Raw genomic sequence first — 72,089 nt, 5'->3', positions numbered from 1 at the left:
CATATGAAAACGACGGGACCCCCATTCTAGGCCAAATACAGACGTCTGGCACAGGATCGATTGGTAGCCATCAAACAGACGTTTTGCCGAAATGGAAGAAAGGGGTCTTTGCCAAAAGGCCTCCAGCCCGAGGTCAGCACCCTTACACATCATCCTGAAAAAAGACCGCTCTCTCCATCCATGTGGTGATGACCGGCGCCTGAACATGCAAACAGAACCGGATCACTACCTCCTCCCAAACATCGCCCATGTAACCTTCTTCCTGCACAGAGTGAAGGTTTTCTTAACGCTCGGCCTCCAGAAGGGGAATTATCAGGTACCTATGAACCCAAAAGACATCCCCAAGACCGCAATTACCACTCCCTTTGGTACATACACCTTCAATTACTCATGTTTTGGTTTTTGCAATGCCAGGGCCTCTTTTCAGCATCTCATAAATGGCATCTGAGGGATCTCCCCTTCTGTGTATGTTACGTGGACGACATACTTGTGTTCTGTTCCTTAAAAGAGGAACACCTCCGTCACCTGCGCATCGTGCTCGACCGCCTGCAACAGAACGGCCTTGTAGTCAGGTACGATAAGTGTACCTTTGGTGCCAACGAAGATTCGTTCTTGGGGCACCGCCTCACTCCTGAAGGAGTCCATCCCCTCCCTGAGTAGGTAGCAGCCATTCAAAACTTCCCCACACCCTTGACCGTCAAAGCACTGCAGGAATTCTTGGGCATGATCAACTATTATTACCGTTTTCTGGCAGCCATAGCCACCACTCTTGCTCCCCTCTACGCCTCCCTCAGGGCAAGCCAAAAGACCTGAAGTGGGGTCCCCTTCAAGAAGAAGCCATTTGCAACCCCTAAAATGTCCTATCAACCGCTACTGCTCTCACTTTTCCCGTCCAACATGCACCTATACTTCTCGTGACTGATGCCAGCAACGTAGCTATTGGTGAAGTACTTGAACAGGTGGTCAACGACTCTCCCCCGTCCATTGGCCTTCTTCAGTAGAAAACTATCCGAGGCAGAATCGGGTTATTCCACCTTCAATTGCGAATTGCTGGTGGTGCACTTGGCTGTCCATCACTTTCGCCATTTCTTAGAAGGTACGCCCTTCATCATTCGCACAGACCACATGCCTCTGGTGCACGCTTTCCTTCAACAGTCAGACACCTGGTTCACCCATCAATGTCGACATCTCTCCACCGTGGCTGAATACAATTGCACCCCCAAACACGTCCCTGGGAAAATTAATCCCATTGCCGATGCCCTTTCAAGAACCACGTTGGGCGCCGTTCAACTGGGGTTGGCTTACAACGCCTTTGCTGAAGCTTAATGACAAGATCCAGAATATCAAGCATGTAGGACATCCTGCACGTCCCTCCGCTGGGAAGACGTCCCCCTCAACGACTCCAACACCACCATTCTCTGTGACGTTAATACTTGTAGACCGCGACCGTGGATTCCTGCTCCCATGCGCCAACAGGTGCTTGATTCCATTCATGGCCTCTCACATCCCTCGCACCATTCTACTGCACAGCTGCTGAAAATGAGGTTGATTTGGCACGGCATTACTAAGGATGCTAAGTATTGGGTCTGCGCCCGTACTTCTTCCCAAACATCCAAAGTACATCGACACACGGATTAAGGAGTGGGCACCATTCCTCAACCTAAGCGTCTTTTCGCCCACATACACATCAACATTGTAGGCTGCCTATCCACATCACAAAGACACCGTTACCTGTTTACTGTCATCGACAGTAAACATGGGAATGGCTTCGTTGACCTGAAGCCATTCCCATGGAAACTGCAACGTCAGCCTCATGTACATCTGCCTTACTCTCAGGATGGAGAGCAAGACTTAGCATACCTGAGCATATTACTTCTGACAGGGATACCATTTTCACCTCTCAACTGTGGACATCATTAGCAAATCTCCTGGACATTACCCTACATCAGACAACTGCCTACAACCACGCTGTCAATGGAATGGTTTAACGTTTTCATCACACCCTCAATGCTGCTTTGATATCCTGCTGAAGGACTTTAACAGGTTTTCTCAGCTTCCCTAGGTCCTTCTGGGACTAAGGACCACCACTAAAGACGACCTGGACGTCTCAGCAGCTGAAATGGTGTATGGCGACCCGTTGGTTGTCCCTGCCATATTTTTTCCTTCTGCAACCTCCTCCAACAATCTCCAGCGCATATATCACATTATGGGAAAATTAATCCATGCCACCAGACTTACAAGCCTCCAGTGAAGCATCACATACCGACAGAGTTGCTCTCTGCAACGCACGTCTTCCTAGCCAACGACATTAGTAAGCCACCGCTAACGCCCCATTCCACGGGCCCTTTCCTTGTGATCTGATGCAACGCGAAAGCATTTCATTGATCTTCTAAAACCTGCTTATCCCCTGCTAGATGACCCACCTACAGTTTGCCTCTCAAGAACAGGACGCCCTCTTTACCATGTACAGTATGTTAGTTTTATAGGGGATCCATGTACAACCCTTGTGTCACTTGAGCTTACATAGTAACGACCTTTCTCTTTTTTGTTTATAGTATCCTTTGTATCTTCGCTCTCCCCTCGCACTGATAGTCACTTGTTTTAGCGTGTGTGCATATTCCATTGTTAACTGTTAACAATGGAATATGCACACACACTACAAAAAGTTGCTGTCAGTGCGAGGAGAGAGTAATGATACAAAGGATACTATATACAAAAAATATAAATGTCGGTACTATGTACGCTCGTGTGACACATAGGTGGTACAAATAATAATGATAATAATAATAATAATAATAATAATTATAGTAATAATAATAATAAAAATAATAATAATAATAATAATAATTTGTTGGGCGGGAACTTTCGGTCTATAAAATCTGTTATTTTTGAACTAGATAATAACCTCTGATACCATCGTTCAATTGTTATGTATGTTGCATACGATATTTTTTATAATTCTGACCATACTTTTATTCAGACTTTCTGGGATGGTTCCATCCAGTTAATCTTAATCGTTATAATTGGGTACTTTTAACCCTGGATAGGTACGCTCCTCGGACACCCCTTTAAGGGTATACTCGGACGTGAACGACCCCGACGCCAAAAAAAATTCTTGAAAAATCAGTTTTTGCAGTAACCTCCTTTTTTCTTTTGCCAAAAAAAACTTCAATGAATGCTTAAAACAACTGTAAAGATAAATACTACTCATCTGCAGAAAAACTATTTATTATAAATATTTTTAAAAATTAAGTAGAAAAAAAGACCTGACATAAAAATTCATAAAAAAAAAGTTTATACATATATACACAAATCCTTTTAGGAATTGATTCTTGAATGTTTAGGACACATCTTGATGTATTTTGGATGAAGTCAGACCCATGGAGGTGAAGATCTGAAATGAGAAAAAAAGGGTAACTTTTTTTGGCCAAAAAAATTTGTCCAAATTTCATGAATTTTTTTGGGTACCCAAATGAAATAGGAAGTGGCTAATTTTTTTAGGGAATAAACATATGTTATCCTAAAATATAAATATGTAAAAAAATCTTCATTATTTTGTAAATTACATTTATATCAGGGGCCATATCTAAAGGTAATTTTTTGAGTACTTAGAAATTTCGTAAAAAAATACATATATTTAATATATAATATGATATTTATGCAGGTAAAAATATACCAAAATATCACAAATTCTATAGGGAACAAGAATATATATAGATAGGGCAGCTTACGCTTTGGATATGTCCACAAAATGGCCGCCAACAACACTGACTCAGACTCCCTAAGCTGCCACTTGAAATGTAGGAAGGGTATGTCAATTTCAAGGTGTTATTTACTAATCTAATTATTATTGGATATGCATAAAAATTGTATGGTGGGTTGCTGGATAATTGTCGATTATTTTACGACTATGAAATTGAAATTCTGACCCAAAAAAATTTTTTTGAAGGGAAATAAAATCGAAAAAAAGAAAATGTAAAACAATATAATATTTTAGCTAAAAAAAATTGATGATATTCAATAAAAAAAGAAGTAAACAAAATTTTCCGACAAATAAACATCTAGAGGAATCATTACTCTGTGATAGTTCCTTAGTACGTAGTAATTTTGAAAGAATTGGGAAAAAACGAAAAAATGGCAATCACCGGAAAATCGAACACATACCTATATATACGCCATATCTGGCTAAAAAAAAGATAGGCATGGGTAGCCTGATCATCTAGAAACACTTTCCAACACTATAAAAATATAAGTTTTGCGACACTACTTGCCAATTCCTTACGGTAACATGACTAAGCAAAAAAAATGCAAGACAAATAAAAAGGGGCACTCGCGGAAAAATGGCTAACATTCTAATATACGGCATTTCAGAAAAAAAAAATTCAGCCACGTGCTAGGCAAACCATCAAGGCACATTTTCCGACAAATAAACATCTAAATGAATCATTACTCTGTGATAGTTCCTTAGTACATAGTAATTTTGAAAGAAATGGGAAAAAACGAAAAAATGGCAATCACAGGAAAATCGAACACATACCTATATAAAGCCATATCTGGCTAAAAAAAAAAGATAGGCATGGGTAGCCAGATCATCTAGAAACACTTTCCAACACTATAAAATTATAAGTTTTGCGACACTACTTGCCAATTCCTTACGGTAACATGACTAAGCAAAAAAATGCAAAACAAATAAAAAGGGGCACTCGTGGAAAAATGTCCATTCTAATATACGGCATTTCAGAAAAAAAAATTTCAGCCACGTGCTAGGCAAACCATCAAGGCACATTTTCCGACAAATAAACATATAAATGAATCATTACTCTGTGATAGTTCCTTAGTACGTAGTAATTTTGAAAGAAATGGGAAAAAACGAAAAAATGGCAATCACAGGAAAATCGAACACATACTTATATATACGCCATATCTGGCTAAAAAAAAATAGGCATGGGTAGCCAGATCATCTAGAAACACTTTCCAACACTATAAAAATATAATTTTTGCGACACTACTTGCCAATTCCTTACGGTAACATGACTAAGCAAAAAAATGCAAAACAAATAAAAAGGGGCACTCGCGGAAAAATGCCCAACATTCTAATATACTGCATCTCAGATAAAAAAAAGACATGCACGTGTTAGCCCAACCATCAAGGCACACTTTCTAACACATAAACATGAAAAAAAAATCAATAATATACGGCAATTCCTTACTACGTAGTAAATTTTTACAAATATTGAAAAAAAACAGAAATTGGCAACCGCAGTTAAATACCCAATATACCAATAACTACGTCGTATCTGACAAAAACAAAATCACGCATGGGTAGCCAGATCATCTAGACACACTTTCCAACACTAAAAAAGCAAAAGTTTTACGAAACTATTTGGCAATATCATACGGAAAAATGACTTGGCAAAAAAATGAAAAAAAATGAAAAATGGGCACTCGCGGTAAAATGCCCGACATTCTAATATACGGCATCTCAGATAAAAAAAAAGACATGCACGTGTTAGCCCAACCATCAAGGTACACTTTCTAACACATAAACATGAAAAAAAATGAATAATATACGGCAATTCCTTACTACGTAGTAATTTTTACAAATATTGAAAAAAAAACAGAAATTGGTAACCGCAGTTAAATACCCAATATACCAATAACTACGTCGTATCTGACAAAAACAAAGTCACGCATGGGTAGCCAGATCATCTAGACACACTTTCCAACACTAAACAAGCAAAAGTTTTACGACACTATTTGGCAATATTTTACGGAAAAATGACTTGGCAAAAAAATGAAAAAAAATGAAAAAGGGGCACTCGCGGTAAAATGGTCCTCGTGGTGATGAATGATATTTTAACTAAAAAAAAAATCATGCACATGGTAGCCAAACAATCCACCAAGACTTTCCACAACTGATAACCTATACAAGTTGCACCATTCTACGACAATTTCATAATACGTAATAACTTTGATAATTAGGCAAACTACCTTAGAAGGGTAAACTCGGTCGCGCTCGACCCCGACGCGTCTCAGAAATCGGGGAAGGAGTACAGCTACAGCAATGCACATCTGGACACTACTAAAGCGTGTAGGGGAGACACCTCCTGCAGGTCGATCACCCACAAATTCAGTCACGGGGGTGAGTCACGTGAGAAAAACCTGTTTTTTTTTGACGCTCGGGGTCGCGAACGACCCATCGTACCTATCCAGGGTTAATCGGTGAAACTTCCTAAGCCTATAGCATCATGCCCTTCAACTCCTATTATTATTATTATTATTATTATTATTATTATTATTATTATTATTATTATTATTATTATTATTATTATTATTATTATTATTATTATTATTATTACTATTATTGTTTTTATTGTTATTATTATTATTAATATAATTATTGGTATTATTACTAGCCAAGCTAAAACCCTAGTGGAAAAGCCAGATGCCATATGCCCAAGGGCTCCAATAGGGAAAAAATAGCCCAGTGAGGAAATGAAATAATGAAATAAATTAATGATGAGAACAATTAACAATATATCATTCTAAAAAGAGTAACAACGTCAAAATAGATATCTCATATAAAAATTGTTAACAACGTCAAAAATAGACATGCCATATATAAACTATAAAAAGACTCATGTCAACCTGGTCAATATAAAAACATTTGCTCCAACTTTGATCTTTTGAAGTTCTACTGATTCAACTATTTAATTAGGAAGATCATTCCACAACTTAGTCACAGCTGGAATAAAACTTCTAGAATACTATGGAATATTGAGCCTCGTGATGGAGAAGGCCTGGCTATTAGAATTAACTGTCTGCCTAGTATTACGAACAGGATAGAATTGTCCACGAAGATCTGAATGTAAAGGATGGTCAGAGTTATGAAAAATCTTATGCAACATGCATAATGAACTAATTGAACGAAGGTGCCAAAGATTAATATCTCGATTAGGAATAAGAAATTTGATAGACCGTAAGTTTTTGACCAACAAATTAAGATGAGAATCAGCAGCTGAAGACCAGACAGGAGAACAATACTCAAAACGCGGTAGAATGAAAGAATTAAAACACTTCTTCAGAATAGATTGATCACCAAAAATCTTGAAAGACTTTCTCAATAAGCCAATTTTTTGTGCAACTGAAGAAGACACAGACCTAATGTGTTTCTCGAAGGTAGATTTGCTGTCGAGAATTACACCTAGAATTTTAAAAGTCATACAAATTTAAAGAATCATTAACAATACTGAGATCCGGATTTTGAGGAGCCACCGTCCTTAACTACTTGCAATCATACTTTGAGTTTTATTAGGATTCAACTCCACACCACATAATTTTTACCATGCACTAATTTTAGCTAAATCTCTATTAAGGGATTCACCAACCCCAGATCTAAATTCAGCGGATGGAATTGATGCAAATAGAGTAGCATCATCTGCATATCCAATAAGCTTGTTTTCTAGGCTAGACATCATATTATGTGTATATAGTAGGAAAAGTAATTGGCCAAGAACACTACCCTGTGGAACACCGGATATCACGTTCCTATAATCACTATGGTGCCCATCAACAACAACTCTTTGAGATCTATTACTTAGAAAATCAATAATAATGCTAAGAAACGACCCACCCACTCCCAACTGTTGGAGTTTGAAAAAAAAGGGCCTCGTGATTAACACGGTCAAAGGCAGCACTAAAATCAAGCCAATCATACGAACTTCCTGACCACAACCAAGGGATTTCTTTACAGCATTGGAGATTGTAAGAAGGGCATCACATGCTCCAAGGCCTTTACGAAAACCAAATTGCAAACTAGGGAGTAGATGATTACCTTCAGCAAACCTATTAAGACGTTTTGCCAGAAGACGTTCAAAAACTTTAGATAATATGGGAGTTATGGAAGTTGGGCGGTAATCAGTGGGACTTGAGCTACCACAAACACATTTACATAAAGGAGTAACATTACCAATTCTCCAACTAATGCTAAAAGCTCCTCTTCTTGCTAACTTGCGCAAAATAACAGATAACTTTGGAGCTAAGAAATCTGCTGTCTTTATAAAAAACAAAGGAAAAATACCATTTGGGTCTACACCTCCATAAGCATGAAGGTCACCACAGAGGTTCAATTTCATGAGATCGAAAAGCTAAACTTGTTAGTGTAGCCTTAGGAAAACAGGGATGAGGAAGTTCAAGATTCATTACTCTGTTTACTGTCAAAAACATCAGCCAAAAATGTTGCCCTTTCCTTTGGAGAGTGAGTGACAGAGCCCTCTAGTTTAAGTGAAAAAGGAACTGTTGTATCAACACCAAAGAGTGCACATTTAAGGGTACACCCTCATTTATGTTCCTAGGTTGTACCAGAAAGGGTTTTTTTATGGTTAAATTGTATTCCTTTTTCAGTTGAGTCATAAAGCCTCAGAGCAAAAGCTCGAAGCTGAGTTTTGTTATTCCAGGTCAAATCTTATCCATTACATTTCCAAAGAGGATAGGCCTCTTGCTTCTCCAAATAAGCATGTCTACAATCATCATTGAAACATAGTTTGTCCTTCACTCAGTACCTTAGCGCACGAGAAGGGATACGCCTATCAATTATGTTGACTAGATTCATATTCAAAGGAAATACAGGATCTACACTACAATATAATTGTGACCATTACAAGCACAAAAGATCATACGAAATCCTATTTCATTCTGCATGGGATTTCATATAAATTTTACAAGAGTATGATACATCAGGGACAGGCTGCTCAGTCTCCACTACGAATGGAATCAATGCATGATCAGATGTCCCGACTGGAGAACCAACATTACTAGTTATAACACGAGGGGAGTCATTGCATACAAGGTCCAAGCAATTACCGGACCTGTGCATAGTTTCATTCATGATTTGCTCACAGCCATATTTACAGGCAAAGTCTAAAGCTCTTAAGCCATGACGATCGGTAGGAGAGATAGAACTAAACCATTCCCTATGGTGAGCATTGAAATCACCAACAGTGACAAAAGAAGCCTTTCTATCATTTTGTATCCTAGCCATAATGGTAGGAAGACAATCGAAGATAGATTCATCCATGTCTGGATTCCGGTAGATCGAACACAAATAAAAGTTGTAATGCCTGCCACAAATTTTTATTACCTGAATCTCATGACATTTATATTGATAGCAGGACTTATGAGAAGCAGGGTACTCGGTCCTAATATACACCGCCATTCCCCTGGCCCTAGGGATTGCATTGCATTTCAACATTATTGGCTTCTTAAAACCACTTATAAGGAGCTCAGATGAGTGTCTCATATTAGGAACCAAAGTTTCTGAGCACAAAAGAATATCATATTGTCTAAACGCAACTGTAAGGTCTTGAATATTTGTATGAAGACCACGAATATTGCAATACAGAAGACGACTTTGACGAAATCTAGGACGTACTGGTCCCGGATTTCGCTCAATGTCTCCAGACAGCATAAGAATTAATAAAGATAAAAAAGAGACATCATACTTAAAAACTAGATTAACAAGAATTATAACAAAAACAATACGTACAGAATTATAAACAAAGTGATTGATGATACCCATAGACTATAGTAAAAAGTCGGAAAAACTGGTCAACATGGAGGAGCCGATACACCATGCAAGGCTAAATACCCACCAGGATAGCCACTTCAACTGAAGGGAGGACAGTATATATATATATATATATATATATATATATATATATATATATATATATATATATATATATATATATATATATATATATATATATATATATATATATATATATATACATATATATATATATATATATATATATATATATATATATATATATATATATATATATATGTATATATATATATATATATATATATATATATATATATATATATATATATATAATATATATATATATATATATATATATATATATATATATATATATATATATATATATATATATATATATATATATGTTGAGTACATATAATCCCTTACATAATATGCCGGCCAACTATTAGGTTGTTACCGGAAGTCTTTTGTGGATGCAACTAAACTTTCTTTGGTCGGAACATGAGTATTTACACAACCTTTTCCGGATTTTTTTTTTTAATTTTTAGAGGGTGTACAATAAGTCCAAGAGATCATGTGGACAATGATTTCTGCCTACTGTAAATGATGAAAACGTTGTAGAGCTTATCTGGAGAAAAAAATTGTTACTTATTTTAACCTTGTGGAAATATTATTAGTGTTATAGATGCTGTGCAGTGAGTGGTAATGGATTTTTTCCTTAACATTATAGCTTTCAGTAAGCATTGTAAATGTTCTGAAGGTTATTTGAGCAGAAATCTGGTAGCGATTTTAGCCTTCAAGGTGGGTTCTAAACACTGTAAAGATGCTTTGTTTAGTACAATTGGAGTTTTAGCTAGTGATTTAAAGTTTCTGGAAACGTTTTAAACATTATATAGTCTGCAGTAAGTGCAAGTGTTGTAGCAGGAGATTTTAGCCTTCTGGCAAGCGTTGTTAACTATGTAGAGGGTGTGTTGTGAGTGCTATGGTGTTGTAGCCTTTTTTAAAGTGTTTTAAACCTTTTAGATCATGTGCACTGTATATAAGTGGGGGTTCTGATAGTGGTTTTAACCTTCTGGAAGCGTTATAAACATTGCAGAGATGGAGAAATATGAGTGTAAGTGGTGTTATTGTTAATAGTTTTACCCTTCTAGAATCGTAAAAGTTGTGCAATCTGTCATAGGATAGAACTGCCATTAATTTGATTATTCTGAAAGCATTAGATATGTTATAGAGGCTGTCTGACCAAAGATCTGTCATTGATCCTAGCCTCAGGGAAGTGTTGTAAACATTATAAAGAGGCTGTGCAGAAAGTGCAAGTGAGTGGATTTAGGCTTCTGGAAGAATTGTAAACATTGTAGAGGATAAGCTGTAATTGCAAGGTTCCGTGTAGTACGTGATTTCATCCTTCTGCAAGTGTTCTAAACATTGTATATGCTGTTACAGTCGGGAGAGAGAAGGGTAATTTACCATTTAAGCAGGTGGTTTCAATGGACCATAATAATAAAAAAATAAAAGTATTTGAATAAGAATACGATCTAACAATATTTATATATAATAATGCTAAAATTATTTACAAAACATTACAGTTAAACTTAAAGTCCATACAAAAGGAACACAAATATCATAAAGGACAGGAATGACACAATAGGACAAATGACAAATAACACAGAAGATTGAGAACACTTGAAACAAAAGCACAATTCATTATTAAACCCTTACAATAATATCACATATACTTAGGTTATAGATACATTTCAATAAAGAGGACTGCTTCCCTGGCAGACACTTAAAGTCCTTGGTTTAGTTGCTGAGTGGAAACTGATTCAGAATTACATTTACGGGTCGAAGAAATTTAGGATGGGCGGAGCAAGTAAGAACAAGGAGTGTGAAACTAAAGCAAACAAGTTCCTGGGAAAGGACAAAGGAAAGCGGTATACAGGGCAAAACAGTCAGGCAAAATATATACAATAATTACGATGATGTGGGAGGTGTAATACCTCCCCGTAGAGGATCAAGCCCTGCGGAGTGGCTTGATCAACGTTAAACACATTACATCTCGTGGGTAGGTTGAGAATAGGCCCGTGACAAGACATCAGCAAATACGTTATCGCTGCCATTGGGGTGCTTTATTTGAAGGTTGAAGTTTTGAAGATATGAAGCCCATCTTAGTAAGCGCTGATTATGGGCCTAGGTGCGCTCAAGAAAGGTGAAGGGGTTGTGGTTCGTATAGACAGGGAAGACCGGAGCTCTTTGTAGGTAACATTCAAACTTTTGGAGAGCAAGACCAAACCTAAAAGCTCCTTCTCTATGGTCACTGTAGGACAGCTGATAAGGCTTGAAGCTACTGGAGGTGTATCCTATTGGGTGGAGTACCGCATCAATTTCCTGCACCAACACTCCTCCAGCACCTGTGTCGCAAGTGTCTACTTGTAAATAGAAGGGTTTAGAAAAATTACGACTGTGTAAGACTGACTCACTACTCAAAAAAAATTTTCAAATATTCAAGTGCCTCCTGACTTTTCTCATCCCATTCATACTTCTTTTTAGGGCTGGTAAGACTATGTAAAGTGGTAGCTACTGAAGCAAAATTATGGCAGAACTTCTTGTAATATGAAACCATACCTAGAAATCTTTAAAGGGATTTCATAGTCTTATGTTCTGGATAGTCAAGAAAGGCATTAACATTTGCAGTTTTAGGCCTGACATTACCTCCACCCACAATATGTCCCAAGTAAGCAACTGTAGCTTGACCAAAAGCACATTTTTGTAAATTTTTTGTTAACTGGGCTTCTCTTAATCTATCAAAGAGCATATTCAAATGTTTCATAAGCTCTTCCCAAGAATCTCCAATCACCAATATATCATCTAGATATGCAAATACTCCCTCTGAACCCTGAATAGTGTAGTTGATTATGCGTTGAAATGTGGATGGGGCATTTGTTAAACCAAAAGGCAGTAGCTCATACTGGAATAACCCGAAAGGAGTTATGAAAGCCGATATAAGCTTGGCTCCAGATGTTAACTTCACCTGATAAAACCCTTTAAGGAGATCAATCTTAGCTACATACACTGCTTGGCCCACAGAGTCTATAAGGTCATCTAGACGGGGTAAAGGGTAACTATCCTTAACAGTAGCAGAATTTACTCTCCTGTAGTCTGTACACAGTCGCATGCTGCCATCCTCCTTTGGTACCAATAGACATGGAGACGCCCATGGTGACTTGCTTGGTATAGCTAAACCGGCACTCAGAAGATATTCCACTTATTTCATCACTAGTTTCTGGGCCGAGCTGATGCGATAAGGGTGTTGTCTTATGGGAGCAGTTCCTAGTAGAAGTTCGATGCCATGGGTGAGGACTGTACACTGACCTGGGTTTTTCCCATGAGGTTCTGGGTAAGAGTAAATAGGATTTTCAAGTCCTTCTGATTGAAGAGGAAAAAGATGTTGACATGAATTTTCAGTCTTTCAGAGCAGCACAATTATCTACAAAACTTCACGAATAGATGAATTCAGGTTCACTTACTTTAGGTTTCTTGTACTTGACCTTAACATTACCATTTACAATTTTGTCTCCATAACCAGTTTCAGTATTCCTGGAATGATACCTTTTAAGCAGATTGGCATGGACAATTTGGGTACTTTTCCTTCTATCAGGGGTTTCAATCACATAGGGATGGTTATTGACATTTTTAAATACTTTATTTGGACCAAAGAATTTGGAGGAAAATGGGGATCCAGGGAAAGGAAAATATGCTAACACCAGATCTCCTGGGTTGAACTTCCTAATTTTCGTTTTTTTATCATAACTATTTTTCATTTTAATTTAAGCTTTGCTCAAGTTTTCACTGGCTAGTTTACGGAGTTTGGAAAGGGTTTCTTTAAAGTTACTCAAATATTGTTGAATAGTTACAGTCTGATTAGAGTCTGGGGGCTTCAACCATTATTCTTTAATTAATGCAAGGGGTCCTCTCAATAATCTCCCATATACAAATTCAAAAGGAGAAACACCAAGGGATTCCTAGGGGAACTCACGTATAGCAAACGACAAAAACTTTACTCCTTCATCCCAATTAAGATTGCTCTCTAAACCAAAACGTTTTTAACATACTTTTAAATGTTTGCTGCCATCGTTCAAGGACTCCCTGATATTCCGGATGATATGTAGATGATAAGCTATGTTTTATATTTAATTCCTTAAGGATTTCTGAAAAGAGTTTACGTGTAAAGTTAGAACCACGATCAGTTTGGATATCCTTGGGGATCCCGTAAGTAGTAAAGAAACTTGAAAGGTGTTTAGCATTATTTTTACGGCAGATATATTCTTAAGTGGATGGCCTCTGGAAAACAAGTACTAGGACACATAAGAATTGATAAATATGGGTTACCACCTTTCGTCTAAGGCAAAGGTCCAACACAGTCTATTACTAATTTCTCAAAGGGCTCATGTGGAACTAATATGGGCTGTAAAGGTGCTTTAGGAATTACTTGGTTAGGTTTGCCAGCTATTTGGCATACATGACCTGTCTTTATGAAATCTCCTACGCCTTTACTCAAATTTTGCTAATAGAACTTATCAAGTATTCTATAGTGAGTTTTGTATGGTCCCAAATGACCACCTGGTCCATCATGTGCAATTTCCATTATATGAGTGCCTACTGAAGAAGGAACAACAATTTGGTATTTCTCATTCCAAGTATCAAGATCTGAATAGTTAGAAGGACGGTAAAAACGCATTAGGATACCATTATTATGATAAAAAGATGGGGATTTATTCAAAGATTTTATATGAACAGCCTTATCATGCAAACAAGAAAAAGATTGATATGACCTCTGGGCAGCTTCTAGTTTATCACTAGACATTACCTTAGTTAAGATATCACTATCTACTACTTTTCTCCTGCTTGGGACCGAGTGACTATATGTGCTGGGGCTTGTTCAAGATCTACCTTCTCATTATCCATCAAAAGTTTGTCCAAAACTACCCTATCATCCATGGGGTTATCAGTGACAATTAAATTTGGTACAATTAATTTCCCAGCTAAATCATTACCCAATAGCAATGAAACTCCTTTTACCGACAATTCTGTATCAATCACCCCTAGTTCAACTTTCCCTTTTACAAGTGGACAATCAATGTAGACATTGGCAAGGGAAATGGATGAGATTCCAGTAAGATCCCTTGCAACCACCTTCTCACCAGTTAGATTATTCTCAACATTAGGTAAAGCCTTACTATGCAACAAAGTTAAAGCAGCTCCAGTGCCTCGTAATATAGTGACCTTAGACTTCTGTTTTTTCTCCCCCAAGGCTATTATACCTTCATACTTAAAATCATCAAACACATCTGGTATATTTGCTTGCACATGCAAAACAGGTTTACTCAGGAAGGTTGAAAATTTTACGTTGGGTTTCATAAAAACAATACGGTAGTTATCAGATCCTTTACATTTAGGGTCGTTACAATTACGAATAGTATGTCCTTCTTTCTTACAATAACTACATTTAGGATTATCAGAACCTTTGTGATTATCAACCGAAATCTGGGATTTTCCTTAAACTGGTTTTACAAAAATCTCAGCTCTTTTATTAGGAATAGACTTATATATTAAGGAATAAGTGTCAGCCAAGGAAACAGCCTTTAGTAAATCTTTCTCCTGCCTATCTCCAATATAGAGCATTACATTAATGGGAAGTTTCCATTTAAATTCTTCAAGAACCATTAAATTCATCAGTTCTTCAAGAGAAGTTACTTCAGCATACTTAAGCAATTTCTTGAAAGCTCTAAGCTTGTCAGAAGCAAATTCTAGGAAAATTTGGATATATGATTTACATAAGTTACGAAAAGCTTGTCTATATCCTTCCTCTGTTATGGAAAAGGCATCTAAGATTGCTTTCTTAACCTGGTTATAATCCTTAGTGTCATCCAGATGCCTAACAACCTGAGCAGCTTTTCCTGACAATTTAGGTTTAAGGAGCCATACCCACTATTCAGCAGACCAATTAAGGTGATTAGCAGTTTCCTCAGATACCCAAAAATAATCCTTTGAATCATACTCTGTGAATGAGGGAACTAACTTTATATTTTTAGTCAGGTCAAAGAGAGATAACTCTTCTTCCATTTGCCTATTCTGAAGATTGATTGAAGCCCTCTCTTGTTCCACCTTGTTAGTTAATCTAGATTCTAATTCTAATTTACCTTTCTCCCTTTCAAACTTTCCTCTTTCTTCCCTAGCTTTAAATTCTAACTTAGCTTTCTCCATTTCAAATTTTTGTCTTTCTTTTTCTTTCTCCATTTCAAAATATTCATGTCTCTTTTCAGCGGATTGCAAAGCTAACTCTTCCTCTCTTAAAGCTAACTGAGCTTTTTCACGCTCGGCTGTAAGACGTTCAAACTCTAGCTGTTGTTAAATTGTAAGGGAAGGGGTTTCTGGAACAAGATACTGCATAGCTTCGTCACCCGAGGTTCCAATATGTATATAGTGAGCAATTATCACTTTCCTAATGTTAAACTCACGCATACTAGAACGTACCTAAAAGTCTAAATGCCTAACACTTCCATTAATTCAGACTTCCTAACATCGGTAAGGGCAGTCAATTCAGAGGAAGGATCCATCACAAACTTTTGAGTATCAGACTTCGCCATTGTGAAAATTAAAAAGAAACTTCAAGAACAATATAAAGACCTGAATTAGAGTTTTATAATTCTTAAATTGCAGCGCACTTAGTTAAGCATTGACCACTCATAAAACCATAAACCACGCATAAAGAGTAACAGATTAGACAAATATTAATACACAAAACATTTTAGATGTGGGAAAAGGAGAATGAATAAGGACGGACTAAAGTATTTTATTCCTGGTTCAAACCAAAGTGAAGTCAAAAGGAAGTACCGTCGCTCAGCTAACAACCGTAACTTACTACACTTTGATTTGAACGGTAACTTCACACACATATGTCGAGGCATTAACAAGATTCATTACACTTTACAGAAAATGAATAATGCAAGAGATTGGTATCTAAGGACCCAGGGAAAGACTATAAACACGTGAAAGTCACGAATGATTCGAGAGAAATTAATTTTTAACAATGGAACGACAGATTAACTTTTTAACCCGCGCACCGTGTCTCGGTTATGAGAAGAGGGGGGAGGGGAAACCATAACAAGGTTACCGGCAGTCGTTTACTAAAAAAGAAGTGGCTACCTTCTGTCAACGAAAAATTTATGCACAATAGAAATAGATTCTTCAGCGATCTAACAAACACAAAAACAGTCCCCTAACTAACTATAACTCAGGATGTTTATATCATGTAAGGTTGAATAACAAATCACCAACTACATAAAAAAACAACTGATTCTTAACGATATTGTCAATTATTACATACCCACGAAGTTTAGAGAAAAAAATCCCGGACGGGCCCCCATAATATTATTACAGTTGTGAGAGAGAAGGGTAATTTACCATTCTAGCATGTGAGTTCAATGGACCATAATGATAATAAAATAAAGGTATTTGAATGAGAATAAGATCTAACAAAATTCATATAATTATACAAAAATTATTTACAAAACATTACAATTAAACTTAAAGTCCATATAAAAGGAACACAAAAGTCATAAAGGACAGGAATGACACAATAGGACAAATGACAAATGGCAAACAATAACCAAGTCTCGAAAAGTAATCACACTGGGAATTGAGAACACTTGAAACAGAAGCACAATTCGTTATTAAACCCTTACAATAATATCACTTATACTTAGGTTATAGATGCATTACAATACAGGGGTCTGCTTACTTGCCAGACACTTAAAGTCCTTGGTTTAATTGCTGAGTGGGGTCGAAGAAATTTAGGATGGGTGAAGCAAGTAAGAACAAGGAGTGTGAAACGAAAAAAAAACAAGTTTCTGAGAAAGGACAAAGGAAAGTGGTATAATAGGGAAAACAGTCAGGCAAAATATATATAATAATTACATTGATGTGGAAGGTGTAATAACGTTGAGCAGTAAGTGCAAGTGGTTGTGAAGCTAGTATTTTTAGCCTTCTGGAAACTTTGTAAACATTGCAGAGGATATGCAATATGTGAAACTGGATGTGTAGAAATAACTTTTAACCTTTGGAAACATTGTAAATGTTATAGAGGCTGGTAGTGATTTTCATCATTCTGAAAGCCTTCTAAAAGTGGTAGAGGCTGTGCAGTATTTGCAAATGGTTTTGCAGCCAATAATTTTAGCCTTCAGGAAGCTTTGTAATCGTTTTAGAGGCTTTGAATTGATTGAATGTTGTGTTCTCGCCAGTGATTTTACCAATCTGGAAACATTCTAAACATTGTAGAAAATAATTACCATTGATTTGAGACCTGGGAGTGATTTTAGCCTTCTTGATGCATATTAAACGTTGTACAGGCTGTGTACTAAGTGCAAAAGATGGTGCAGCTAAGCCTTTTAGTCTTGTGGAGGCATTCTGAAAGATGTAAATGTTGTGCAGTAAATGCGTTTGATGGTACAGTCAGTGACCCCAGCCTTCTGGGAGCGTTTAAACGATGTAGGGCCTTGCTAAAAGTACAAGTGGTAATGTAGCATGTTATTTTAGCCTCCTGAGAGCATTGAAAACATTGTAAAGGCTATGAAGTAAGAGTAAGTGGTGGTGTAGCAAGTAATGTTAGCCTTTTGGAAGTGTTGTAAACGTTGTATAGGCTGTGCAGTAAATGAAAGTTGAGGTGTAACCATTAATTTTAGCCTTCTGGAAGCGTTTTATACATTGTAGATTATGTGTAATGAGTGCATGTGGAGTTTTAGGCAGTAATTTCAACCCTCTGGAACCGTTGTAAACGTTAGAGAGGCTCTGCAGTAAGTTCATGTGGTGATGCAGCCAGTGATTCTATCCTTCTTGAAGCGTTTTAAATATTATAAATGCTTTGCAGTAAATGCAAGTGGTGGTATAGGTCTTAAATATAGCATTCTGGAATCATTATAAATGTTGTAGAGGACGCGTGGTATGTGCTATGGGGGGGATAGCCAGATATTTCAGCCTTCTGGAAGCATTCTTAATAATATAGAGTCTGTGCAATAAGTGAAAGCAGTGGTGTAACAAGAAAAGTTAGCCTTCTCGAAGTGTTATTAAACGTTGTAGACACTATGCTGTTAGTGCATATGGTGCCGTGGAGAGGGATTTTAGCCTTCTGGATGTGTTATTTACATTGTGAAACCTATCCGAGGAAAGAACTGCCAATGATCTGAGCAATCTGGAACAATTGTAAACGTTGAAGCTGCTGATGTGCAGTAAATGCAATTGGTTCTGTAGAGTCAGTCTGAGAAAAGAATTGCTAATGATGTGACCCTTCTGCAATGGGTTTAAACGTCATACAGGCTGTGTGATCAAAGCTCTAGTATTTATTTTAGACTTCTTGGATCGTTCTAAAGGTTGTAAAGGCTGTGTATTAAATAAAAGGAGTGGTGAATCCAGTGGATCTAGCGTTCTGGAAGCATAGTAAACGTTGTATAGGATAGTCAGTAATTGCAGGTTCTGGTAATTTTAGGGTGCTGGAAGCGTTCTAAACATTTTAGACGCTCTACACTATGTTACTGTGGTGGGCAGCCAGTGACGTTTAGCTTTCTTGAAGTGTTGCAAATATATTAGAGGATATGGAGTAAGTGGATGTGATGGTATAACCAGTGATGTTGAACTTCTTGAAATGTTGTAACTGTAGTGGAGGCTGTCCGAGGAAAGAACTAACAGTGAATTTAGCATTCTGGAAGTGGTGTAAAACAGCTCAGAGGAATTCCAGTGAGTGCTCGTAGTGTAGTAGCCAGTAATTTTAGCCATTTGAAGCGTTATAAACATTCTATAATCTGTCAAAGGAAAGTACTACCAGTGTTGTGAACATTTTAGAGGCTTTTTGAGGAGAAAAATGGCAGTGATTATAACCTTCTAGAAACGCTGTCAATAGTGTAAATATTCTGCAGTAAGTACATGTTCTTTGTCTGCATCTTTTCCCACTTTTATGTGCAGTCAATGTTCCTGGCCAGCGTTCTCCATCTACCTCTGTCCCACACATCATCACCGGTTATTCCCTTTGATCGAAGGTCATCTGGGATACAGTTCATCAGCCTTCGCTTTGGTCTCCCTCTCCTTCTCCATCCCTGTACCTCCATTTCCATCACTCTCCTCCAATATACTGTCCATCTCTTCTCATGATATGACTATATCACCTCAATCTACTTTCTTGGATCTTATCAGATAGTTCTCTAACTCCTGCGGTACCCCTAATTACCTCATTCCGTATCTTATTTCTTCTTGTCACCCCACACATCCATCTCAACATTCTCATCTCTGCCGCATCCAGCTTTCTTTCTTCTGTCTTCTTTATTGCCCTCGTCTCTGCTCCATGAATCATTGTCGGTCTCATAACTATCCTATGCACTTTACCTTCCAACTTAATTGCTATCTTCCTGTCGCCTAGTACTCCACACACTTTATTCCAATTCTTCCATCCTGCTTGTATTCTGTGGTTTATTTCTGCCCCCAGATCACCATCCTCGGCAATTGTTGATCTTGTGAGTACATGTAGGTACATTTAGTTTTAACCTTCTGGAAGCGTTATTAACATTGTAAAGACTACCTGAATAAAGAAGTGCTAGTTATTTCAGTTTTCTAGAAGCATTATGAATGTTGCGTAGTCTCTGGAGTACATATAAGTGCTGGTGTAGCCAGTGAGATTAGCTTTCTGGAAGAGTTGTGTAGGTCGTAGAGTGTTTGAAGTGAGGGCATGTGGTGTGAAACTAGTGAATTTATCATTCTGGAAGTGTTATACTAATTATAGAGCCTGTTTGAGGAAAGCTTTTTGGAAGCTTTGTAAACGTAGAGGCTGGGAAGTGTGTGCATATGGTGTTATGACTAGTAATTTTAGCCTTCCTAAAGCATAGTAAATGTAGTAAAGGCTGTGCAGTAAATGCAAGTTCATGTGCCTTTTTGAAGAGTTATAAAAGTTTTAGAGGCTGTGCAGTAAAAACAAATGGTGTTGTAGACAGAGGTTTTAGAGACTATCCAGTGATAGCTTGTGTTATAGCAAGAGATTTCAGCATTCTGGAAAACATTGTAAACTATATGGAGGGCGTTCAGTGAGACCTATGGTGTTGCAGCCTTCTGGAAGCGTTGTAGACTATGTTCACTGAACACAAGTGGTGGTTCAGATAGGGATTTTAGTCTTCTGGAAGGGTTGTAACTTTGTAAATTCTTTCTGTGGAAAGAGATCACAGTAAATTGAGCATACAGGAAGCATTGTAAATGTTGAACTGGTGATGTGAGTGTAAGTGGTGTCATCGTTAGTAGTTTTAGCCTTCTAGAATTTTTGTAAAAGTTGTGCTGTCTGTCATAGGCCAGTGATTTGATAATTCTGAAAGCGTTGTATACATTGTAGAGGCTTTCTGAGAATCATAACTCATTTTGTTAACTTCAAATATCTTGGAAGATTTACTTTAATATCATGACGATTATATATCAGTTGCAGGAAAGTTCCACTGATTACATATTCAATAAAAAGTAAAAGTATACGGCTGGTGGTAGGCGCAATGGCGTTATGGAATCGCAAAATAGAGGTATGTTATCAGCTATCCTCTGCGACTTTCAAATAGATTGAAATATACTAACATGTACATTCGCCTGCAAAGTGATCGGTAACTTGTTCGAAATTTTTTGCTCAATTGGTTAACAACTATATTCTTTTATATCATACACATTTTACTTTTTCTACGGGAAATATTTTCGAAATGATATATGCGAGGATTTAATTTCTTTTTACATTAAACATTGTTATCATATTTACATAATAATAAAACAAAATTTGAAAAAAAAACATGAAATATTATAAAAACTTTTGTTCATTTATGGATGGGAACACATTAGAATCTATCATAAATTATAAGACACTATATTTCTTTTTTATTCAATTATTGTATGTTCATTTATATTTATTATTACCTTAAATTATTCAGATGCAGTTTCTCAAAAAATTTAGTTAAAGCCCACTTTTTTACATAAGAATATCCCTCATTATGAAAGTTTTACTTTGATCGATTCAGCAACTAATATGTCATCCAGATTGATGTAAAATAGGTGAAATCCAGTAACCCAGTCAACTGATAGTGAGAAAAGAAAGATAGAGTATTCTTAAAATTGGTAAAAAATAAGAAATTAAGACTTCTGAAGGTCTCCAGAGACAGTCACATGGAGTTTCCCTCTTCATCTCAGAAGATATTTATTGAAAACTACTTTATCTTAAAAGTAATCCAAAACTCTGTATACATTCAAAGTCTACAGTGATTTTTCACCTAACCAACAAAACAAGATTTCTTTCTCATGCTTACCATTCAACAACAGGAGAAAATTACAAGACAAAAACTGTCCTTATCAGTAGCTCTGCATGGAAGAGTTCTTATCACGACATTGGTCCTCCTCACCCCCATCCCCCAAGGCCTCACCTTCCTCAACAATACATGTGGCAAAATACACTCAGTTGGAGATAACAGATAGCGGTTATACTCAAGCTCCCTCATCTCTTCACTAGTAAAATTAACAATTACATAATACCTAAAGTTAGATTATCTTATTCATAATTTGTTTAGTCGAAGCATACTATTTATAAGAAAAATAAATTGAATATGATAGGTACGCGTAGCCTTTTTTACTGAGCAGAATGATAACACCTCTGAATGCCTTATCACGTGGGAGAGATAAAGTCTGTAGCTGATAAGAAGATTCACAACAGTCACTCCTAGATTGTGAAGAGTGTCGAAAGCATATACCGCTAAAGTTATTTGAAATCAACTCACTCTGCAATTTCAGAAGCTCACTACAGGGATATTTATTATAAAATTGATCAAACAGAACTTGACAAGTATCAAATGAAAAGTGAGAAAAAAACCAGAGCATTTACCAAAGCCTGATAAATAGAGTGCATAGGAGATTGAAGATAACACTTGGGTAACAAAAGTTAATTAAGAGGTGAGTTTAGTGTTACTTTCAATGACCATTCAAATGTTATGTTAACTATATTGACCGTGAAGTTTATCTTTATTAGACATATCATTAACAGCAATAAAAACTATTGAATTTTTGTGAAGTTTCTTCATATAAGAATTTAATTAAATTTTGCTAAAGAAAATCCTCAGAATATGATTATAATTTAGTCTATGACAGAGGGTCCTCAGCATCCAGATCTTTGCACTAACAATGTCTCTTTTACTATATATAACTCATTTGCCTCCTAATATAGTTGAACCGAAGAATCTCCCATTTTAAATCGAGATTGATCTTGTCAAAAAAGACATAAAAGAAATGAGAACATGAGTGCTAACTCTCCTTTATAGGTGCAATTAAATGCATATCCTATATACACATTTATTTAATATTTATGGTGTAAACCAAAACATATTGAGATGATGTAATTACCAAAAGGAGATCATAAAACAAAAGTTAAATCAGGTAATCTTCAACAATGAAAGATTTACTTTTTCTTGTATTTTCTTAATTTCTTTGGCATGACAATGAATCCTAAACTCATGGATATTATCAATGATCATATCTAACATGACCAAAATAAAAAAAAAATTCATATTGTTTGCACCAATTTATTATTTGTGAAATTCGACAAGGATAATATAGGAAAAGTATGTTCAGACTTTGTCATAAAACGATTTATTCTGCTGTGAAACAATATTTTTTGTTATAATTAGGAGACATGACTGAGGTGTATTATCAAGGTAAATTTCTAAAACCTTTGCTACAAATTGAACATTTTTATTGATTTTCTTCTATATGAATTCTTCAGTTCAAATTGTTACTCTGACAGTAGGGTGCTGTTGAAGAGTTTTCTATGGTGTACTTTGATGAACTCATCAGCAATATCTGTCAATTCTAGTTGGACTTTGTGGTGGAGGGTTGACGGTCGGCGGTCGGTCATTCTATTCTTGAAGTGTGTCTTTAGCAATCTAATAACTTATAGTGTTTTTCAGCTCCGGCTGACATGACTGGTAACAAAAAAAAGGATAAACAGTGAACATATCTTGGAACAAGCATCTGTATCCGGATATGACAATGCGTCCATGAGTGTGTCTGGAAGCGTGCCTTTTAAGGAACACAACATCATTTCCCATCATCAGAGCTCATTTTGAAGTGACAGCGAGCTTTGACGGTCTTCTTTCCCTAGTAGTAGCTACGTGGTGATGTCTTCAAACAGAATGAAACGTTATGTTGCAAGTATCGGGACCAGATGCAGTATGCTAGAAACCGGCTGATATTCTTCTGCTGAAAACCTATACTTCAGCTGTTGTAAAAGGTCATCAACCAACGCGATCGCCATTTTGCACTTTTATTATTGAAGTGGTGTGACTGACTCAGTGTTACTTGGATGCCATTGCACTCGAGTTGAGCGTGGCATGGTTTCAGTTGATCCAACCTTCTCTGCAATGTCTTTCACTTCATTGTCGTACCACTGCTGAAACTCACTCAGCATTAACGTTAACTCTGAACCCTTGGATATCTTGTGTGAAACCGCAACCATGTGAATGCCCAGCTTATGCTTTTTGTAATTTTGACGCTAGAGATTTAACGTAATCCAAGCAATTTTTCAAAGTCACAAATGATATCACATGTTAAAAATTCTAAGCAAATTACAACATAGTAATAAAATTTCTGGAACAATTCAAGACACATATGGTGTTCAACCCACCGAGTTTTGCACAGGCCTATCAGTTTTTGATGCTTGACTTGAGGCCAGTAAACATGTATCACAGTTTCAAAGACTCTTTGAAGTTTCGATGAGTTATCAAAAAAAAATAATATCCAGAATCTATCAGGTCAATCATGTTTGGGTTTTGTGGTAGTTCATTGCTTTTGTCAATAGCAATATTCGGCACTTGGGTATGACAGTGAATGTATGGTGCCCTTGGAGAAACATCCTTTATATGCCAATGTTTTCGTGTGCATTCAGATAACAATAAAGAGACACCATCATATGCTTGCTCTCATATGTAAGCCAAATCAAGTTTATGAGATGTGAGAGACTCTATCAACTCATCAGCTATGGCTTGATCTGGTGTGCAGCAAAAGTTCTTAAAATCGAAAAAGATCTCGAACATTTTTGGACTGTCATAGTTTGAGATCATGCTTTGATACCGCTGACACACAGTATGATCTTTTTGATTTGTATAGTATTCTGTGACTTCATCTACTATTATGGAATACAATTGAACATAGCCATGTAAGGATTCCGTGATCTCGGCTTACAACATATTCTAAGTTACTTGGACCATATCCTCCTATATTGTATTTTATGTGTATTCAACATTTTTGGAAGCAGTGACAAATGATCATGTAGTATTACATCACTCTTCTCATCTTCCTCTAACATAGCAATGAGATTGTTTTTCTTCTCTTTTTGGGTAGATGACTAATCCACCTTATAGTCGTGACGGCCACGTAGCAATATGCCTTGTTACCCAAGTAGTAACACAAAATCAGTATTTTTCTTGAGAGCATGCAAATTTTTCTCCTGATTTGGTTTTTTTACCTTCTGTACTGCAGAGTTGATGCAATGGTATAGAGCTGAATAATTACAGAGAACTATGACCCTCGGTTAGCAGCTTTGATGGGAAATAATGGATTATTATAGTTAGACAGCCAATCCTCTTTTCAAATTGCCTTTAATAGTTTCTTAAAAATAAACTTCACAGGAACACAATGCTATCCACAAAATTTATATCCATGGGTTGGTTTCATCCTAGATAAAGTGCAAAATGCTCTTAGACCTCCTTTCATAGATATTGCCTCACTAAAGGCAAGCCAAAAGACATGAGGTTAGGTCCGCTTCAGGAAGCTCCCTCCTTCAATGCAAAGAATATCTTATCACCTGGTGCAGCTGCTTTCAACTTTCCCATACCTTTTGCCTCTCTCCTTCTCTTCACTGATATTAGTAACGTCACTATTGGTTTCATCCTAGATAAAGTGCAAAATGCTCTTAGACCTCCTTTCATAGATATTGCCTCACTAAAGGCAAGCCAAAAGACATGAGGTTAGGTCCGCTTCAGGAAGCTCCCTCCTTCAATGCAAAGAATATCTTATCACCTGGTGCAGCTGCTTTCAACTTTCCCATACCTTTTGCCTCTCTCCTTCTCTTCACTGATATTAGTAACGTCACTATTGGTACAGTACTCGAGCAGGTGTTCTGCATCTCGTCACACCCATCTGCCTTCTTCAATGAGAAAAAATATCAAAAGCACCCCTAAATTGCTGTCCATCACTTTCTCAACTTCTTAGATGGTATGCGTTTTGTCATTTGCACGGACCATATGCCGCTGTGATCAGACACCATCATGCTGGGAACTTAAAGTATTCTACTAGACAAGATATATTCATATATTCTACTCAGCCCCTGGTTATTCTTTGTATATGTAATCACTGATGCAGTACCAACGTGTATAAATGTCTCATTTTCACAATTCAAAACTTGTTACTCCATCCTGTTTCAGTTGTAACACACTTATTTTATTTTCTTTTGCAGCATTTCATATTATTCCCATAATGACAATACTTATTTTGGACTTGAGTTGATATTATTAATTCATATTTACGTATTAAATCATTCTTTATATATATTTTCACATTTGCACAAGATTGAAAGCATTGACTCGTTCTGTTATAGTTATTTTACTTTTTTTTTTTTACTTGATTTCAGTATTAAATTTAATTTTCATACAACAAATACCTACTTTGGGCAAGTTTATTTGTAAGTCACCATTCTGTTTAGGCATAACTTTCCCTTTAATCAATCAAAGCTTAAAATAGGAAAACTTACGATATTTCCTCTTGTTTTACCTACTTTATCTCTGTGTAACCTCTGGCTTTCCAAAACTTCTTCTTATTCTCTTCATATGACTGACCCAATCCCTGACCCCACCTCAGGTCAGCTGCCCTCTTTGCTTCACATACCTTGCGCTTTACTTCCACATTTTTCTCTCTATATTTTTCATACTTCTCTATACTACTACTCTGCAGCCATTCTTCAAAAGCCCTCTTTTTCTCTTCCACTTTTACCTTCACTCCTTCAATCCACCATTTACTGTCCTTCTTCATTCTGCCTCCAATAACCTTCTTGCCTCACATATCACTTGCTATCCCAACAAAATTTTCTTTTACTAACTTCCATTCGTCCTCTAAATTTCCAGTTTCTCTTACTCTCACTTTGCCATATGCCATTTTCAACCTTTCCTGATATTTACTTTTTACACCTTTTTTTATTATCTCTTTAACCCTCACTAGCTCCCTTTTACATCCACCTACCCTATTCCCCACTCTTTTGCTACAACTAATTTTCCTTCCACCAAAAAATGATCAGACATACCGTAAGCCATACCCCTAAACAAGTGTACGTCTTTCAATCTTCCAAATATTCTTTTAGTTATCAACACGTAATCCATTAATGCCCTTTCTACTACTCTTCCATTTGCCACTCGTACCCATGTATACTTGTTTTTATCTTTCTTCTTGAAAAAGCTAGCACATATTACCATCTCTTGTTCAACACACATATCTACCAGTCTCTCACCACTCTCATTTTCACCTGGTATGCCATACTTCCCAATGACACCTTCTACCTCTCCAGCGCCCACTCTAGCATTTAAGTCACTCATGACAACTACATAATTCCTTCGACCCAGTCCTTCTACACACCTAATTAATTCATTCCAGAACTCATTCCGCTCTTCTTCACTTTTCTCACTACCTGGCCCATACGCACTGACAAACACCCAACATTCCCTACCCAACCTAAACCTTGCCCACATTAACCTATATGATATATCCTTCCATTCCCCTACTTTACCTATCATCCATTCACTCAGCAATAAAGCCACACCCTCTCTCGCTCTTCCCCTTTCAATCCCAGACACTCTACCAGACATTTCACCAAACATCACTTCACCCTTTCCTTTCATCTTTGTCTCACACAAGGCCAATACATCTATCCTTCTATTCCTAAACATACTTCCAATCTCACATCTTTTACTCTATATCGTACTACATCCACGCACATTCAAACATCCCAAAACTAGAGTGCAGGGAGCAGTCACTCTCCCCCCAGCTCCATCTCTTTGTTGATGTCTTGCAGGATTTTATACAGGAGATGGGGTTCTTCTTGGGAGATTAATTCTAATACCCATGCAATCCCATTACAAAAAAAAGTGATCTCTTTCCTTTTTTATGGAGACACTCCTCATCCAGTAGACAGTCCCATGTAGATATTTCCCACTGTCAATGAGCTCAGTTAGGTGAAGTCCTATTTGGTATCTTTTGTTCATGTCTTTCTTGAACTTCCTGTTGTGCATATGATAAAAAAAATATTATTTAATATTTGTTTTGAAAACTTCCTTGTTGGTAAAATGATGTTGGGATATATCATTTGACTACACATGATATTTTCTTAATAATATCAAGAGTATGGGAGTGTTTCAACAATGGCTTCACCAGCTAAGTAGGAAGTTTCCATTATAGTTAACAGCCATGTTCCTGCTGCCATAAAATGTCTTTCAGTTTTAGCAAAAGGACTTTCTAAAACAATTGCCCAGTGATCCAGTCATGTCAAAGCAATCAACTCTCCCGTTCCACTACATATTTACTTGTTTGGATTATTTTGGTACACATCACACCCATTTTGCTTCACAGATTACATCAGTCCCAATATCTGCAAAGTTTGCCATTCTGATTCATAATGTTCTTTTCAGTTAGTTTTAGTACTCACTATCGAATTCTTATTTATGTCTTATTCTCATCAGTTATAAAAGTATTAACAAGAGATTGCTTTATAACACTATATTTGGTAGTAAATTTTACATTTGTTCTCTATACTCTTTGTCAACATCGCCTTCCCAAACCTGAAAGATGGTAAGTCTACAGCAAGACACTACCATTTTGGAACACAGATAATTCTATCTGCATGTTATCATTGATCACTCTTGTTTATATCAATATACCAGAGAATCAAAATATCTGGCTTTCTGTGTTTTACAGTCCTGCTACTATCAATATATCTACTACTTGTTTGAATATCATGTCCTATTTCTCTCAATAAATAGGTATTCCAGTGTATATGTAGTGATATTTAAGATACATTAAAAACTCTGGCTGAATTCCTGATTGAACTGCATTGTGGTAGATTTGCTTGAAGAATTGGTGCTTGTTGGACCACTGAACATTATCTCAAGTTTGTTTACACTTGTTCAGTCACGAGTTCGGTCAATTCAGAAATGGTCATATGTAAATGCTAAGATGGTATTTCTTTTTGTATAAATTGTTATCTATTGTCAATAGTGTTAGGCTTCTATTCCTTTGTGTAAAAATTATATATGGTTTATTATGAAGAAGTTGCTCCTACAAAAATACAAACCATCCTCAGTGTACTTACTTGGATCTTATCTGATACATTTCTAACTCCTGTGGTACCCCTAATTACTTCATTCCGCATCTTATATTTATTTGTCACCCCACACATCCATCTCAACATTCTCTTATCTGCCACATCCATCTTCTCTATTGTCTTCTTTATTGCCCACGTCTCCACTCCATACATCATTGCTGGTCTCACAACTGTCCTGTGTACTTTACATTTCAACTTAACCCCTATTTTCCTATCGCATAGTACTCCACGCACTTTTTTATTCAATTCTTCCATCCTGCTTGTATTCTGTGGTTTATTTCTGCCCCCAGATCACCATTGTCTGCAACTGTTGATCCTAAAAACCTGACATTTTCTACTCTTTTTAATCTCTCTCCTTGTCAACTAACTTCCCCATTCTCGCTCTTTTTCATTTTCAAATACTCTGTCTTTTTCCTGCTGATCTTCACTCCTCTATTGACCATTTCTCTTCTCCACTCCTCCAGTTTCTCTTTTACTACCTCTCGCCTAGTGCTGCACAGTATAACATTATCAGCAAAAAGCATACAATAAGGAGACTGATCTATAATAGGTAAGGGCTTAATGCAGACCCCTGATGTAGTCCCACATTTACTGGAAAAATTTTGTTAGGCCTATACTTCTCTTAACATTTGCTTCTGCCCTTTCATACATATCTTGGGCGATTCTTACGTATGTCTCAGGGACTCCCTTTTCCCTCATACATCTCCACAGCTCCTGACGTGGTAGTCGATCGTATGCCTTCTCCATGTAAAATAAAGACCATAGGTAATCCTTTCTGTTTCTCCCGATGTTTTTCTTTCGTCTGCCTCAAAGCAAATATTGCTTCTACAGTCCCTTTTCCAGACATGAATCCAAATTGTTCCTAACCAATTGTTGTTTCATCTCTTCTCAACGACCTTCTCCCATATTTTCATAGTATGGCTTATCAGCTCTATGCCTCTGTAGTTGCCACATTCCTGGATGTCTCCTTTCCCCTTATAGATGGGAATGATTAGGCTTCTTCTCCATTCTTCTGGCATCTTTTCCTGATTGAAGATCTTCTGTGTCAGGTCCCACAAAATATCTATGCCTTCCTCTCCATGACTCTTCCATACCTCTACTGGTATAATATCTGGTCCTGCAGCCTTACTATTTTTCATCTTCTTTACTGCTTGTTCTACTTCTCTTCTAGTCACTCCTATGGTAACTGTCTCGTTTGGGAGTCAATCTTCAAATACTGTTCTTGGGTTTTCCTTATTCAATAGTCCTTCAAAATAAGCTTCCCACATTCTTTTAATTTCATTCTCTTCTGCTAGAACTATTCCTTTACTATCTTTTATTTGCCTTATCTGTGTCAGGTCTTCAGATGCATCATCTCGGCCTTAGCACTTCGTAATATTTTCTTCTCTCCTTCTGGTGTTTCCATCTCTTTATAGACTTCATTTAATGTCTCTGCCTTTGCCTTTGGTACTGCTCTTCTTGCTTCTTTCTTTGCTTGTTATAGTTTTCTTTATCCTACTCTTGTCCTGATAGATCTGCCATCTTCTTGGCTTCTTTCTTGGTTTTTACCCGTTCTTGCGGGTCTTCTTCTTGATAACTTTCCAAGTACTTCCACACCGATCCTCAGGATCACTATATTGTTTTCGGTCCTCCATTCTTGTAAATCCTCATATAACCTCACTGCTTCCAGCACTCTCTCCTTAAACAAGACTCTCAGTTCTTCCTCTTTCAATTTCCACCACTTAATATTTTGGTCCATTCTCGTCTTTTTACTTCTACAATTCCTTAGTCTGCAATCAATTACCAGTAACCTGTGTTGCGCTGCTACACTCTCCCCTTTTATCACCTTGTTATTTCTAACTTCCTTCAGATGGTCTCTCTTACACAGCAGTAAACCTATCTGGCTCTCCCTGCCACACTACTGTATGTAATCAGTCTGTTAATCTTCTTCTCAAAGAAGGTCTTAATCATTGCTAAGACAAAAGCCACTGCAAAATAAATCACTCTTTCTCCCCCATCATTTCTCTCACCCACACCCCAATCTCCATGTACTCTCTCTATCCCTTCCCTACTAATTCCCAGGTGGCTGTTCGGATCTCCTCCTGTAATTACCCTTTCCCTTGAAGAAATTATTCAAAGGTCCTGGTCCCTCTCCTCCCAAAATGTATCCTTCTCCTCCTCTGTGCATTCAGTTTGCGGGGCATAGGCACACATCACATTGACTATTGTTGCTCCCAGTCCTAGCTTTAAACTCATAATTCTCTGCTATTTCTGTATTTGCTAATATGATTAGGAAACTGTAGCCAATGAGGACACATTCATAATGAGTCACTATAATGACCCAACAGGGTTGAAGATACAAGTAAACACCTTCTACCAACCCCCGTCCCCTAATTCCCTTAACCTCAAAATGTGACATAGCCGGTTGTCAGTTTTAGTAAAACCAGGTCATATTTCTAAAAAAAGGTTGACATTATTGTAATGTGTTCATTCTTTATGTGGTGTCACTGCCTTTGTCTTCTTGAATAAAACCTCCAACAGTATCTCCGCTTGAGGCTGGGGAATCACTGCATCTGCTGATGCCTTCGGGAAAAGGTAAGCCCTCATCTTCTCACTTGGAAGATAGGGGCTAGAAGTATTCTTCTAGAAGCCTCTCACCCAGGTTTGAAGCTTCTCCCTCTCTGCGTCCCTTGACTCCGCCGACTTAGGGGCGTCAAACACCTCGGTAATCAGGTTAGTGCAAATTGTACATACCTGCGGGTCCCAATACCGGAGATCACCTTTAGAGATTGCGAATGCCTCCTACACAAATCATGTCCGCAGAAGTTCTTGCTGCGGATGTTGCAGAATAAACTCCCACACTTCGGATGGTCCTCCTGTAAAGAGAAGAAAATTCCATGAGTATCAAGTGAACAACGTATCACTGGATAACTACTGTTAAGTATACATAGCTTAAAGTAACTAAGCTAGAAAGGAAAGAGGGAAAGACACACAGTTGTATTTCCTGCCCAGTCCATTGCTGTACCCTTCTAGATAATAAAATTTTTATGGTTATTCTTATTCTAGATTAACCGTTAAGATATTTCCAGAGGAAAAATAGGTGTAGCTCACACCAAAATAAGTAATTTTAATAAACTGGATATTTAATAAAGAAAGAACTCGCTTTCTTCATCTGTACAGATTTACAAAAGGCTGTACAAGATAACACAAGAGTGTTGGAAAAACTTAGTGTTATAATATATTCTATACTATAGTTTTCTCCATGCAGTATATCCTATGCTATAAAAATACTTGCTACTGTATATAATATAATGCGGCACGTACCTTAAATTAGTTCCAAAGTATACTACCTTTAGACTATTGGGTGGAAGAGCGTTGGTTCAAATGTGTCTGCCGGCCGGCAGTGTCTGCCGGCCGGCAGTGTCTGCCGGCCAGCAACTGAAAAATGATAGCACCTGGCTGCCGGCCTTTAATCGTGGCGGCCAGCAGATCTTATGGTGTGCTTCTATTGCCGGCCGCTGCCGGCCACTCAGGCTGGCATTCGGGCTAGGGTACAAACACTAGAAGAGAAACAGAATGGATGTAAGGATAAGAGACGGCACTGCCTCACAGCCCGGTATCCAGAAAGAGTGAACATAAGGAAGGGGAGAATGTAAATTCAGGCTTCCATCTATCCAATACCACCTGGCTCTACAGACAGACATGGATGTGAGACCAAGGGATATCTGGGGAACACTCTACAGAAGATAGGCCTTTGCCGCCCGGCAACCGATAGTGACTGAGTCAGCTCCACATCTTAACCTACACTAGGTATAGATGTAGAACGACGAACAGAGATGTAATGGCTAGGCTATCACTAAGGAAAGAGGGGGAAAGGGAGGAAGAGGGTCCTGCAATCTCCGCTTTAGTAAAAGATCACCCCGCAGCCAAGAAAGCTCATCCTACCCTAGGGGGAATCCTAGTAGGGAGGCTGGCAATACTTGCCATCTCCCTCAGAACCAAAACAAGGTTTGGTGTTGTTATTCACAGGAAAAGAATGACCTTATCCTTCAAACCGAGAACAACCACACTGGACTAGTCTGCTAGATCACAAGAAGAAGGGATCATCTCGTACAGAAACCTTCAAAAGTGGTCTAGGGAGGCTAAGCCTCCTGTGTCTGCCCTAGGCCTAGCAAAGGAATCTCATTCTCTATGCTAGAAAGAAACAGACCCAGACTAAAAAACTCTGATGCCCTGCCCCTTCCTGAAGCCAGATTCACTGGAAACAGGAAAGAACAGAAACACCCTAATATAAATATATCTAAATATTTATTCAGATAAACCATTAGGGTTAAGCCCAAGGCTTGAACAGAGGGAAAAGGGATTGCGCTTATTCTCCAAGGAGAAAAGAGCAACCGGGGAGTGTAAGAAAGTATACTAGGGCCCCATAGGCAACTAGCCTAGGCGCGAAGAGAATCGATTACGTAAATCACCGAAACTCTCTCGTATACTATCTTGCAAGAAATATCAACCATACCTTATATGTATAAAACTACGTAAAGCTTCAATAAATTTTAAAACACTCGGAAATGTGAATATCATGCATGAAAGTACTAGGGCAAAACGTCTAGGCTACAAAACGGATTTTGAGCGAAGCGAAAAATCTATTTTTGGGTGAGATAGCCATGACGTCCTGATGGAAGGTTCCTTCAGTAGCTTCCTTGGGTATATTTAACTACAGGGATATTCCCAGAGAATTAAACTAAAGGTTATCACAGAATTCTAACTTCTGGTGCGAGTACCCTAAAGGTTTCCCTCTAGGATATCGTATATCAACAGGGGACGTATGTATTAACACACCACATAGCTATCTGCACCCCATAGAGAGTTAACATTTCGATATGGAAAGGTGGAGAATAACTGGGTAGCCATTCCACAGTTACACTCGTCCGTGGCTGCTTTTGGTACTCGAAACGTAAACAAACGGCCGCCATTGCTAAATGACGTCATGTCTGTCCTCATCCTGAGGCCAGCTCCTTGCTAATCTCCATGATACAGCAGGACAGGGCAGGGCGTGAAAGGCTGGACTAGAATAGACGGGAGGGTCCATCAGGACTTCATGGCTATCTCACCCATAAATAGATTTTTTGCTCCGCTCAAAATCCGTTTTTTGGGCTCAAGCCATGACGTCCTGATGGAAATGTACCAGAGAATTAATGTATCGTGGAAAATTTCCCCTTTTTAAGTAAGTGCCAAGGGCTCCGAATAGAGGTATGTAATGTGTCCTCGTTAGAGTTTCCGTGGGGATCCAGCTTCCTGCCCCCCTGGCAGAGCAGTCCCGGCGGATCATACCAAAATCCGAAGTGATCATTGAAGGGCTACTCACCCTGCGGAGAGTTCATGCAGGACTCGGAGACAAGACAGAAGGTTAATATTCGGGTAGGAATATTCTCAAGTATAGACATGTGATAATTAATCACAACACTCCATGGAGGAGAGATCAATCTGGTCTCAAAGGCAGGACAAAGGTAAGTATTCAAGTAGGAATATTACACAGCATGAGTGAGTATATAATGCAGGTAAATTTATATTATTCTTCTCATTCCAAAGGGAAGGGGTAAATGAAACTATGACAATCATGTATTTCATAATAATAATAGGAGCGGAGAGAGACGCACATGTAATAAAATAGACATTTTATTTCATAGATTGCAGATTATAGTGATAACAATTGCAATAAAAGGTGTAAAGTTAATTTAGAATAATAAGAATAATGTACATAGAAAATAAAAGACTTCAATCTTGAATCTGAAAGAAATTTCACTTTTAGAAACACAAGTTCCGTCGGAACGTCAGTCTTTTTCAAGGAAAAACACATCATGCCCTAGGGCATGTGGCACTCATGTGAAGTCTATGACATTTCACCTTGATAAGAACAGTCTATTAGAAACACTAAGTGTCCATGAAATCACTATGTATCACACAAGGGTCAACACAGGCACCCGTAGAGTTAAAGTCCCAAGTAACTCGCTGTTCTATGCAGAGTTAAACGGCAGGTTTCATAACACTACCTGCGGCTACCACGAAATGTTTAACTTCATGCACTTGCTTTGCGTAGTGCTAGAAGAAAACGCGCGACGATTTCCACCCTGTGAAGCTCTTGAGGCTTTCGAAATCCATGCTCTGGAAGAAATTCAGAGATGACGCGACTTTTCTAGGATCATGACCTGCAGGTGTACTGTTAGGATCCGCTCTGCGAATGAAGTAGGTGATTTTCGCTCTTAGTTGTTTCAGTGACAGGTCGCTACCCGATGTTTCTCCTTCGAAGAGTTGACCTCCACCTAAATCTGAAGTTCTTCGAAGATAGACCTTAAGGCTCTCCACTGGGCATAGAGAGACATCTTCCTTCAGGGGGCAGATTCTCCAAGGGCCCCATCTCTTGGTGGGTAATTCATTCTTTGCGAGAAACGTCGGATCAGGGAAGAGGGTAAGTTCTCCTGTGTCTGCGAACAGGATATGACCCTCGTCTCTTGACAATGCCACTATTTCGCTGACTCGACTCTCGAGGCGAGAGCAAAAAGGAAGATAACTTTTTGAGTCAGGTCCTTTAGAGGGCACGAATCGTTGTCCAGGTTAGAGGCCAAATGGAGCACCTTGTCCAGGGACCAGGAGATAGGTTTTGGCGGAGGTGCTGGGCGTAGTCTAGCGCATGCCTTTACCAGTTTATTGAAGATATCACTGGACAGATCAATCTGGAAAGCGTACAGTAGTGGTCTAGTCAAAGCCGATTTGCAGGTGGAAATCGTGTTGGCCGCTAAGCCTTGTCCATGAAGGTGAATGAAGAAGGACATGCAAAAATCAATGGTGATTTCCGTAGGATTTTTTGCTTTGACGAACGAGACCCACTTTCTCCAGGAAGATTCGTATTGCCGTCGTGTGGATTCGGTCTTGTATTCCCCGAGGAAGTCTAGACTTTTCTTCGAGATCCCAAACCTTTTCTTTGCGGCCAGGGAGAGAAAATCATGAGATGAAGGTCCCTGACTTTCAGTGATGAAGCGAAGACAGTCGTCTTCTGTACTTGTTGAGAGAGAACTGGGCCCGGGAGGGGGATCAGCGTGGGCTGCAGCTCCAGGAGCAGGGGATACCAATTGCTCCAGGGCCACTTGGGAGCCACTAGGGCCGCTGTCCCTTTGAAGGTTCTCAGTTTGGAGAGGACTTTCAGCAGAAGGTTGGGGGGAGGGAACAGGTATATCCTGGACCATCTGTTCCAATCCAGTGACATGGCATCCACTGCTTCTGCCTTGGGGTCCTCGTATGGGGCCACATATCGAGGAAGTTGATTGTTGTCGCTCGTTGCGATGAGATCGATCTGAAGTTCCGGGACTTGGCGAGAGATGAAGGAGAATGATCTTGCGTCTAGAGACCATTCCGACTCTATTGGGCTTGTCCGTGATAGAGCGTCCGCCGTCACGTTGCGGAATCCTTGTAGGTGAACAGCAGACAGGTGCCATTTCTTCTTTTCTGCCAGACAAGAGATTAGAAGAAGTACCTGATTTATCTGGGGCGATCTTGAGCCCTGACGATTGAGACATCTGACTACCACCGAGTTGTCCAGAGTCAGACGGATGTGGATCGAGGAAGGCGGGGAGAGTTTCTTCAGGGTGAGAAGAACCACTATGGCCTCCAAGATGGTGATGTGAAACGTCTTGAATAGGGGAGACCATGTTCCCTGAACCTGTCGTTGGTGGGAGTGACCTCACCAACCCTCCAGTGAAGTGTCCGTGTGGATGTTGATCGATGGAAGCGGGTGTTGAAGAGGAATGGACCTTTTCAGGGCCTTTGCTTCCGACCACGGCTTTAATAGTAAGCGAAGTCTGTTTGGGAGCCTTCTCTTGAGGTCTCTTCGAGCGATGGATGCGAAGCTCTGGGTTTGTCACAGAGGCGAACTGTAGAGAGCCTAGAACTTGTTCCTGCTGTCGTCTTGAGATCCGTTTGGATTTTAGAAGCCTTCTGACAGACCCTGCTATTTCCTTCCTTTTCTTCGGTGGAATGGAAAGGCGGTATGACTGAAGGTCCCAATGGATTCCCAACCAATGGAACTTCTGAGCTGGAGTGAGGCGAGATTTTTTGGCGTTTATCTTGAAACCCAGATGCTCTAGGAACTGGGTGACTTTGTTGCAGGCTATCAGACAATCTTCGGGCGATGTCGACCAGACTAGCCAGTCGTCTAGGTAGGCCATCACTTGGACGCCCTGAAGGCGGAGCTGTTGGACGATGGCCTCTTCCAGCTTGGTGAAGATCCGTGGAGCCACGTTGAGCCCGAAGGGCATGGCCCTGAAGGCGTAACTTTTCCTTTGGAGTCGAAATCCTAGGTAGGACGAAGCGTGATGATTCATTGGAACGTGCCTGTAGGCATCCGCTAGGTCTATGGAGACCGTGTAGGCCCCTGGAGGCAGAAGGGTCCTTATTTGTTGGAGAGTCAGCATCTTGAACTTGTTGTTCGCAATGAACTTGTTGAGGGGGGATAAGTCTAGAATGACTCTGAGTTTGTCGGAGTCCTTCTTGGGAACGCAAAATAGTCTCCCTTGGAACCTGGTTGACTTTACCCTCCTGATCACCTTCTTGTTCAAGAGTTCTAGGACGTATTCTTCCAGGAGGGGGGTTGACTGTTGGAAGAATTACTGGGAGGCTTGGGGTGGTTGCTTCCAGCTCCAGCCTAGTCCCTTCTTGACGATGCTGTGTGCCCAGGGATTGAAGGTCAAACAATCCTGGAATTGGCGGAGTCTTCCTCCCACCAGAAGCACTTCCTTGCTTCTGGTGTCCCGAGGGTTTGCCACCTCGGCCGCTAGCTCCCCTTCCTCCTCTGCCTCTGGAGGGGCGGCAAGACGAATCTCTGCCGGAGCCTCTGCTTGAGCCCCTACCTCTGGGACGAAAGGTAGTAGCATGTTGCTCAAATGCATGGGTAAAGACCGGTGACTGCGACACCACCAGCTGGGTGACCAACTGAAAGGTCTGCTGTGGCTGTGCTGCCACTTGGGGAGTAGCGGAACCCGGAAACTGCCGTCTCTGTTCACGTTGCTGGGGTTTCGATTTCTGGGACTTCCTCTTAGGTTGAGGGCCATCTTCCTGAGAGGATTTCCTTTTCTTTGACATGCCCCACTTGTGGAGAAGGTTCCTGTTCTCCGTGGCGGCCTGGTCGGCAATCTCTTTCACCAGGGAGGAGGGAAAGAGATATTTACCCCAGATATTGGAGGAAATCAGCCTTCGGGGTTCGTGTTTTACCGTCGCGCTGGCAAACACGAATTCACGACAGGCTCTGCGAGCCTTAGTGAAGCTGTACAGGTCCTTAGTCACCATTGCCAAATGTGTTTTGGCTAGGACTATGTAGAAGTCTGGGACTCTAGTGTCTCCGGCCATGAGTTCGAGCTGTACCTGGAGGGACAGCGATGCGGCAAGCCTCTCCTTCGTATCCTGTTCCCTACAAAGGAGGTGATCATTTAGCCTTGGGAGGTCCTCATTGAACTGACGACCGGTTACGTCAGGCTCTAACTTCTCCACCGTGAAGGTTGACTGGACGTCTTTCCAGTGTCTATCATCGGGGGGGACGGTAAGGGAGAAGGGTGTGCACTCCTCCAGTACAGGGCAAGGTTTCCCTTCTTCCACTGCTTTCAAGACCGCAGTGAAGGCCTATTCTATAAAGGGGAAGGTCGCATCATTCGGCGCAACGAAGGTTGGGTGCTTCTTGCTGAGCGCCGGCATCTTGGAGTTGGTGAAACCCCTACTCTTCACCGCACTAGCTAGCATAGCCTGGGCCTTCGCGAGATCGAACACGATTACTTCCTTTGGTTCGGTCTCTTCCTGTGAGGCTGGTTCGGACCTGAGCCGGACGTAACAGTCCGGATAAGCCTCAAAATTCGGGAAGAATTCCACTTCTTCCAACAAGATTGAGCCGACCTTCTCACTGATGAAGATCTTACCAGTTGTAATCGGCATATTCTCGGCATACCTTCATGGGTTAGTATCCGAGCACGAGGGGAGGTCCTTAACTGAAATCCATTTCAGTTGTTTGAAACTCACTAGGGTAGACCTGAATTGCTCCTGGGTCTCACAAACTTTTCTTTCCATGAGGGCTTCAAGCATCTTGAAGACCTCCTGAGTGCCTGATGGAAGAGGGTTCGGGGTGGCAGAAGTCAAAGGAACAGGTTCCTCGGACGGTGCAGGAGTCGATGCGGGAGTAGGAGTGGGAGCGACCTCATGCTCCGAATCAGGGTATTCCACCTGATCTTCCTCATAGTTGAGCTCCTCGCCCATGAGGTTCCTCTCTGTCCCTTCCGACACTTCCGACATACGTTCCACGTTATCGGAATCTAAATGCCACTCATGCATGGACTGGGCCATGACGATATCAGGTTCCACCACGAGCTGGACGGTGGGGATCTGATCACTGGGGACCACGGAGTCTTTAGATGCCTTTGGAAACAGCAAGGCCCTCAAATCTTTGCTGGCGAGATACGGTCCGGTGGCGTTCTTCTGGAAGCCATGCACCCACTTGCGTAGCTTCTCTCGAGCGTTGTCCCTTGCCTCCGCTGAAGGAGCATCGTCGAACGCTTCGACCAGACGACTCTTGCAGACTGTACAGTGTTGCGGGTCCCAGTATTTCAGGTCGCCTTTCTTGGTGGCGCAGGGGGCGTGGGTCCGGCACGCCTTGTGCCCGTAGAAGTCCGGGCGCTTCACTCCGCAAAAGTTGCTTTCACACTTCATATACTCCTCCTGTAAAAGAAAGAGATCATGAGTACATGGAAGGCATAAGAATGACTTACATTACTCTAAAATTAAGATAACTTAATATAAGTTTTTAAGCATTAAAACGATTCATAAGGTATTATAATGCCTGAGAGTAGAGAGCGGGAAAGGAAGTAGATAGACACATACTTGTGAATCCCGCCCAGTCGGTTACCGTAACCTTATCAGTAGGCAATTTCTTTTGTAGCCGAAGGTCACAAAACGGAAATCCATATGTATAAGCCGTGGTGGGTAGAAGCTAAGCCTCTAACAAAAATTGCCCGCGAGGTGTAGCAGGGACTGAGACCACTCAGATCCCTGGAGTAGAAGGGGAATAGGAGAAACCCCTTATTAGATATAGGTTCCGGCAATCGGCTGCACTAAGACACACAGAGTATGCTGGAATATTGTAATGTGCTATCAAACAGCATAGCCACAGATTGAGATGGTAAGACAATACCTATATATAGAAGTGGCTAAGCCATCTGGCTGCAGTATGTTGACTCTTGGCATGTTGTCGGCAGGTATGAGGAAGGGTGCATGTCCCTTAACGTCTACGGAGGGTGCCGACAGACCGACGGCACGCCAGAGGCCAGTTCAGCAGGGTGGAAGGCATCAAGACAGACACATTGAGTATCAAAATATAATACCATCGTGGCGACCCCGGCACAGTGGCGGGTCTCCGGCAGGAGGCGGGGCTCCGGCAGCCGAAGGCTGACGGCCTGGTGAACTTGGATCAATTAATAAGATGGATATGTATATGGTTGTATACCTAAACCGCCGGCAATCAATGCCGGCATGCCGGTGGCCGGCTCCGAAGGTCGGCCAGCTGTTACTAGGTAAAAGGAGGGGTAGGACGTCGGCTGTATGTCGACGGAAGGCGGCAGCCTCCGGCACACGGAAGGCTGACGTTTTAGAGGGGGGAGGGCATCTTATGAAAGAATGTCACCAGAGGTAAGACGGTATCGCCAGCAGTAGAGGCGGCAAGGGACCGGCACCAGGATAGATGGAGAAAAAGGTAAGGAGGGATGGGAGGGGTAAGACTACATACCCCTCCGGCATCCCTCCGGAGAGAGTGCACTCATGATAGGAGTAGTTACTCATAGCATCCGGCGGCAAGGGACCGGCAGTCGGCCGGGTGCCTGGGGTAACTCAAGATGGGGAAACCCCCGTCGGCCGGACCGCTGCCGGCGACTACCCCCATAGAACGCTATGAAGGGTATGTGTACTAGAGCGGCCAGCTCAGCAGGAGAAAAAGTTAGGGATAGGTGGGGAGGGAGAAGGAGAGGGGTCTTTCATAGTGGAGGCTCTGTACAAGAACGGCCACCAAGGAGAGGGAGAACGCTCCCTAACCTAGGTTAGGTAACCAGAATGAGATTGGTACAGGAGTACCGTCTCAAACTATAAAAGTACAGAACTAGCCCCAAAGCCTAACCTAGAGAAGGAGGGTTAACTCCTAGGCTAGGTAGGCTGAAAGACACATCGCAAGTTGCAGGGAGGGAGGAGTAACCCAACCAGATGCAACTGAGGAACGGCAGAGCCGTTCGTTATTTCTCGGTCGCAACCCTAAGGGGGGATCATTCCCTTAGGATAGACAGAGAAGCGATAAATACTCTGATTGTAGACAAGATTCCCCTATATAGAAGGGGAAGCATGGCCACACAGAGGGAATGCCCGCATGCAGGGGATTAGGGAGCATATAGGGGTTCCTACATTGAGGTTAGAGTGGAAAGATATGCAATCAACCCGGTCCCCTATATGGTCCCCGAAGGCGAAAACACTTACATCACAGTTTACAGTATGTTTAATAATGCCCCACTCTTCATAACTTAACCTATGATCACTGGTAAATATCATGTATGAACAAAAGCACTAGGCTATCTAGCCTAGGGGCTAAGCTAGCTATCTAGTATGGGGTCGAACGACGACCGAGTAGATGAGAGCTAGAACACGATATAAGTAATTCCTAGCTATGAAGACTAAATAACTAATAATATAAATTAGTTAAAAGACCGGATAAGGCTGTTCTGGCTAGCTAAATAAGGCATGCAATAGAACAGCGACGCCAAAAATGGCACGTCCGGGATCGGCACAGCTCCGCCACAAAACACAATATTTTACGAAAAGTAGGAGTTACTTCACGGCTAGAGCTTATTTAAACAATACTGGGACCTGGTACTCAACTTTCCAGAAGAAGGCGAGGCTGGAGGTAACGACATAACGGCGATGTAAGTCGATGAAAATCGCACAAAGGGAAATCCGACCAAAGCAAGGGGCTACAGGCTGAAGGATGAGGACGGACGTGATATCATTTAGCAATGGCGCCCGTTTGTTTATATTTCGAGTACCAAAAGCAGCCACGGACGAGTGTAATTGTGGATCGGCTCCCCAGTTATTCTCCACCTTTCCATATCAAAGTGTTAACTCTATATGGGGTGCAGATAGCTATGTGGCGTGTTAATACATATATCCCCTGTTGATATACGATATCCTAGCGGGAAACCTTTAGGGTACTCGCACCAGAAGTTAGAATTCTGTGATAACCTTTAGTTTAATTCTCTGGGAATATCCCTGTAGTTAAATATACCCTAGGAAGCTACTGAAGGAATCTTCCATCAGGACGTCATGGCTTGAGCAAAAAAAGCCTAGCGTAGGCTGGGATCGGCAAATCATTCGCCGAAACGGAAATACTAACAGCATCATATAAAGAATTCCTATGTAGAGCTAAATAGCTAAAATTATTAAAGCATAATGGCCGGGAACGTCGCTCTGGCTAACTAAAAGACTCATGCATGGCGAGCGACAGCGTCCAGGACGCCTCCGGTAGGCAACAGCTCTTGTAACGAAAATATCGCTATCGAATTATCTTTAAATCACCAAGAGCTCACATTTATACATAATAGATAATATTCCACTTTCCAGAGGCAGAAGAGGCTAGAGAAATCATCATGAGGTTGAAAATAATCCAAGATAAGCGAGTAACACAGGGAAAAACACCGAGTTGTTGAGCTACGCAAAAAGGAATGCAGATGGCGCCGTCGGCTGCGCTATGTACGTTCTCGAAGCGAGATAGAAGAGGTGACTTGCTAGCGGCTCTCCTTTCATTCTCGTTTTTCGTTTTCTTGCCACTTGACCCCTTCTAAGTGTTAATTCTGTTCGGGGTGCAGATTGCTATGTGGCGTGTCAAGAATACGTCCTCTGATATTACGCGATATCCCTGGTTAATTTAAGGAGGGATATTCGCTCCAGGTGTTAGAATTCAGGGTGCCTTAAGGTAAATTCTCTGGGAATATCACCGTAGTCAAATATACCTAAGGAAGTTACCCTATAGGAACTTCCATCAGGACGACATGGCCTGAGCCCAAAAAACATATATGCAGTTATATAAAACTATATTTTTACCCATACTAATATTTTAAACATATAAACATAAACATATAATTCTTCTTATATAAATTTTGTATCCTTATTTCATTCATTACCCTTGTTTTCAACTCAAATATGATACCAAGATTTTCCTAAATAGGACCTTTCTTTATTTTTTTAGTTAATCCACTTGAAAATCAGTTACATACCATATCTTCCTCTTCAAAACTATACTCCAAACCCTAACCCTCAGGGAACCTTTCAAAATTACAATCAATCTTATTTTCGACCGTACCGTGCATCCTTTATATTGAATACGATAAATCTTTTTTTACATATTCTAACTTAAAATCCAATTCATCCAAATTCTGTATTGTCTTAGCAATATTTTTATACATACACTCTTTCCTAATATATTATTATTATTATCATTATTATTATTATTATTATTATTATTATTATTATTATTATTATCATTATTAGCTAAGGAAAAACCCTACTTTGAAAAGCGAGATACTAAAAGCCCAATGGGAAAAATATTAATCAGGAAATGATATAAGGAAATAATTAACTGAATGAGAAAAAATTAACGATAAAATATTTTATAAACTGTTAAAACGTCAAAACAGATATGCCATATATAAACTATAAAAAGACTTGTATCAGCTGGATCAGCATGGAAACATCTGTTGCAAGTTTGAACTTTTGAAGTTCTACTGATTCAACTTCCGAATAAAAAAAGATCATTCCAAATCATGGTCAAAACAGCCATAAAACTTCTAAAATATTATTAGTATTAACCCTCATGATTTTGAAGGCAAGGCTATTAGAATTAACTGCATGCCTAGTATTACGAACAGGAGGTATCTGTCTGGAAATATATGAAGGTAAAGGATGATTAGAAATACGAAATATCTTATGCAACATACATAACCAACAAATTGAACTACGGTGCCAGAGATCAATATCTACATTAAGAACAAGACATTTAATAGAGCGTACGTTTCTGTCCAACAAATTCAGATGAGAATCAGCAGCTAAAGACCAGTAAGGAGAACATAATTCTAAACAATGTAAAATTTAAGAAATCTAACAAGTCTCCAGAATAGATCGATTACTAAAAAAATCAAAATAGCTCAAAATCCAGTCTTCTGTGTATTGAAAGATGATACAGAGCTAATGTGTTTGTGAAAAGTAAATTTGCTGTTGTGAATCACACCTAAATGTTTTTAAGAGTCATAAAAAATTTAAGAAACATTATCAATGCCGAGATCTTTATGTTAAGGAGCCAATGTCCTTTTTCTACTTACAAGAATACTTTGAGATTAGTTAAGATTAAACTTCAAGCCCCATAACTTACGCCATGCAATTATTTTAGCTAGATCTCTATTAAGGGATTCAGCAATCCGATATCTACATTCAAGATATGGAATTAATGCAAAGTGTGTAGCATTATCTACATATGAAAGAAGCTTGTTTTTTAGACCAAACCACGTGTCATATGGATAAAGTATGAAAAATAAAGGACCAAGAACACTACACTAAGGATTATAAGATATCACATTCCTATACTGACTATAGTGTCCATCGACACCAATTTGCAATCTATTATTTGAACATTCAATTATGATGCTAAGAAAAGACCCACCCACTCCCAAATGTGCCTTTCTTGACTGGAACAGGTTATATAAATATTCAAGCTCCGACCATATAAAGTCCAGTTGCATTTACAAGTCTCTCAGTTACAACCTAACTGCTCTTCGGCACATTGTTGACCACCGGAGTGTTAAACTACCTCCCGTGCCTAACTCCTTGATGATGCTGTCCTCAGACACTGACTAAGCCATTAACGCCACACCTGGGAGACTTTAACCTGGTTCCCAAATGTTGAAGTCAAGTTTTGCTTTTAGAGCGTAACCCTGTCAAACACTAAAGCTAAATATGTTCTCGCTACCATCCCTAGGGACACTTCCCTGATATCTCCTTTTGGCTGTGCAAAGACGGGGACACCCCATAATGTATGAAGACCTCAGATCAAACGTCCTAGAGTAGTACTCGCTATCAGCGACCACCCACATTGCTAAATTTTTTTAGCTCTCAATAACGTTTGGGACTATATGGCTTAGCTTTCTCTCAGGGACATGACCAGTATTGTTCACCTGCTTCCTAATGTGGCGTTTCTGGTTGTGAAGTGAATGTACTTAATGCAATTTGTGCAAGGTGCTTACACGAATCTGTATGTGTGTCATCCCCGATGTTGATATTTTGCCCAAGAAGGTCCTGATAACAAAAGTCAATGCCTTATGGACAGCCACTTCAGTGCCTTTTGGACCTCCCCCCAAGCCTCCATTTCTAAGGAGGTGAACGAACTATTCAACTTTGACCGAAGTTAACGTGGGTGCCGTAGGACACAGTCGCACACCCTCTGACGTTCCAGAGCGGCGACAAAGCAGCCCACCACCCGTACATACCACCCCTTGTTTACACCTCAACCACCGACCTGGTCAGTCACTTACCGACACCCATCACCGCAGTTAGTCTACTACCACTTCAAATTCAGGGCAGCTACGAAGAAATTTGCGAATCGTTGTCAGTGGATAAAAATGTGTACGTATGCCATAACTAGTGGCAGCGGCCTCCCCCTTCACTAATCTTTTCTTTTTACATGACGCAGGCACGGCTGTGTGATTCTTGATAGACACGTGTGCTTACGGTTCTTTTATGCCAAGACCACTCTACAGGACATGAGGTAGTATGTCTAAATCTGCCAATATATACATGGTAACTGCCAACGGATCTGTGATACCTATGCATGGTTTTAAAGCCTCAGATTATTGATTAGAATCGCCAAATATACTTTGAAGTGTCTCGTTGCTGACGTCAAATAGCCAGTTCTCGAAGCGCACTTCTTCTCCCATTTCCTCCAGCTGGCTGACGTAGCTCACCTACTGTTAGTCAATGAGAATTCATCCTCCTCAACAACTCTCCAACCCATCCCCTCTCCCCTAGCTTTCCACATCAGCACACCCATGGATACATAATCCCAACTTCTCACATTATACCCAGATGTTTTCATTTAAGAATTTCGGCAAACAACCATGGTTTCAGAATAATACGGTATTTATAACCATATAGAGACAACGGGTGCCACAGTTTTCACCAGATTCTTATGTCTGTCACCGTATCGATTGACAACCGCTAAACAAATGTTCGTCGAAATAAAAAAAAATTAGCTTTTGCCAAAAGGCCTCCAGTCAATCATCATCAAACTTTCACATAGTCCTGAAGAAATTTGGCACTCTACATCCATGTTGGGAATACAAGCCCCTGAACTGCAGAAAGAACAGGTTCACAGCACTCTCCCATACATCGCCGATGTGACCTCCTACTTGCACAAATCCAAGGTTTTCTCCACGTTCTACATCCTAAAGGGGTATTATCAGGTGCCCTTGAGCCCAGAGGAAATCCCAATACTGCCATAACCACCACATTGGGTACATAGAATTTCAATAGCTCCTTTTGTTGCCTTTGTTATGCTGGGACCACTTTTCAACATCTCATGGACAGCATCCTAGGGGAACTCTACTTCTGTGAATGTTACGTGGACGACATGCTTTTCTTCTCTTCTTCCAAAGAGGTACACCTCCTTCATCTATGCACCATGCTCGACCACCTACAACAGATTGGGCTTGTGATACTGCACGAAAAGTGCACTTTGGCGCCAACGAAATATCATTCTTAGGGTACCACTTCTTTCCTGAAGGAGTTCACATCCTCAATGAAAAGTAGCAGCCATTCAGAACTTCCCCACGACTTCGACCATGAAAGCACTGCAAGAATTCTTAGGCATGATCAACTATTATCACCGTTTCCTGCCATGAATCACCACAGCTTGGCCCCCTCTATTCCTCCTTCAAAAGAAAGCCAAGAGACATGAAGTGCAGTCCTATTCCAGAAGTGTCCTTCTGCAACGCAATGAAAGCCATATCAATCACTGCTGCTCTTACTTTTCCTGTGCCACATTGACCTCTCCTTCTCTTCACCGATGCTAGTGACGTCACTATTTTGGCAGTCCTCGAGCAGGTGTTCAACGGCTCTACACGCCCATTGGCCTTTTTCAATAGAAAACTGTCTATGATGGAATAAAGCTACTTTATTTTCGACTGCAAATTGCTAGTAGTGCATTTAGCTGTCCCTAACTTTCCTCCATTTCTTGGAAAGAACGTCATTCATCATTCGCAAGGATCATAAGCTTTGTTTTCATAAAGCCATTAACAGGGAAAATGCAACGTCCCCCTCGTGTATATCTGACCTATCAATAGTGGACATCATTATCAAATATTCTGGGTATCACTCTTCCTTAGAACAATGCATACAACCCTGCTTTCACCAGTATGGTTGAACGTTATCATCGTACCATCAAAGCAGTGGTGATGTCCCACTGCAAGCACTCTGACTGGTTTACCCAGTTTCCATGGATGCTCCTGGTATTCAAAACCACTCCTAAAGATGCCGTTGATGTCTCGGTATCTGAAATGGTGTATGGCAACCGGTTGGATTTCCTTGCCGGAATTTTTCCATCTGAAACCTCTTCCGAAAATCTCCAACTGGTAAAACAATTTTTTGGGAAAATTTTCTCCATGCTGTCAGAATTAAAAGTCCCAGCTAAGCAACACCCCAACTGATCAGCACTCATGAACATATGTTTTCTGTCCTATGGCTCTTGTAAACCACAGTTAGTGCCCCCTTCACAGATCTTTCCCCCTGACCTGCTGTATGCCAAAAGCATTCCTTCTCAACATGCATGGCAAAAAAGACTGGGTCTCGCTAGATAACATAAAACAATCATATCTCCTGTCAGATGATCCGCCTACCTTACGCTTCTTAAAGGCAAGGCGGCCTATTTAACATGTATGTCGTCTTTTGGGAGGAGCCATGCACCTCTCATGTATCAAACATGCTTATATACATTATAATGATATTTCTTATTTTTTTTATATTGTTGCTATCGCTCTCCCTTTTCAATGATAACCTATCTATTCATGAATTTTCTTGCACCATTGGGTGATTGAATATGTGTGGGGTTCTTGACAGGAAAAGGTTGTTTAACCCTGGATAGGTACGGTCCTCGGACACCCCTTTAAGGGTATACTCGGACGCGAACGACCCCGACGCCAAAAAAAATTCTTGAAAAATCAGTTTTTGCAGTACCCTCCTTTTTTCTTTTGCCAAAAAAAACTTCAATGAATGCTTAAAACAACTGTAAAGATAAATACTACTCATCTGCAGAAAAACTATTTATTATAAATATTTTAAAAAATTAAGTAGAAAAAAAAAAAGACCTGACGTAAAAATTCATAAAAAAAAAGTTTATACATATATACACAAATCCTTTTAGGAATTGATTCTTGAATGTTTAGGACACATCTTGATGTATTTTGGATGAAGTCAGACCCATGGAGGTGAAGATCTGAAATGAGAAAAAAAGGGTAACTTTTTTTGGCCAAAAAAATTTGTCCAAATTTCATGAATTTTTTTGGGTACCCAAATGAAATAGGAAGTGGCTAATTTTTTTAGGGAATAAACATATGTTATCCTAAAATAGAAATATGTAAAAAAATCTTCATTATTTTGTAAATTACATTTATATCAGGGGCCATATCTAAAGGTAATTTTTTGAGTACTTAGAAATTTCGTAAAAAAATACATATATTTAATATATAATATGATATTTATGCAGGTAAAAATATACCAAAATATCACAAATTCTATAGGGAACAAGAATATATATAGATAGGGCAGCTTACGCTTCGGATATGTCCACAAAATGGCCGCCAACCACACTGACTCAGACTCCCTAATCTGCCACTTGAAATGTAGGAAGGGTATGTCAATTTCAAGGTGTTATTTACTAATCTAATTATTATTGGATATGCATAAAAATTGTATGGTGGGTTGCTGGATAATTGTCGATTATTTTACGACTATAAAATTAAAATTCTGACCCAAAAAAAATTTTTTGAAGGGAAATAAAATCGAAAAAAAAAATGTAAAACAATATTTTAGCTAAAAAAATTTGATGATATTCAATCAAAAAAAAAGTAAACAAAATTTTCCGACAAATAAACATCTAGAGGAATCATTACTCTGTGATAGTTCCTTAGTACGTAGTAATTTTGAAAGAATTGGGAAAAAACGAAAAAATGGCAATCACCGGAAAATCGAACACATACCTATATATACGCCATATCTGGCTAAAAAAAAGATAAGCATGGGTAGTCAGATCATCTAGAAACACTTTCCAACACTATAAAAATATAAGTTTTGCGACACTACTTGCCAATTCCTTACGGTAACATGACTAAGCAAAAAAATGCAAAACAAATAAAAAGGGGCACTCGCGGAAAAATGGCTAACATTCTAATATACGGCATTTCAGAAAAAAAAAATTCAGCCACGTGCTAGGCAAACCATCAAGGCATATTTTCCGACAAATAAACATCTAAATGAATAATTACTCTGTGATAGTTCCTTAGTACGTAGTAATTTTGAAAGAAATGGGAAAAAACGAAAAAATGGCAATCACAGGAAAATCGAACACATACCTATATATACGCCATATCTGGCTAAAAAAAGAAGATAGGCATGGGTAGCCAGATCATCTAGAAACACTTTCCAACACTATAAAATTATAAGTTTTGCGACACTACTTGCCAATTCCTTACGGTAACATGACTAAGCAAAAAAATGCAAAACAAATAAAAAGGGGCACTCGTGGAAAAATGGCCATTCTAATATACGGCATTTCAGAAAAAAAAAATTTCAGCCACGTGCTAGGCAAACCATCAAGGCATATTTTCCGACAAATAAACATATAAATGAAATATTACTCTGTGATAGTTCCTTAGTACGTAGTAATTTTGAAAGAAATAGGAAAAAACGAAAAAATGGCAATCACAGGAAAATCGAACACATACTTATATATACGCCATATCTGGCTAAAAAAAAATAGGCATGGGTAGCCAGATCATCTAGAAACACTTTCCAACACTATAAAAATATAAGTTTTGCGACACTACTTGCCAATTCCTTACGGTAACATGACTAAGCAAAAAAATGCAAAACAAATAAAAAGGGGCACTCGCGGAAAAATGCCCAACATTCTAATATACGGCATCTCAGATAAAAAAAAAGACATGCACGTGTTAGCCCAACCATCAAGGCACACTTTCTAACACATAAACATGAAAAAAAATCAATAATATACGGCAATTCCTTACTACGTAGTAAATTTTTACAAATGTTGAAAAAAAACAGAAATTGGCAACCGCAGTTAAATACCCAATATACCAATAACTACATCGTATCTGACAAAAACAAAATCACGCATGGGTAGCCAGATCATCTAGACACACTTTCCAACATTAAAAAAGCAATAGTTTTACGACACTATTTCGCAATATCTTACGGAAAAATGACTTGGCAAAAAAATGAAAAAAAATGAAAAAGGGACACTCGCGGTAAAATGCCCGACATTCTAATATACGACATCTCAGATAAAAAAAAAGACATGCACGTGTTAGCCCAACCATCAAGGCACACTTTCTAACACATAAACATGAAAAAAAAATGAATAATATACGGCAATTCCTTACTACGTAGTAATTTTTACAAATATTGAAAAAAAAACAGAAATTGGTAACCGCAGTTAAATACCCAATATACCAATAACTACGTCGTATCTGACAAAAACAAAGTCATGCATGGGTAGCCAGATCATCTAGACACACTTTCAAACACTAAACAAGCAAAAGTTTTACGACACTATTTGGCAATATCTTACGGAAAAATTACTTGGCAAAAAAATGAAAAAAAATTAAAAAGGGGCACTCGCGGTAAAATGGTCCTCGTGGTGATGAACGACCTTTTAACTAAAAAAAAAACATGCACATGGTAGCCAAACAATCCACCAAGACTTTCCACAACTGATAACCTATACAAGTTGCACCATTCTACGACAATTTCATAATACGTAATAACTTTGATAATTATGCAAACTACCTTAGAAGGGTAAACTCGGACGCGAACGACCCCGACGCGTCTCAGAAATCGGGGAAGGAGTACAGCTACAGCAATGCACATCTGGACACTACTAGAGCGTGTAGGGGAGACACCTCCTGCAGGTCGATCACCCACAAATTCAGTCACGGGGGTGAGTCACGTGAGAAAAACCTGTTTTTTTTTGACGCTCGGGGTCGCGAACGACCCACCGTACCTATCCAGGGTTAAAAACTCATGTTCCGACCAAAGAAAGTTTAGTTGCATTCACAAAAGACTCTCAGTAACAACTTAATAGGTGGCCGCCATATTATGTATGTGATTATAAGTACTCAATATGTATGTATATATGTACATATATATATATATATATATATATATATATATATATATATATATATATATATATATATATATATATATATATATATATATACATACATATATATATATATATATATATATATATATATATATATATATATATATATATATATATATATATATATATATATATATATATATATATATTATATATATATATATATATATATATATATATAAATATATATATATATATATATATATATATATATATATATATAAATATATATGTATATATATATATATATATATATATATATATATTTATATATGTATATATATGTATATGTATATATATATATATATATATATATATATATATATATATATATATATATATATATATATATATATATATATATATATATATATATATATATTTATATATATATATAAATATATATATTTAATGATGTATATTCAAAAGTTGTAGCTTAGGTAATAATAATAATAATAATAATAATAATAATAATAATAATAATAATAATAATAATAATAATAATAATAATAATAATAATAATAATTATAATAATAATAATAATAATAATAATAATAATACAGATGTTCATAAATATATAGATATAGTAAATCTAAGTGGAATATTCGAAACAACACTAAAGCTTTTTTTTTTTCCTTTTAGGCTGCACTATATGACTTCTCTTTCAAAAGCTTGTTGGAATGAAGCAATCTCTTTGCCTATGACAAATAAATAAAATGTTTGAAATTTTAAATAGAATAAACCTTTTGCAGTTATATTGAACATATCTTTTAATTTTCTAATGGTATTTATTTAAATTTTAAAGAGTTTTACATTTTAACTGTTATCCAATTTTGCTTCACGGATTACATCAGTCCCAATATCTGCAAAGTTTGCCATTCTGATTTATAATGTTCTTTTCAGTTTGTTTTAGTACTCACTATTGAATTCTTATTTATGTCTTATTTTTATCAGTTATAAAAGTATCAACAAGAGATTGCTTTATAACACTATATTCGGTAGTAAATTTTACATTTGTTCTCTATACTCTTTGTCAACATCGCCTTCCCAAACCTGAAAGATGGTAAGTCTACAGCAAGAGACTACCATTTTGGAACACAGATAATACTATCTGCATGTTATCATTGATCACTCTTGTTTATATCAATATACCAGAGAATCAAAATATCTGACTTTCTGTGTTTTACAGTCCTGCTACTATCAATATATCTACTACTTGTTTGAATACCATATCCTATTTCTCTTAATAAAAAGGTATTCCAGTGTATATGTAGTGATATTTAAAATACATTAAAAACTGTGGCTGAATTCCTGATTGAACGGCGTTGTGGCAGATTTGTTTGACGAGTTGGTGCTTGTTGGAGCACTAAAAACTATCTCAAGTTTACTGACATTTGTTCGGTCACGTTTTCAGTCAATTAACAAATGGTCATAAGTAAACGCTAAGATGGTATTTCTTTTTGTATAAATTGTTATCTATTGTAAATAGTGTTAGGCTTCTATATTTTCGTGCATAAATTGTTCACTATTTATTGTCAAGGAGTTGTTTCTATAAAAATACAAACCATCTTCCTTTAATAGAAGTATCACTTCGGCAAACCCGAACGTTTATTCAGATTTTAACGAGGTGATTAGATTTCTTGGCATGTGGTGGGTAGACTCCACTTACTAGCCAAGTAGAGCAACACTCACTTTGACTTCGGCCCCAATTCAGTTTGAACGTGCTTCTCTACTGTTTCTGTATTTTCTAATATGATTAGCAAATTATAGTCAATGAGAATGCATTAACCCTGGATAGGTACGGTGGGTCGTACGCGACCCCGAGCGTCAAAAAAAAGAGGTTTTTCTCACGTGACTCACCCCCGTGACTGAATTTGTGGGTGATCGACCTGCAGGAGGTGTCTCCCCTACACGCTCTAGTAGTGTCCAGATGTGCATTGCTGTAGCTGTACTCCTTCCCCGATTTCTGAGACGCGTCGGGGTCGAGCGCGACCGAGTTTACCCTTCTAAGGTAATTTGCATAATTATCAAAGTTATTACGTATTATGAAATTGTCGTAGAATGGTGCAACTTGTATAGGTTATCAGTTGTGGAAAGTCTTGGTGGATTGTTTGGCTACCATGTGCATGATTTTTTTTTTAGTTAAAATGTCGTTCATCACCACGATGACCATTTTACCGCGAGTGCCCCTTTTTCATTTTTTTTCATTTTTTTGCCAAGTCATTTTTCCGTAAGATATTGCCAAATAGTGTCGTAAAACTTTTGCTTGTTTAGTGTTGGAAAGTGTGTCTAGATGATCTGGCTACCCATGCGTGACATTTTTTTTGTCAGATACGACGTAGTTATTGGTATATTGGGTATTTAACTGCGGTTGCCAATTTCTATTTTTTTTTCAATATTTGTAAAAAATTTTACGTAGTAAGGAATTGCCGTATATTATTCATTTTTTTCATGTTTATGTGTTAGAAAGTGTGCCTTGATGGTTGGGCTAACACGTGCATGTCTTTTTTTTTATGTGAGATGCCGTATATTAGAATGTTGAGCATTTTACCGCGAGTGCCCCTTTTTCATTTTTTTTCATTTTTTTGCCAAGTCATTTTTCCGTAAGATATTGCCAAATAGTGACATAAAACTTTTGCTTTTTTAGTGTTGGAAAGTGTGTCTAGATGATCTGGCTACCCATGCGTGACTTTGTTTTTGTCAGATACGACGTAGTTATTGGTATATTGGGTATTTAACTGCGGTGGCCAATTTCTGTTTTTTTTTTAATATTTGTAAAAATTTACTACGTAGTAAGGAATTGCCGTATATTATTGATTTGTTTTTCATATTTATGTGTTAGAAAGTGTGCCTTGATGGTTGGGCTAACACGTGCATGTCTTTTTTTTTATCTGAGATGCCGTATATTAGAATGTTGGGCATTTTTCCGCGAGTGCCCCTTTTTATTTGTTTTGCATTTTTTTGCTTAGTCATGTTACCGTAAGGAATTGGCAAGTAGTGTCGCAAAACTTATATTTTTATAGTGTTGGAAAGTGTTTCTAGATGATCTGGCTACCCATGCCTATTTTTTTTTAGCCAGATATGGCGTATATATAAGTATGTGTTCGATTTTCCTGTGATTGCTTTTTTTTCGTTTTTTCCCATTTCTTTCAAAATTGCTACGTACTAAGGAACTATCACAGAGTAATGATTCATTTATATGTTTATTTGTCGGAAAATGTGCCTTGATGGTTTGCCTAGCACGTGGCTGAAATTTTTTTTTCTGAAATGCCGTATATTAGAATGGCCATTTTTCCGCGAGTGCCCCTTTTTATTTGTTTTGCATTTTTTTGCTTAGTCATGTTACCGTAAGGAATTGGCAAGTAGTGTCGCAAAACTTATAATTTTATAGTGTTGGAAAGTGTTTCTAGATGATCTGGCTACCCATGCCTATCTTTTTTTTTACCCAGATATGGCGTATATATAGGTATGTGTTCGATTTTCCTGTGATTGCCATTTTTTCATTTTTTCCCATTTCTTTCAAAATTACTACGTACTAAGGAACTATCACAGAGTAATGATTCATTTATATGTTTATTTGTCGGAAAATGTGCCTTGATGGTTTGCCTAGCACGTGGCTGAATTTTTTTTTTCTGAAATGCCGTATATTAGAATGTTAGCCATTTTTCCGCGAGTGCCCCTTTTTATTTGTTTTGCATTTTTTTGCTTAGTCATGTTACCGTATGGAATTGGCAAGTAGTGTCGCAAAACTTATATTTTTATGGTGTTGGAAAGTGTTTCTAGATGATCTGGCTACCCATGCCTATCTTTTTTTTAGCCAGATATGGCGTATATATAGGTATGTGTTCGATTTTCCGGTGATTGCCATTTTTTCGTTTTTTCCCATTTCTTTCAAAATTACTACGTACTAAGGAACTATCACAAAGTAATGATTCCTCTAGATGTTTATTTGTCGGAAAATTTTGTTTACTTCTTTTTTGATTGAATATCATCAAATTTTTTTAGCTAAAATATTATATTGTTTCACATTTTTGTTTTTTTTTCGATTTTATTTCCCTTCAAAAAAATTTTTTTGGGTCAGAATTTAAATTTTATAGTCGTAAAATAATCGACAATTATCCAGCAACCCACCATACAATTTTTATGCATATCCAATAATTAGTAGATTAGTAAATAACACCTTGAAATTGACATACCCTTCCTACATTTCAAGTGGCAGATTAGGGAGTCTGAGTCAGTGTGGTTGGCGGCCATTTTGTGGACATATCCGAAGCGTAAGTTGCCCTATCTATATATATTCTTGTTCCCTATAGAATTTGTGATATTTTGGTATATTTTTACCTGCATAAATATCATATTATATATTAAATATATGTATTTTTTTACGAAATTTCTAAGTACTCAAAAAATTACCTTTAGATATGGCCCCTGATATAAATGTAATTTACAAAATAATGAAGATTTTTTTACATATTTCTATTTTAGGATAACATATGTTTATTCCCTAAAAAAATTAGCCACTTCCTATTTCATTTGGGTACCCAAAAAAATTCATGAAATTTGGACAAATTTTTTTAGCCAAAAAAAGTTACCCTTTTTTTCTCATTTCAGATCTTCACCTCCATGGGTCTGACTTCATCCAAAATACATCAAGATGTGTCCTAAACATTCAAGAATCAATTCCTAAAAGGATTTGTGTATATATGTATAAACTTTTTTTTATGAATTTTTATGTCAGGTCTTTTTTTTCTACTTAATTTTTTAAAATATTTATAATAAATAGTTTTTCTGCAGATGAGTAGTATTTATCTTTACAGTTGTTTTAAGCATTCATTGAAGTTTTTTTTGGCAAAAGAAAAAAAGAGGTTACTGCAAAAACTGATTTTTCAAGAATTTTTTTTTGGCGTCGGGGTCGTTCGCGTCCAAGTATACCCTTAAAGGGGTGTCCGAGGAGCGTACCTATCCAGGGTTAATCCTTGAGTCACTGTAATGACCCTACGGGGTTGAAGATACAAGTAAACACCTATTACCACCCCAGCGTCCCCCACTTCCGTTACTTTCAAAATGTGACATAGACGGCTGTTAGTCTTAGTAAAACCTGGTCATATTTCTAAAAAGAGGTGGACATTATTGTAATGTGGTCATTCTTTATGTGGTGTCACTGCATTTGTTTTCTTGAATAAAACCTCTGGAAAAAAAAGTTTTAAAAAAAGAAAAAGTAGGATATACTACATATTTGATACATTGGATCTTTTCGTTTGGATTATAACACTGCATAGTAATCCCAATGAATAGATGCAAATTATTTTTTGACAGGTTTTAGGCAACAAGATTAAATTTTACAGGGACGTGTTGAAGTGTGCAATTGCATTCATACGGGTTGGAGAGAATTGGAAGTTGAAGAGCGGACCAGTCATCAGACCTTCGAGCGAAGAAGTGCACCAGAGCCATGTTGTCCGTGTGAATGAGAAACGGCCAGCCTTCTAAGAAGTGGTGAAACCCATACACTTCCCTCAATTCTCGGTCAAATGTGGAGTATCCAGATTCCACACTAGATGGTTTCCTACCGAAGAGGGCCAAAGGGTGGGGTTACTCCCTGACTACCCTTTGTCTTTTTGAGAGACATAGAGGGCCCGAGAGTAGCGACGATGGCTGCAAGGAACCAGTAATAATGGTTGACCACAAACAAAAACTTTTACATTGCTTTGATGGTTGAGGGTGTGGGGATGTTCTGAACAGCTGGTACCTTTTCAGGGAAGGGATGAACTCCTTCAGGAGTGAAGCGGTACCCTAAGAAGGATACTTCATTGGCACCAAAAGTAAACTTGTCATACCCCAATTCAAAGCCGTTCTATTGTAGGCAGTCGAGCACGACATGAAGTTGATGAAGGGGTTCCTCTTTGAAGGAAGTATACAGAAGTGTGTCGCACTTGTAACACACACTGTAGGGGAGGTTGCCGAAGATACCATTCATGAGGCTTTGAAAAGTAGCCTCATCACTATTAAGGCCAAAACAGGATGATTGTAGCTGTATGCATTGAAGTGGATGGTGATGGCGATCTTGGCGATTTCTTATGGGTTCATGGGTATCTGATAATACCCCTTCACTAAGTCAAGAATTGATAAAACCTACACTTTGTTGTGAGTAGGAGGTAATTGTGGCAAGGTTTCGTTGGGAGGCAGTTAATCCATTCTCTCTGCTTGTTCATATGCCAGTAATCCCCACACAGGTGCAGGGGGTTCTTTTTGTAGGACAATATGTAAGGACAATAAGCATGAGCTTGAAGCCTTTTAGCAAAGTTACATATCTTTCATCTCGGCAAAAGACAATTCGGCAAAGGACACTTGACTCTGGTGAACACTGATGGCCCTGTGTTCTTGATATAGTGATCAATAATTTGTTTAGTGGGAATGGTGGACATATTGTGAAGTCTAGGACAGAGCACTTCTGAGTATGATGTGAGGAGGTGGGCGAAGGCATCCGTGGGTGAGCTGATGTGGAGAGTAATTTTGTAGGTTGTGTGTTGAAGAGATGTCGACGAGTAAGAGTCTGTGTTGGCTAACTGTCGTTGAACAACCTCATCCAAGAGGTTGAAATTGGTGAGGAAATCCACAACAAGGATTGGCAAGGGGGGCGTCAGCAAAGAGAAACTATAAATTATATTTGGCACTCACAAAATATAACATAAGGGCCTCTTAACACGGGGTGGAGATCACAGATCGTTTGGCAGTTACTATTTGGACTTTGGTAGGCTTAGATAGACTAAGTTTTCACATGTAGAGAACAGCAATCACCAGTGTCTACCAAAAGTTGCTTGCTGTACTTCCATCATGTAAATTGTAAAGAGTACAGATATGGAAGGCCACTGCCAGGAGCCCTGCTCTTCTTGAAAGTCTTTAGGTCACTGACCACTGTTTGCTTATTTTTACACAGTAACTATGAATTTAGATTTGTAGTAACATATCAGCGGTCAAAGTGCATCATAAAGTTGCTGGAGAGGTCACTGGTTTTGGTGTGAAATAGTGGTGAAACATTTTGGTGGTAGGCGCCTTTGTCACCACTTCTGCACATCGTGGGGTGTGTCTGTGTCCTACCACATTCTGTCATACCGCATTCATGTCAACTTCAGTTGATATTGAATAGTTGTCCTCTTCATCTTATTTAGGGTATTGATTGTGGTATTGAAGTTAGTGAATTGGTTTTCCATAAGTGAGTTGAATTAGGTCACCAGAATCTTCATGGGCAAAATGTTGACATTAAGGATGGCAGCACATACAGGTTAGGGCAGGCGTCATACCCAAAGTGCATAAAGTAGTGTCACCACCATATGAGAGCTATTTGTGGCAGGTTGAAAGCGAACGAGATCGTCATTTCCCCGACGGCAAGCAAAGACTTTTAGTTCACAAAATGTTGTGGAGAGAGCTTAAAAACCTTGGTTATATGGGCGGCTGGCAATGATGAGTACTGCTCCAGGACATAAGTTTTTGGGGCGTAGTACGATATTGGGGCGTGTCTTTGTCCACAAAGGAAATCATAGATTTCCAAAAAAGTTTCATTGGTGATAGCCCCCAGTATATAGTCTGCTTTGATGATGTAGCTAGTTATGCCCCTTATGTGAAACTGTATCTTACTGCACTGAAATCAAACGAATTCCTCCCTACTGCTATGACTATGTCAGAGAGAGAGAGAGAGAGAGAGAGAGAGAGAGAGAGAGAGAGAGAGAGAGAGAGAGAGAGAGATAAATCAAGGGCGGAACCACCAAAGAGTATGGTGCAGCAGTAAGGGGAAAGGCAGGAGGAAGCTGTTCCTTCTGTGGTCAGCAATTGTGCGATTGGGCTATTAGGTTATATCAGAGAGGCTTTAACTATGAAAATAAACTTTTTTAAACAGATAACGAACCTATATATATAAGTTTTGCAAGCAAGAACCTCACTAAACTCAAACAAGGTAATACATGAAATATCAAGCTTAAACAGCTACTTTTTTTCTGTGTGGGGGGAGAGCAAGATATACCAAAAAGAAAAAAAAATACCATTATAGTGTATGAGAGTATGTGAAATATTTATGGTGAAATTTACAATGCCCTATATTACATAGGTTGCTTCCATCCCGAATACATATATACAGTTATATAATACTATAATCTTACCACTATTAATATTGTAAATGGACATTCACTTTCAAACATACAATTTTTCTCATATAAATTTTGTATCCTTAGTCCATTCATTGCCCTTCTTTTCAGCTCACATATAATGCCGAGATTTTCCTAAATAGGACCTTCCTTTATTTTTTTAGTTATTCCACTTGAAAATTAGTTAAAAAACATATCTTCTCTTTCAAAACTATGCTCCAAACCTGAACCTTCAGGGAACCTTTCAGAATTACAATCAATCTTATCCTCTACCTTACTATGAATCCTTGAAATTGTCATACATTATTTCCTAATATTTTACTATTATTATTATTATTATTATTATTATTATTATTATTATTATTATTATTATTATTATTATTATTATTATTATTATTATTATTATTATTATTATTATTATTATTATTATTATTATCTAAGAAAAAACCCTACTTCAAATAGCAGAGTGAGGAAATTGTGTAAGAAAAGTATTATAAGAATGAGAAAAAAATTAACAATAAAATATTTTAAAAACTATGACAACATCAAAACCGATAACACATATATAAACTATAAAAAGACTTATGTCAGCATGTTCAGCATGAAAACATTTGCTGCAAGTTTGAACTTCTGAAGTTCCTTCGATTTGACTACTTGATTAAGAAGATCATACCAAATATTGGTTACAGCTGTAATAAAATTTCTATATTATTAGTATTCAGCCTGATGAATTTGAAGGCATGGCTATTAGATAGATTGATTTAAAGTGTCCAGGCAGTGGCTATTAGAATTAACCTCATGCATAGTATTACGAACAAGATTGATCTGTGTGGAAAGATCTGAAAGTAAAGGATGATGAGAATTATGAAAATTTTATAAAACGTACATAACCAACTAATTGAACTACGGTGCCAGAAATCAATATCTAGATTAAGAACACGAAATTTAATAGACAGTAAGTTTCTGTAAAACAAATTGAGATGAGAATCAGCAGCTGAAGACCAGGATGGAAAAAAATACTCGAAACAATGTAAAATGTAAGAGTTAAAACAAGTCTCCGGAGTATATCGATTATGGAAAGTAATAAGATACCTCCAAAAATCTTTTCTTTGCAATCGTAGATGATACAGAACTAATGTGTTTCTGAAAAGTAAGTTTGCTGTTGTGAATCACACCTAAAATTTCATAAGTCATACAGAGTTTAAGAAACATTATCAATGCTGAGATCTGAATGTTCAGGAGCCATTGTCCTTTACCTAAGTACAGGCATACTTTGAGTTTTGATAGGAATAAACTTCATGCCCCATAACTTGCACCATGCGCTTATTTTAGCTAGATCTCTATTAAGGGATTCAGCAATCTGATATCTACATTCAAGAGTTGGAATCAATGAAAACAGTGTAGCATCATCTTCATATGCAAGAAGCTTGTTTTTTAGACCAAACCACGTGTCATGTGTATGAAGTATGAAAAATAAAGGACCAAGAACACCACAATGAGCATTACATGATATCACATTCCTATAACAAATAGAACGCCATTCATCCTTCCAACCTTTTCTAGAGCACCTAGAAAGTTCCTTTCAATGTTTTCTAGAACCCAAAGAAAATCAATTATTCTGCCCTTTTCTGGACCACATAGAACGCCATTCATCCTTCCAACCTTTTCTAGAGCACCTAGAAAGTTCCTTTCAAAGTTTTCTAGAACCCGAAGAAAATCAATCATTCTGCCCTTTTCTGGACCACATAGAACGCCATTCGTCCTTCCAACCTTTTCTAGAGCACCTAGAAAGTTCCTTTCAATCTTTTCTAGAACACGAAGAAAATCAATCATTCTGCCCTTCTCTGGACCACATAGAACGCCATTCATTCTTCCAACCTTTTCTGGAGCACCTAGAAAGTTTCTTTCAATGTTTTCTAGAACCCGAAGAAAATCAATCATTCTGCCCTTTTCTGGACCACATAGAACGCCATTCATCCTTCCAACCTTTTCTAGAGCACCTAGAAAGTTCCTTTCAATCTTTTCTAGAACACAAAGAAAATCAATCATTCGGCCCTTTTCTGGACCACATAGAATGCCATTCATCCTTCCAACCTTTTCTAGAGCACCTAGAAAGTTCCTTTCAATGTTTTCTAGAACACGAAGAAAATCAATCATTCTGCCCTTTTCTGGACCACATAGAATGCCATTCATTCTTCCAACCTTTTCTGGAGCACCTAGAAAGTTCCTTTCAATGTTTTCTAGAACCCGAAGAAAATCAATCATTCTGCCCTTTTCGGGACCACATAGAACGCCATTCGTCCTTCCAACCTTTTCTAGAGCACCTAGAAAGTTCCTTTCAATGTATTCTAGAACACAAAGAAAATCAATCATTCTGCCCTTCTCTGGACCACATAGAACGCCATTCATTCTTCCAACCTTTTCTGGAGCACCTAGAAAGTTCCTTTCAATGTTTTCTAGAACCCGAAGAAAATCAATCATTCTGCCCTTTTCTGGACCACATAGAACGCCATTCATCCTTCCAACCTTTTCTAGAGCACCTAGAAAGTTCCTTTCAATCTTTTCTAGAACACAAAGAAAATCAATCATTCGGCCCTTTTCTGGACCACATAGAATGCCATTCATCCTTCCAACCTTTTCTAGAGCACCTAGAAAGTTCCTTTCAATGTTTTCTAGAACCCGAAGAAAATCAATCATTCTGCCCTTTTCTGGACCACATAGAACGCCATTCATTCTTCCAACCTTTTCTAGAGCACCTAGAAAGTTCCTTTCAATGTTTTCTAGAACCCGAAGAAAATCAATCATTCTGCCCTTTTCGGGACCACATAGAACGCCATTCGTCCTTCCAACCTTTTCTAGAGCACCTAGAAAGTTCCTTTCAATGTATTCTAGAACACAAAGAAAATCAATCATTCTGCCCTTTTCTGGACCACATAGAACGCCATTCATCCTTCCAACCTTTTCTAGAGCACCTAGAAAGTTCCTTTCAATGTTTTCTAGGACACAAAGAAAATCAATCATTCTGCCCTTTTCTGGACCACATAGAACTCCATTCGTCCTTCCAACCATTTCTAGACCACCTAGAAAGTTCCTTTGAATGTTTTCTAGAACCCGAAGAAAATCAATCATTCTGTCCTTTTCTGGACCACATAGAACGCCATTCATCCTTCCAACCTTTTCTAGAGCACCTAGAAAGTTCCTTTCAATGTTTTCTATGACACAAAGAAAATCAATCATTCTGCCCTTTTCTGGACCACATAGAACGCCATTCATCCTTCCAACCTTTTCTAGAGCACCTAGAAAGTTCCTTTCAATGTTTTCTAGGACACAAAGAAAATCAATCATTCTGCCCTTTTCTGGACCACATAGAACGCCATTCGTCCTTCCAACCTTTTCTAGAGCACCTAGAAAGTTCCTTTCAATGTTTTCTGGAACCCGAAGAAAATCAATCATTCTGCCCTTTTCTGGACCACATAGAACGCCATTCGTCCTTTCAACCTTTTCTGGAGCACCTAGAAAGTTCCTTTCAATGTTTTCTAGAACACGAAGAAAATCAATCATTCTGCCCTTTTCTGGACCACATAGAACGCCATTCATCCTTCCAACCTTTTCTAGAGCACCTAGAAAGTTCCTTTCAATGTTTTCTAGGACACAAAGAAAATCAATCATTCTGCCCTTTTCTGGACCACATAGAACGCCATTCGTCCTTCCAACCATTTCTAGACCACCTAGAAAGTTCCTTCCAATGTTTTCTAGAACCTGAAGAAAATCAATCATTCTGCCCTTTTCTGGACCACAGAGAATGCCATTCATCCTTCCAACCTTTTCTAGAGCACCTAGAAAGTTCCTTTCAATGTTTTCTAGAACAAAAAGAAAATCAATCATTCTGCCCTTTTCTGGACCATATAGAACGCCATTCATCCTTCCAACCTTTTCTAGAGCACCTAGAAATTTCCTTTCAATGTTTTCAAGAACACAAAGCAAATCAATCATTAAGCCCTTTTCAGGAACACATAGAACGCCATTCATCCTTCCAACCTTTTCTAGAGCACCTAGAAAGTTCCTTTCAATGTTTTCTAGAACCCGAAAAAAATCAATCATTCTGCCCTTTTCTGGACCACATAGAACGCCATTCGTCCTTCCAACCTTTTCTAGAGCACCTAGAAAGTTCCTTTCAATGTTTTCTAGAACACAAAGAAAATCAATCATTCTGCCCTTTTCAGGACCACATAGAATGCCATTCATCCTTCCAACCTTTTCTAGAGCACCTAGAAAGTTCCTTTCAATGTTTTCTAGAACACAAAGAAAATCAATCATTCTGCCCTTTTCTGGACCACATAGAACGCCATTCATCCTTCCAACCTTTTCTAGAGCACCTAGAAAGTTCCTTTCAATGTTTTCTAGAACACAAAGAAAATCAATCATTCTGCCCTTTTCTGGACCACATAGAACGCCATTCGTCCTTCCAACCTTTTCTAGAGCACCTAGAAAGTTCCTTTCAATGTTTTCTAGAACCCGAAGAAAATCAATCATTCTGCCCTTTTCTGGACCACATAGAATGCCATTCATCCTTCCAACCTACTCTAGAGCACCTAGAAAGTTCCTTTCAATGTTTCTAGAAAACGAAGAAAATCAATCATTCTGCCCTTTTCTGGACCACATAGAACGCCATTCATCCTTCCAACCTTTTCTAGAGCACCTAGAAAGTTCCTTTCAATCTTTTCTAGAACACGAAGAAAATCAATCATTCTGCCCTTTTCTGGACCACATAGAATGCCATTCATCCTTCCAACCTACTCTAGAGCACCTAGAAAGTTCCTTTCAATGTTTCTAGAAAACGAAGAAAATCAATCATTCTGCCCTTTTCTGGACCACATAGAATGCCATTCATCCTTCCAACCTTTTCTAGAGCACCTAGAAAATTCCTTTCAATCTTTTCTAGAACACGAAGAAAATCAATCATTCTGCCCTTTTCTGGACCACATAGAACGCCATTCATCCTTCCAACCTTTTCTAGAGCACCTAGAAAGTTCCTTTCAATCTTTTCTAGAACACGAAGAAAATCAATCATTCTGCCCTTTTCTGGACCACATAGAACGCCATTCATCCTTCCAACCTTTTCTAGAGCACCTAGAAAGTTCCTTTCAATGTTTTCTAGAACACAAAGAAAATCAATCATTCTGCCCTTTTCTGGACCACATAGAACGCCATTCGTCCTTCCAACCTTTTCTAGAGCACCTAGAAAGTTCCTTTCAATGTTTTCTAGAACCCGAAGAAAATCAATCATTCTGCCCTTTTCTGGACCACATAGAATGCCATTCATCCTTCCAACCTACTCTAGAGCACCTAGAAAGTTCCTTTCAATGTTTCTAGAAAACGAAGAAAATCAATCATTCTGCCCTTTTCTGGACCACATAGAACGCCATTCATCCTTCCAACCTTTTCTAGAGCACCTAGAAAGTTCCTTTCAATGTTTTCTAGAACCCGAAGAAAATCAATCATTCTGCCCTTTTCTGGACCACATAGAATGCCATTCATCCTTCCAACCTACTCTAGAGCACCTAGAAAGTTCCTTTCAATGTTTCTAGAAAACGAAGAAAATCAATCATTCTGCCCTTTTCTGGACCACATAGAATGCCATTCATCCTTCCAACCTTTTCTAGAGCACCTAGAAAGTTCCTTTCAATCTTTTCTAGAACACGAAGAAAATCAATCATTCTGCCCTTTTCTGGACCACATAGAATGCCATTCATCCTTCCAACCTTTTCTAGAGCACCTAGAAAGTTCCTTTCAATGTTTTCTAGAACACGAAGAAAATCAATCATTCTGCCCTTTTCAGGACCACATATAACGCCATTCATCCTTCCAACCTTTTCTAGAGCACCTAGAAAGTTCCTTTCAATGTTTTCTAGAACCCGAAGAAAATCAATCATTCTGCCCTTTTCTGGACCACATAGAACGCCATTCGTCCTTCCAACCTTTTCTAGAGCACCTAGAAAGTTCCTTTCAATGTTTTCTAGAATATGAAGAAAATCAATCATTCTGCCCTTTTCTGGACCACATAGAACGCCATTCATCCTTCCAACCTTTTCTAGAGCACCTAGAAAGTTCCTTTCACTTTCAATGTTTTCTAGAACCCGAAGAAAATCAATCATTCTGCCCTTTTCTGGACCACATAGAACGCAATTCGTCCTTCCAACCTTTTCTAGAGCACCTAGAAAGTTCCTTTCAATGTTTTCTAGAACACAAAGAAAATCAATCATTCTGCCCTTTTTTGGACCACATAGAACGCCATTCATCCTTCCAACCTTTTCTAGAGCACCTAGAAAGTTCCTTTCAATGTTTTCTAGAACACAAAGAAAATCAATCATTCTGCCCTTTTCAGGACCACATAGAACACCATTCATCCTTCCAACCTTTTCTAGAGCACCTAGAAAGTTCCTTTCAATGTTTTCTAGAACCCGAAGAAAATCAATCATTCTGCCCTTTTCTGGACAAAATAGAACGCCATTCGTCCTTCCAACCTTTTCTAGAGCACCTAGAAAGTTCCTTTCAATGTTTTCTAGAACACAAAGAAAATCAATCATTCTGCCCTTTTCTGGACCACATAGAACGCCATTCGTCCTTCCAACCTTTTCTAGAGCACCTAGAAAGTTCCTTTCAATGTTTTCTAGAACCCGAAGAAAATCAATCATTCTGCCCTTTTCTGGACCAAATAAAACACCATTCATCCTTCCAACCTTTTCTAGAGCACCTAGAAAGTTCCTTTCAATGTTTTCTAGGACACGAAGAAAATCAATCATTCTGCCCTTTTCTGGACCACATAGATAGCCAATCATCCTACCAAACTTTTCTAGAGCACCTAGAAAGTTCCTTTAGATGTTTTCTAAGACACGAAGAAAATCAATCATTCTGCCCTTTTCTGGACCACATAGAACGCCATTCATCCTTCCAACCTTTTCTAGAGCACCTAGAAAGTTCCTTTCAATGTTTTCTAGGACACGAAGAAAATCAATCATTCTGCCCTTTTCTGGACCACATAAAACGCCAATCATCCTACCAAACTTTTTTAGAGCACCTAGAAAGTTCCTTTCAATGTTTTCTAGAACACGAAGAAAATCAATCATTCTGCCCTTTTCTGGACCACATAAAACGCCAATCATCCTACCAAACTTTTCTAGAGCACCTAGAAAGTTCCTTTCAATGTTTTCTAAGACACGAAGAAAATCAATCATTCTGCCCTTTTCTGGACCAAATAGAACGCCATTCATCCTTCCAACCTTTTCTAGAGCACCTAGAAAGTTCCTTTCAATGTTTTCTAGGACACGAAGAAAATCAATCATTCTGCCCTTTTCTGGACCACATAGAACGCCAATCATCCTACCAAACTTTTCTAAAGCACCTAGAAAGTTCCTTTCAATGTTTTCTAAGACACGAATAAAATCAATCATTCTGCCCTTTTCTGGACCACATAGAATGCCATTCATCCTTCCAACCTTTTCTAGAGCACCTAGAAAGTTCCTTTCAATGTTTTCTAGAACCCGAAGAAAATCAATCATTCTGCCCTTTTCTGGACCACATAGAATGCCATTCATCCTTCCAACCTTTTCTAGAGCACCTAAAAAGTTCCTTTCAATGTTTTCTAGGACACGAAGAAAATCAATCATTCTGCCCTTTTCTGGACCACATAGAACGCCATTCATCATTCCAACCTTTTCTAGAGCACCTAGAAAGTTCCTTTCAATGTTTTCTAGAACACGAAGAAAATCAATCATTCTGCCCTTTTTTGGACCACATAGAACGCCATTCATCCTTCCAACCTTTTCTGGAGCACCTAGAAAGTTCCTTTCAATGTTTTCTAGAACACGAAGAAAATCAATCATTCTGCCCTTTTCTGGACCACATAGAACGCCATTCATCCTTCCAACCCTTTCTGGAGCACCTAGAAAGTTCCTTACAATGTTTTCTAGAACCCAAAGAAAATCAATCATTCTGCCCTTTTCTGGACCACATAAAAACGCCATTCATCCTTCCAACCTTTTCTAGAGCACCTAGAAAGTTCCTTTCAATGTTTTCTAGAACACGAAGAAAATCAATCATACTGCCCTTTTCTGGACCACATAGAACGCCATTCATCCTTCCAACCTTTTCTGGAGCACCTAGAAAGTTCCTTTCAATGTTTTCTAGAACACGAAGAAAATCAATCATTCTGCCCTTTTCTGGACCACATAGAACGCCATTCATTCTTCCAACCTTTTCTGGAGCACCTAGAAAGTTCCTTTCAATGTTTTCTAGAACACGAAGAAAATCAATCATTCTGCCCTTTTCTGGACCACATAGAACGCCATTCATCCTTCCAACCTTTTCTAGAGCACCTAGAAAGTTCCTTTCAATGTTTTCTAGAACCCGAAGAAAATCAATCATTCTGCCCTTTTCTGGACCACATAGAACGCCATTCGTCCTTCCAACCTTTTCTAGAGCACCTAGAAATTTCCTTTCAATGTTTTCTAGAACCCGAAGAAAATCAATCAATCTGCCCTTTTCTGGACCACATAGAACGCCATTTATTCTTCCAACCTTTTCTGGAGCACCTAGAAAGTTCCTTTCAATGTTTTCTAGAACCCGAAGAAAATCAATCATTTTGCCCTTTTCTGGACCACATAGAATGCCATTCATCCTTCCAACCTTTTCTAGAGCACCTAGAAAGTTCATTTTAATGTTTTCTAGAACACGAAGAAAATCAATCATTCTGCCCTTTTCTGGACCACATAGAACGCCATTCGTCCTTCCAACCTTTTCTAGAGCACCTAGAAAGTTCCTTTCAATATTTTCTAGAACCCGAAGAAAATCAATCATTCTGCCCTTTTCTGGACCACATAGAACGCCATTCGTCCTTCCAACGTTTTCTAGAGCACCTAGAAAGTTCCTTTCAATGTTTTCTAGAACCCGAAGAAAATCAATCATTCTGCCCTTTTCTGGACCACATAGAACACCATTTATTCTTCCAACCTTCTCTGGAGCACCTAGAAAGTTCCTTTCAATGTTTTCTAGAACACGAAGAAAATCAATAATTCTGCCCTTTTCTGGACCACATAGAACGCCATTTATCCTTCCAACCTTTTCTGGAGCACCTAGAAAGTTCCTTTCAATGTTTTCTAGAACCCGAAGAAAATCAATCATTCTGCCCTTTTCTGGACCACATAGAACGCCATTCATCCTTCCAACCTTTTCTAGAGCACCTAGAAATTTCCTTTCAATGTTTTCTAGAACACGAAGAAAATCAATCATTCTGCCCTTTTCTGGACCACATAGAACGCCATTCATCCTTCCAACCTTTTCTGGAGCACCTAGAAAGTTCCTTTCAATGTTTTCTAGAACACGAAAAAAATCAATCATTCTGCCCTTTTCTGGACCACATAGAACGCCATTCATTCTTCCAACCTTTTCTGGAGCACCTAGAAAGTTCCTTTCAATGTTTTCTAGAACACAAAGAAAATCAATCATTCTGCCCTTTTCTGGACCACATAGAACGCCATTCATCCTTTCAACCTTTTCTAGAGCACCTAGAAAGTTCCTTTCAGTCTTTTCTAGAACACAAAGAAAATCAATCATTCTGCCCTTTTCTAGACCACATCGAACGCCAATCATCCTACCAAACTTTTCTAGAGCACCTACTATGGGTTTCACAGACAGTGCAAGTGCGATTTTTTGCAATTATTCTGTAACGAACAGTCGTCTCAGTACGAGATTTTACTATAGGGTATTACACCCAGTAAGGAAATTTATAGGAGTATCATGAATCATTTATTGTAAAAAATAAAGACTTTTGTACCTATACCAAGAGGCAAAACTCATTAGCCAAGCAAGAAAACGAACACCAGGTTTGAAGAGCTCCGCCTGCCTACAACCCCTTCCACCTCCAACCTCCATTTTCTTCCTCCCCTCTCCTTTCTTCCCTCACCTGCCCTACGTCTTTCCTTCTCTCTTTCTCTCTCTCTGAATGTTACTTTGATGTAAACATATTTTTTTACGATTTTTTTTCTATCAATATAATAATAATTGACACTGTTGTATAAATGTAACGGTTCAGTGGTTGTTACCCTCCAGTTAACTTATTAATATCTATTTATACACTGATTTGCTCTCTCCCTCTCTCTGCCTGTCAGTTTCTACTAATGTGGGGAGTTGTACAGAGGCTTAACCAATTTTTCCTTTTGCCCCATGCTTCTAAAATTTAAAGTGTTTGCTAAATAGCAATATATATATATATATATATATATATATATATATATATATATATATATATATATATATATATATATATATATATATATATATATATATATATATATATATATATATATATATATATATATATATATATATATATATATATATATATATATATATATATATATATATATATATATATTGTCATTGAGTTTGAACAATATGTAATTGTACACAATTATATCATTGCATATTTCGGTATTGGGGATGAGCATAGATGATAGGTATCCATAGGAAATGAGAAACAAAATCTTTATTTCACCTAATGCCACATATATCCCCCCCAACCCCCTAATTGAATTTGATTGAATATTGGTATCGACCGATGACGGGACTCGAATGTGGGTAGGGCATAACCTTCATATTTAATTTTTTTTGTTTATTTTTTTTGTGTGGTTTTAATTTTATTTTTTTTTTAGTCTTCATCACTTTCTAATAGCAAGTCAACTTCAGCTTCAGTGTCACTGTCAAGATTAATAATGACAGGATCAATACTGTCATGCATGTTATCTGTTGAACGATAACTATCCTCAAAAGCTCGTGATCGACGTACTGCCCCTGCCCAAACATGGCGAGTGACAGAGATCCTTGCCTCCTCTAATCTGGCATGTAGGTCGGCTCAGGTGAAACGTTGGAGTGAGGAGCGCACGTAACGTTTCATGTGTCCCCACACCTGCTCGATTGCATTGAGCTCGGGATGTGCGGGCGGCAGGCGGACTATTTCATGGCCCCATTCTCGAATGGTGTTATCTACCTTGTACTTAGGCTCTGGCCTATTTTGACGGCATATGTATAGGAGTTCAGGTCTTGTAGCATGATGCTGGAAGGATATATTTCTGCGCTGTAACCATTCAATGAGGTCAGATTTCCTGGTAGCTGTGGTGGGACAACGACTATCTTCTGTCATTATACTGTGGTATGGGGCATTGTCCATCACTAATACCGAAGGCTCCTCCAGGAGTGGCAGGAGCTGAGTTGTTAGCCAACGTAGGATTATATCGCCATTCATTTCCCCGTGGTAGTCGCCGCTGGTATTTTTAGCAGGGAAACTGAGGAAGGAACCGTCAATGAAGCCATCGGCTGTACCACCTGCGACTACCACGCAACGTTCCCCCTCACCTGGTGGCACCTGGCGGCTGTAATTGGCATTGGTATTAGGCTGCGTGGTATCCACCCATTCCATGTTATGGCTCATTCTGGTTGTGAACCACGTTTCATCCAGGTACACTACCTCCCTGCCGTCTTCCTTATGTATGTCTTTGAAGGTCCCACAGGGAACGTATCCTTTGGCACATGATGTCAATTGACTCCTTCCTGACATACATCTTGCGCTGAGTGGTCTTATACTCGATTCCCATTTTGTGGAGTAAGCGCCATAGCTTAATCTTTGAGGTACTCTTGGGGATGATGCTTTCTTCCTTCAGGTTCTGTGCCAGGGATGCGAGGGTAAAAGCCTTCTTGTCAACAAACTTTGTATGGATGTGTCGACGTATGGCTCCTACAGAGAAACTGTCAAAAATAGGCTGTGCTGGAGGCATTGGTGGTGTGACGGGACGTGGTTTAGTACTACGATACACAATTGAATGCACCGTACTCAATTTCATCCTCAAGGCTGCTGCAACACGGTGGTAAGGCCTGTATGAAGGAGACTTTATAAAGCTATGTATTATTTAAAATAAAATCTTAAACATCCATCACTTGAAAATAAATGTATTAGTATAATCAAGGCTTTAACTCTGATAAATGTCCTGTGGAAAGGGTCAATATTTATTAGTAATTCATAGAGTAACTGTAACAAGTCACCTATGCAAACTAATCTCAAGGCAGTTGTCAGCTTTCTCTTAATTAAAAAAGTTGAAGAGTTGGGTGACAAACTCATTTCTGCAACCATATGGACAGACATCTTCTGAGGTGGCCATCACTTCTTTAAGCTCTCCCTCGTAATACCAGTAAATGGCTAATGCCCCGAGTAGAAATAAGGTTTGCCAAAAGAAGGCAAGAAAACGCAGGTACGTATACAACAGCCATTTTCCTATCAGTCATAGTGTCTATCACTCAGCTACTCCAAAACCCTTCAGA

This window comes from Palaemon carinicauda, chromosome 43, assembly GCF_036898095.1.
Source record: "Palaemon carinicauda isolate YSFRI2023 chromosome 43, ASM3689809v2, whole genome shotgun sequence".
In the NCBI taxonomy this organism is placed as follows: domain Eukaryota; kingdom Metazoa; phylum Arthropoda; class Malacostraca; order Decapoda; family Palaemonidae; genus Palaemon; species Palaemon carinicauda.
This window is presented reverse-complemented; position numbering follows the sequence as displayed.